At 48.1% G+C, this 72,089-nt stretch overlaps 1 protein-coding gene and 2 non-coding genes across 3 annotated transcripts; all 3 read right to left on the bottom strand.

The window, feature by feature from the left end:
• Positions 1-4,169: 4,169 nt before the first annotated feature.
• TRNAK-CUU (transfer RNA lysine (anticodon CUU)) lies at positions 4,170-4,242 on the bottom strand. Its single transcript has one exon. It is a non-coding gene; the product is annotated as a tRNA-Lys (tRNA).
• A 524-nt stretch (positions 4,243-4,766) lies between these two features.
• On the bottom strand, positions 4,767-5,801 carry Blos4 (biogenesis of lysosome-related organelles complex 1 subunit 4). Its single transcript, XM_089545833.1, has one exon. It carries the CDS (start codon positions 5,740-5,742, stop codon positions 5,128-5,130), a length of 615 nt encoding a protein of 204 aa, XP_089401959.1. The 5' UTR covers positions 5,743-5,801; the 3' UTR covers positions 4,767-5,127.
• A 14,315-nt stretch (positions 5,802-20,116) lies between these two features.
• Positions 20,117-20,188, bottom strand: TRNAE-CUC (transfer RNA glutamic acid (anticodon CUC)). Its single transcript has one exon. It is a non-coding gene; the product is annotated as a tRNA-Glu (tRNA).
• Between the last annotated feature and the right edge of the window lie 51,901 nt (positions 20,189-72,089).

Below are 72,089 nucleotides of genomic sequence, written 5' to 3' on the forward strand. Positions count from 1 at the left end.
CATTGCTAGTATGGCCGTGGCTACCAGCCGCATCGCTCTAATGGGTCAGGAAGCACTGCCGTCCGGGGAATTCTCGTGCAGGAGTGCCGACCTTTCAGCGCGCAAAAAGTGACGAGAGGAAAGGGAAATGTGCAAAGATGCTGAAATTCAAAATTTTGACTGCAGATAACTCAGCTTCTAGAAAGCACATTAACAAAAAAATTTTGCTGGAGGCATATCGCAACTTTATTGAGAGCCCCTTTCAGAGACCCTTTACGGATGTGCTCAATCTTCTTTTGGGACAACACAAAAAAATGCTGGGATGTGGGTGTGTAAAAAGCCACCATCATTTCTATGATAATCTGTCACCTTTAATGAAACAGGACACTAGCTTCTTCTGCATGTTAGGGCATTTTAAGCAGTGGCTTAGTGAAGCTGCCTCTAAACATGCCTTCGTTCAAATTTTCAGATTTGCTTTTTTGCTTTGCTGAAGCTGTTAAGTGCCATTTTGGTAGTGTTTTTGTACATGTTTTCCTTTTATGCTTTTCATTTCTTTCATATTAGTTTGTATAGTATTTTGGCCACCATATCCTGAATTCTACTGTACCACTATTTGTTTGATTATGCTCTGATAATTACATGAGCTAGGTGGATTTTATTTTATTGATGTAGTTTAACTTGTATTGCTAATTTTCTTCTTATTTACCCGTCGTTTGGTCTGCTTCTCTCCACTCTATTCATGTGTTCAAATATTTTAACTGTGCACTGCATCTTCTTTTATTCAGTATTACTTATTCTGTTTACAAGCGTGCAGTTAGAAATTTGACACCCCCCTTACACAATGCCCTATGGGTCTGTAAGGTATTTAAAATAAAATAGGCTCACAATCAGACATGAAACAGTGAACTGCCAGAAGGGACAGGAGTTGCTTTTTCACTAGTTTAGGCTTACACACGTATTTCAAATTGAGCCAGTTTGCTCCATATACAAGTGCCTACATGTGCTAGTAGTCCATCAAATTGTTCAAACATAATGTAATGTGACTTTAGGTCATTAAGTAGAAGTAAATCCCCAGCCATGAGTGTCGAACCTTAAGCCAAACATCATCTGAAATGCTCTTAACCTTGGATTGGACCCTCCTAAGCAAGAGCTATTAAAGAGATTACCATTTCGTTCTGCTACCCCTGTTCGTGACTGATCGAGTTGCATACCATTGGTATGAGTAACAGCTTAATATACATGTTTCTGGTGCAGGTGTAACCGGCTATACAGAAATCTAATTCCCTAGTCACATGTGAAACTGATAGAATGAGTTTGCGTTTAATAAAAAAAAAAGAATGAATAAAGTGGCTGTAGCACACAAAAGGCAAAGCATCACAAAGAGAGGCAAGCCCTTTCCTAACCTTTGAATGCTGGTAGTTTGCACTTTATTTTTCAAGACTAGTAGAAAAAGATCTAGCATCATCACAAAGAAATTCCGAACACAACAAAAACAGGTTGGCTGCCCAACTGTAGAGGAACATGAAACTTTATGAGCGTAAAGGCCAGTTGAGAGAAGTCCAACTGGCCACTGGACAGACGTAAGTTTTAGACAACACAACAATAACCTAAAAAATTTCCTTTTATTTTCTGGTTCATGTCTAATGGTTGTGAACCTGTTTTTGATGAGTCTTCATTTGCCATAGGCACCGTTTCACTGGAGAGGTGAGGCTTTCTGCAGTGTTGTGCGCTAGCTTGCACCAGCCATGACCTCTGCTCATGCATTTACAAAAGTGATCAAATCTTCATGCAAGCCGAGAACTCACATCAAAATGGTTTTTCTCTTTGTGGTTTCCTCACTTCATTCTCTATGGCCAGGTAATATGTAAACTTTCTTTTGAAATTATCTAATTAGTTGTAGAGATTTTTCACAGTTACAAATTCTGCAGGTTGGTTTTTACTCAATATTTACTAGCACTCGCTTGCAAGGCAGCTGCCGCAAATCTTTCAAAGTTGCACAGCCTTGGCTGCAAGCAGGTGCTGGCCTGTCAGGTTAAGCATCTACATTCCCATGTTTATCCCTCACATTGCTGGTGCTACCACTTGCAAAAATTCCTGCAAAAAACATAAGGAACTATCAGATGAGAGAGTAGCACCAAACACACTAATGGCAATGTATTGCTGGGACTGAACACTTATGACAATAAAGAATGCACAGCAAATGCTGGCCAATCAAACGTCTAAGCTGTGGCAAACCCATGAAATATTAAAATTTGCTGGTTATACTCCCGCAAAGCTTGCAAGGCATGTCTGTTCGCGACCATACGAAGTAAAATAGTCTCCAATCCTCATTGCACAGGTAAGAAATCAATTGAAGATTTTACTGAAGTGGCTTCTGAGACTGCCTACAATACGAGAGGACAGAAAGTAAGATCAGCATTCTACTGTCAGCACGCTATCACAACTAATTCTGAAATTCAGAAACTACACTGCTCGCCTTTGTTGCACCAGGACATAAACATTATGCAGAAATACTAAGAAAATGCAGCCACCTTAAACTGTGTCGCGGCATGAAAGAGCACCGAAAAAGAACATACCTACAAATGGCTATGTAGGTATTGCCTTGGGCCATGCATGAACGCTTTGAAACTACACAGAACAGCGTACGCGACTAGTAAAATATTGCGGACTTTCCAAGGAGTCATATTCAAGAATGGCATGCCCCATCGTACATTCACCAAAAGATTACGCAGCCCAAAGCAACGGATTAGCAGCTTCCGCAAAACTAACGAACTAACAGACCTCCACTGCAACCACCTCCTGAAAATTACCGCATCTATGCTTTGTTTGCATATTCTATTTGAATGGTGCTGGTGGTGCCATCTGTCATAGATCCGTGTAATTTGGCCGCCAATCACTGTTTTTTTGTTTTCCAAATGTTTTTGACTAGAATATACCTAAATTTCCAGTTTTATAAGTTTATTACACTGCAATTTATCATACTACAAAAATTTTTATATAATCGCAACCACGAAAACTGAGCCGCGCGTTACGAGGCATAAAATTTTGTTGCAACGTACAATAATGATTTTTGAACCTTTTCTTAGCACATAAAGCTTTTGATTTGTTCATAGCGACTCGCAGGCATTTGTTATTTCAAATATAGTCTGCAAGGTCTTTGACTTGAGCTAGTTTCAATTTAATAAAGCAACCGGCCCGATTTGGAAGGCCGCTTTGAAGGACGTCTTGATAGAAACCAGGAGAGGGTATGAGAGGAACTCGGGTCCGGAGTATCGTTGGTCTATATCAGCGTGCTCTGCCACTATTTCTCTAGTGGGATCGCCATTAGGCGGTCCTCGTGAGACAAATACGAAGAAAGATCTAGCTAATTGCGCGTACGCCGTATCATTAGTCCGTAGTACTTCCTACGGTGCGCGGAATTGCGGCAGTTCTAATGTTGGTAATGTGTTCGTCCTCTATGCTTGTACGTACTACACAGTTTACGTTCTAAAGAATGCAATTAATGTGCCCGGAAGTCGCCTACAATTAATCGTCACCTTCTGGCTACAGAAAGGGTTAGCCTTATCAAGTGCTTTGAAATATTTGTGTTTCCGTGGTAGTGGCGTCACAGACAGTTCCTGCAGTACGTCTGTGCAAGAGCCGTAATATTTGCCGTTGCTTGGAAGAGTGTATGCTTGTACCTACTACACAGTTTACGTTCTAAAGAATGCAATTAATGTGCCCGGAAGTCGCCTACAATTAATCGTCACCTTCTGGCTACAGAAAGGGTTAGCCTTATCAAGTGCTTTGAAATATTTGTGTTTCTGTGGTAGTGGCGTCACAGACAGTTCCTGCAGTACGTCTGTGCAAGAGCCGTAATATTTGCCGTTGCTTGGAAGAGTGAGTAGAACGCGTTGTCGGGCAAGTTGGTTCAGTGCTTCGGACATGGTAGTTGCGCGAAAAACACAAAAAACCGGGCACGGGTGTGTGTGTGTGTGTGTGTGTGTGTGTGTGTGTTTCGCGCAGCTACCATGTGTGAAGAGTGAGTACGCATGGCAACGCAACGCGCGTCTGGTAGGCAGGCGTCAGATACGGGGCACTTCAAAGTACCCATAACCAAGTGAATCGCGCGCAATCCTAATTCTGGCTCGGTTAACGTTGCATGCAGACAATAATAAAAAAAAAATAATAAGTATGGGGAAAAAAAGAAGCGCCCAACGTGGGGCTCGAACCCACGACCCTGAGATTAAGAGTCTCATGCTCTACCGACTGAGCTAGCCGGGCGACACGGTATTGGACAAGAAAAATGGCTACTTAAAGCTTTTACGGGCTTATTGTACAATGCATTGCAAGGTTTTTTACAGTAAGGTCACCGCCTCCAGTCCCACTACAACCACACGGATGAACAAACTGGCATAATTGTGCACGAGTACAAAGCAATAATGGCAAAGTACTAATGCGTGTACAGACCCTGACATAACTAATAGAGACCTTAGCAACGCTAAACGCGCACCACAAAATGTCTCTCTTACTTCAACCGCTCGCTTATTCGCGGTGGAATTTGACGCAGATAGCAAACGACTGCCATGCTTCTTCCATACCTAGTGTGGGTCATCTACTGTACTTTCATGTTCGATGAGAATTAATTACAAAACCTCATAGTTCGCACCTTGGTGACTTCCATAACAAGCAGTTTTCTAGAGCGCGTTTAGTGCTGCAACAGTCAGGTGCATGGGTTTTCCTCTTTGCTTGTGCCCTACCATGAATTTTCAAAGCCAGCATTTGAAATCGGCTGATGCATACAAAAGTGAAACAAACTGAAGAGCGTTTATTAACTTGGATATCAAAAATCTTATGTACAACAATCGCAGGGCATTCACAACAACAAAAAATACTTTATATATTACTTTAACTAATGCAAAAAGAATCACTACAAAGCACTTATATGTAATTTGTAAATAATTTATAGGCGGACGGCGCAAATGATAAATTTTACTCTGAAACATTTAGCAATGGCCGTGAATTCGGGCCGTCAGTGATCGACTAGGCGGTGTCGCTCTTTTCATGGGCATTTCACGGGCAGTACAATGCAGTCTAAACACTGTTGAGCACAACACTAATTGTGGGTCGTTTTACAAACGAAGCATCTAGTACAATTTGTTCATGCAGCTAGTCGGTTGGACTGAGCAGTGACCGATCTTCCTCAACGCTGCGGTCGCTCGCGGTGGTGTCAAGGGAGAAATTCGAGGTGCTCGTCGGTAGGGGATCATCCGCCGACACAGATGGAAGATAGTCCGAACAGCGAAATATATCTGGCTCTTCGTAGCGCAGTTGTTTCTTGTACTGCTGAGCAGGCTTCTTGGCAAACAACGGTGACGGAAGACTTGACAGGAACTTTTTGACGGTACTGCCACCGAATGCGTTTTCGGCTTCAGTCACTTTCTCCTCCATGGCGTCGATGGTTTCCCGAACAGCACTAACGAACTTTTCTAGCGCGTCAATTCGATTGTACACTTGTTCCAAACCTTTGCTTTTTTCGCAGATGTCCGGTAGCGTGTGAGTAAGACACAAGGTGTCATCGCTTCTCACCATGTTGATGAGTCCAGTGAACTCGTCCAACCGCGTCAGAAGCTCGTCGATGCTTTCGTCCAGCGCACGCTTCTCATGGGCTATGTCAACCTTAAAGAACTGACTGTAGTCGGCAGCAAGCTCTTCCAGCAGCTGTCGGCTTTGCCCATTTTCTGACGACGCACTGTCAGCCACAGAGGCTGCGGCCTCCTCCATGATCGTTCACGCTCGCGGCAGGCCGCCACGCAGGTCGCAGGGCACTTCACGCTGGGGGCGTTCCGTGTCCGCTCTAAACCTTTCGGCTTTCCTCGCTAGATGGCGAGACAGTACCGCATGCCCACAATTGTATGCTTCTGCAGGATTGCACCAGGTGGCAGCATAGATCAAACCAAGATTTACACGATTCCGTAACCTCATAACGTGCTGCACTACCTTTCAGTTGCACTGCACTTGCAATGGTTAGTGGCTTTTTATTGATAATAAAAAAAAAATTGAAGGAACATATGTAGCTAGCCGCGGCATCTGCCATCGAAGCCAGAAGCACCTGAGCTGCGGCTAGCCGGAATAAAAGGACAGGGAGAAGGAAAGAAATGGGTAGCGATAGAAGAAAGGATAGGGGTAGGGCGGCAATATACAGCATTGTGCGTTTTTATCGTGAAGACTTTCAAAAATTTTCCCGCCTCAACCGCTCGCTCGTTTGCGGTGAAACTGCACACAGAGCTTGCGCAGTATGGTAACTTTTGTATCGTAGCAAGTTTTACAACGGTACTTACTTAGTTGAGCCCTGCATGATGCGAAATCGTAGTTGTCTGCGTAGAGATCGTCGAACCAAAACTCGCAGACACCGTTTTTTCGCTGAAAGGCGGCAGTGGCGCCATCTGTTTTCAGCAGTGAAAAGCGTCACGACAAGGTGCCGCGGCGATTTTGCAAATATCACCTGAAAGGTAAAGCCTCGTTAAATCAGTTGTTTTGATACTTTTTTTCGCTCAGTTAGCCGAAAAAACGGCATATTCAAAGGGCATGCGTACAGTGTAGGCACGCGCTTCATGCAACGCTCACCTCGGCTACCTCGGCGCCTTGTCGTGACGCTTTTCACTGCTGAAAACAGATGGCGCTACTGCCGCCCTTCAGCGAAAAAACGGCGTCTGCGGGTTTTGGTTCGACGAAATCTACGCAGACAAGTACGATTTCGCATCATGCACGGCTCAACTAAGTAAGTACCGTTGTAAAACTTGCTACGAAACAAAAGTTACCATACTGCGCAAGCTCTGTGTGCAGTTTCACCGCAAACGAGCGAGCGGTTGAGGCAGGAAAATTTTTGAAAGTCTTCACGATAAAAACGCACAATGCTGTACACTATGTACAAATACAGGATATTAAAATAACACAAACAATTTCGGCTTGCATCATTCCCAAGCTTCGCATGAACACAAATTTGCTGGGATGTTCGATGACATTCTCACGATGACAACATCACAAAATCTCCCCGATCCCGGAAAATAGATACTTGAAAAGGAACACCAACCTTCTGGGAATGCATTTTCGTTTACTTCATGCTTATTTTTCTCCATTTAGTTCTGTGGTTCTGTGTCCTCAGGTTCGCGTCTGCAAGCCTCGTCGATCGCACGGGTAAGAGGCGAGGGAGGGGGTGTAGGAGGGATGGTGAGATTTTATCTTTCATCTTTCTATGTCGAATAAAGTGGAACCGCCGCGGTGGCTCAGCGGTTATGGTGCTCGGCTGCTGACCCGAAAGAAGCGGGTTCGATCCCGGCCGCGGCGGCTGGAATTTCTTTGGAGGAGAAATTCTAGAGGCCCGTGTACTGTGCGATGTCAGTGCACGTTAAAGAACCCCAGGTGGTCGAAATTTCCGGAGCCCTCCACTACGGCGTCTCTCATAGCCTTAGTCGCTTTGGGACGTTAAACCCCATAAACCAAACCAAACCAATAAAGTGGAGCCATTGCTGTTTTTTCATGAAAAATGCTGCCTTCAGGTAGTACATGTCTGTGCTCTTCACAGCAAACAATGCAGCAGCAAACGCGTCACTGAAACAGAAACTGAAACTTAAGGAGGACAAAAAAAAAAAAAAGCCTTCAGTTATTGAGAGCGCATTTGGGGTATTTCTCTTGACCGTTAGCAGCAAAACAGAAAAAAAAATTCCGTGTATACTCCTTTCCTCACCATTGTTCATCCCACTAACTCGCACTTCTTTCATCCCATCTCTCACTGTACATTTGCATCACCTTCTTTGCCACGGCCTGCTGCGCTCACATTGAGAAGTGAATTTTTTGTCGACAGTAAATGGCCTCTTCCCTGAAGTCTACATTTCTACCAGACTTCTTCCATACAACGCTTCTCGTTTGTCCACATAAGCACAGCGGCCTGTAGCGCTTCAACTGGACGCGAAAGATTTTTTTCCTATGTTAAATGCAAGACCCAGGCCCGCGTATTGTGCAATGTAAGCGCACGTTAAAGAACCCGAGGTGGTCGAAGTTGACCGAAGCCCTCCACTACGGCGTCCCTCGTAGCCTAAGTCACTTGGAGCGTTAATCCCCATAAAACCCAACCAAACCAAAATCGTAGAGAAAATAGCCTGGAGAAGCTTTTAAGTTTCTCTTTTCACTTCGGCTTTCGAAAAAAAAAAACACTAATAAATACCTATAACAAACACAATAAAGAAATTAATCAATTAAATACTTTTAGGCGATCCTCGGTGGTTCGTTTCAGTGCGTTAATTGGCGGCTAAACGTTCTTTATATCCGAGGTGGCACACTTAGGCTTGTTATATCTGATGTCAACACTCTAAGATCGTTAGATCCGTGGTCCAACAGAAACTTTATACCCGGGGTGGCGTATAATGTGGTTAGTTATCTGTGAGGTAATATCCGAAAGCTCGTTATATCCGAGGTAGCTTACTTAGGTTCGTTAAATACCAGGTATTATACTAAGTTTGTATAAATAGCATACTAAGTTCGTTCGTAGCCCAATAGGCAGTTTGCTACCTGCCCACGGTGGCAGATGGGCCATCTGCCACTGGCTACTGACGGGCTGTGGTCGCCATACATTTCAGCTTGCACTGACCTTTATAATGCTCGCGCATTGATATAAAATGTATGAACACCAGTACGTATGTATAACAGCTACATCTGTTACGCATACATCCAGTGTTTATGCATAACAGTGTGTTTCAGGGAAGCCCGTAACTAATTCTCAATAATAGGCTATAAAGAGGGTTTCCAAAGTATAGTAATACCACTGTTGACGGATGTTAAAAAATTGGAATCATGGTAACTACTAAGCTAACCAAATTTTAATATTCAGCTTTTTAAATAATGTTCTCCTGATACCCGAGATGCATTTGAGCTCACAATTTTTTTGTAAGCTTTCAGAATAAGCCGGTAAGAATACAAAAGTGAAAAACTTTTTCAACACCACTGATAGTTCCAGCTACAGTGTAGTTTCACCTCAGCACAATGCCAACTATATTGGACACCAGGACTCAAGCCGTATTTTTTCCACCGAGTGGGCATGCCACAAAGCGAAAATTGTGCGAAAAAGTGCTTTATTATGAGAGAAGTAAAAGTAGCAAAAAACGACATAAAAACAGCCTTCTTCAAGTGAATAACAATTTTTGGCTGTGCTCACTTGCATACGTCTTCTTTCCTTTGTTATGCAGAAAAATTGCTGACGTTTCGTGCAAAAAAAAAAAATGCTTTGTTTTCATGCAGCAGCCCTCTAACCTGCAAAAGTGTCGTTGACGTTGTCCGATAAGTTGGACGTCCGATAATGTTCGATGTGTTGCCTTGTGCAATTCTTGGCGAAACTGCTTCGGCAGCCACATCAGAAACGCAAGGCCTTTCTCATAGAGAGAAAAAAAAAGACATGATTTTCTTTCCAGCGGTTAGATAATAGCAGTATTCGTTTACTGTTATTACCAAAGCCATCTCAAAAGCCCAGCCAAAATAACCGGGTTGAGTCCCAGCGTCCAACATATTGGACAAGTCCAGGACTCCGATGGCCACTGCCGCCCGTTGAGCTCGCTGTACCACACCATGTTGGTCTTCACAGAGGTCGCTGGACAGCAGACTCTCCCATTGCTCCGAACTCGGGTTTTGTATTTTGGGGACCACGTCTATGTTTTGGCAGGCCCATGTGATGTGCTATAGAATACCCTACGATATACGCGCACAAATGTCCCTCGTGCGATGAAAAACCCCCTCTAAGGCGTGAAGAATTGAAATTCGGATATCTACGTGTTTCCAGTTATATTTTTGTTGATATCAAACAAAATTTATGCACTGAAAGCAGGTGAAAAATTGCTGGCGGTTTAGCATTGCTAAGCACGGAATATTGAGGAAAAGCAGGCTTTTGCACGTGGACACCAACGCCACGTACATGAAAGCGAGATTGAGGTGTCCACTGACCCAGGGAACCAGTTGTGCGCCCTTCCTTCCATCGAAATCAACGGAATCTACAACGTTGTCAAGGCTAACGCCAATAGTGGTGGTGGTGAGAAACTTTTTAATACTCAGAGAGGTGGTTTATGATTTATGGGGATTTAACTTCCCAAAGCGACTCAGGCTATAAGGGACACCGTAGTGGAGGGCTCCGGAAATTTCGACAACCTGGGGTTTTTTAACGTTCACTGACATCGCAAAGTACATGTGCCTCTAGGATTTCACCTTAATAGAAATTTGATGGCCGCGGCCGGGATCGAACCCTCAGAAAAAGTGATTGAGGGTCAAGTATCCTTAATTAGGGACACCGCACGACGAGGCCCCGTCTCGTGCCGGCGCTATAGAGCCCTTTGGGTTTCCAGTGCGGAGCAGTTAAGGAGGACAGTTTATGATTCGCGCTTAAATTCACACGTTCCTCTGTATTTCTGCGATCTGCATTGCAGTTGCAGCGTCGCCAACTGAATCGACGTCGCCTCTGGCGCAGCGAAACTGTTCTGACCTCCGTCCGTCTGGCCTGCTGTCACCAACTCCACACTCCCACTCCCCTTTGCCACCTTTCCTATTTCCCTAGCACCATCGTTCGAAGCTGGAGCTCCGACAGAACATGTCCTCGGCGGGGGAAAAAAAAAGAGGCACTCTCTTGAGCACCATGGCCTCATTTGCGCGTCTCCGGGTGTCCTGGCTGGCCAAAGGGTTGGGAGGTTGTTGAGGTCGGCCGCTGTCTTCACCACTCCAGACGTAGTCGTCCCAGCAGTCTGCACCTCAGTCACAGCAAATCCTGCTGACTGTACCAGTTAACCTTCAAAGCGGAGATTTTAGGTAAGTACGTGGGCGGCTGCGTCTTGTAGCGCCACCGTATCGGCACGCGGAAGTGAACGAAGCGGTGGGCGCGCAGAGGAGAACGCTCTGGACTTCGGCCTCGCCGGACGCTGCCGCCGCTGCTCTGTCGCTACCTCTTCTCAGGCAGCCTCAAATAAACGTGGCCGTGGTCGCCTCCTGGGCGACCTCAACACTGGCCTCCACATCGTGGTGACCCGGAGAGCCGCGCCTTCTATCCCAGCGGCGTCCCAGCATGGCAGGCTGGCAAGACCTGGATTTCAACCCCCCGCTTCCAGCGTTCCGGCCTGCACGATGTGGAGGCCAGTGTTGAGGTTGCCCAGGAGGCGACCACGACCACGTTTATTTGAGGCTGCCTGAGAAGAGGTAGCGACAGAGCAGCGGCGGCAGCGTCCGGCGAGGCCGAAGTCCAGAGCGTTCTCCTCTGCGCGAGCCGGCGTTCTCCTCCGCGTGCCCACCGCTTCGTTCACTTCCGCGTGCCGATACGGTGGCGCTACAGTCTCACTTCTGAAATGCTATTCGAACTTATTTTCAAATTATGAGCAACGCCATGGATAAAAACAGTTGAAAGCGGGTTGAAACCATCATCACTTAACTGAGTTCATCGTTGTGGCCTGAATTCAGCCGCTCTTGTAAGGTTGCTTTAGCTTTGTACACTGGCGAACTACTATACTTCTTGAGGGCCCATTTCTAGCTAGTTTAAAGAAGTATTTTAAATATTAGCACGCAGAGTTGCAAAATATCCACCACACACCCTTCTAATCCCTTTTAACACATGACAAAGTTTGTCTACTTTAGTGACAGACTGCGTGGCTGGTCTAATACGCTCCGTCAATTAAGGGTTCAATACACCTTGCAAGACTTGTACGCAGTTCAAGGACGCCTGATACATCGCGTAAAAATATTGAAGGTTTCTTGTTACGTAATTGCTATTAGCTAACTTTTTAATTTTTATAGTTAGACACCCAGTTACAATTAGAGAGCTGCAGCTGACCGTTAGTGAACTTTTGGTTTGTGGTGTTTAACGTTCCTGAAGCGACTAAGGCTATGAGAGACGCCGTAGTGGAGGGCTCCGGAAATTTCGACCACCTGGGGTTCTTTAACGTGCACTGACATCGCACAGTACACGGGCCTCTAGAATTTCTCCTCCAAAGAAATTCTAGCCGCCGCGGCCGGGATCGAACCCGCGTCTTTTGGGTCAGCAGCCGAGCACCATAACCGCTGAGCCACCGCGGCGGCTTAGTGAACTTTTAGAATTCGGCAAGATCTTTGGTGAGGTGCACATAACAGCTCGGTGAACATGCAGTTGATTTTACATTGGTCTTAGGAGCCATATAATTGGTGGAGGGAATTTGGAATCTTCCGTAAGGGGGGTCTTTTTTTAGGCGGACAACTCAAGCTGTCACACCGGGCTAAGAGCTATTAACGTCTAACGGTGTAAAAGAACAATGCGTAAATTATCAAAACCAGGTCATATACCCTCTGGGATTTCTATGGCTTCTGAGGCCTCATGGTGGCTCGCCACGCTCTGCAAGTCAGCGTCGTGCCAGTAACTTCCGGACAGATAATGTTGCTCCAGCCTATCTTTTCTTTTCGTTGCCTATACTTCGCATACTGCCTGACGCTACATAGCGCTCAGCAGAGGGACGTCAGCAAAAACAACGATATAACAACGAAAAAAGAATGAAACCGCTTCTTCGCTCCGATTTTCGCGCCAGCGCACCTATAGCTGGCACATTCCCACGCACATTATTCGTCGCCATCGCGCCTTGCGCCGGTGCGGGGCTCCAGCAGGACTATATATCGTCGGCGACCCCAGTGCGACGTTCCCTCTCGACCGAACCTCGCGTCACCGCGGTGGGCGCTCGAGATCGAGTGCGCCGAAGTTCGAGGCGAGAACCTCGGGGGAAACGTACGGTTTCCGGAGAGAGGGCCGGAGCTCTTCCTGCGCGGCACTTGGGAAAGCCTCTCACAGCCGAGAACTGTAAAGCGTTCTCGCAACGCCTCTGCGTCAAGTGTCCCCCCTTTTTCGCTCTCTCGCGCGTCGCTCCGCTGCAGAAGTGGGCCACTGGTCCACGAGGCCCCGCGACTTTGTCTCGGCGGGAAGACGGGAGGTAATGGGAGCGCGAGGCGAAAAAGGGAGGGGGGGGGGGGGGGGGGGGCAGACATGCGCGGCGGACCCGTGCCATTTTGAGAGCGCCGTGCGTCTTCGCCCTTATATAGGGTCTTCGACCGTTTTGTTTCTACTTGAAAAATATACATCCTCGCGACAGTGCTCGGGGGCTCTTGACTTCGTTAAAACAAAACAAAACGAAAAATTGAGAAACGGGAAAGGCAAAGACACAGGAGAAAAACGTTGAGAGATATGTGAACTCCGAGAAAACAGTTTTGGAGAAAATCGAGGCCTGCACTCACCGCTCGGGTGATGGTGCAGATCGAGTGAAGAACGAATTAAGGAAGAAAGAAAGCGAGGAAGAAAGAAAGAAAACAAAAAATAAAGGCAGAGCAACATGAGCTAGTGCGTTCAAAAGAGAGGAAGCGATGCGTTCCGTCCTCCGAAGCACGCGATATTTTTAACGTAACGAGGCGCATTTTTCCTTCTTCATCTATCGCGATTTCGACTAATGACATTCTGAATTCTCCTGTACGTTGCATTTTTATGTTTTCATCGCCCAACGCGCGTGAGAGGCACCATAGGCTGTTTTATGGCAAGTTTAATGCAGCCTAACGATTCAGGCCTGCTTCGAAAGGCGATTTACATACATCTTATGATGCCAGCCATATAGAAGTACTTCACAAGACATTAAGATAGCTTCTTTTTCTCACGCTGATGCGAGGACGGCCTCCTCTAGCGCCAAAGTGCGGCAGCTTCTTGACCCATTTTTTTTTTATTCGTAAGCTGTATGCGGTATGTTCAATGACATGAACTTCCTGCCTTTAAAAATGTCTAGTCTTTCACGAAATCGGCGCCACGTGCGGAATCTCATCGTTTGCTCCGTTGCCTGAGCGGCTCGCTGGTCCATTCGGCGGTTGTGGTTACGGTTCTGCTGTAAAAAGAAAAAAAAATAGTTTTTTGGAAGTGGTGGTACATCGATGTCTGCAAGCTAACGAAACAGAAAAGCCGCTAAGCGCCACTGAGTGAATTTTCTGATTCCAAAAATACAGAGAGCATGCGGCGAACAGGAGGTTTACATGCTATACGCTCTTAAAAAAAGGTTAGTAAAAAGGCAGAAAAAAGATAGTAAGTGCAGCAGTTACTAACTCTGACTTCGTTTTACTACTTTTTATCAGCTATTTACTACCCTCTTCAAGGCATAGTTAGTAAAATTAGCCCTTGCTACTTTTTTTATATGGTCGCTTGTTGCTACCTAGTTAGTAACCGTTCTTTCAAACCTAAAATAAAGTCAAAGAATATAACTGACACAGACTGTCGTGCCAATAAACTGTTTTTTAATTACACACTTTATAATTAACGTTGGCATCTTAGCGCAACCGGTGAGAGCCACTAGCCCGTAAATGAGTGTCTGAATTACGGAGTATATAAGATTGAGAAAGTTCTACCGTTTTCTGATTTGTGTTTTTCCTGCATTCTGAACCTTTGTGTGCGCATGGTAAAGTTGTTGATGCCATCACCTCGCATAATTTGTACATGCAAGGTGCAATAAGCCTAAACCCATGTGTGTGATTTACGGCCAGCGCGCTCTATAGCTCTGTCTGGTTTCGGGAATTATTCAGATTGACTATGAAGCTTTTTTATTTTTCCAGTATGCATAAATTTGACAAGCCACGCCAGCACGATGAATCTAGCAACATATGCGAGTTTCTCTTCATTTTCTTAGTAAATACTACTAGCTTTCCGTTACTAACTGCGGGTAGCAGACGTTACTAACTCAATCTCCCGTTACTAACTGCAGTTACTAACAGGGCAGTATGTGGCAACCAGTTACTACTCCAAAGTTAGTAAGTACTACTACCATTTTTCTAAGAGTGTTTGGTTGGTTTGGTTTGGTTTATGGGGTTTAACGTCCCAAAGCAACTCAGGCTATGAGAGACGCCATAGTGAAGGGCTCCTGAAATTTCGACCACCTGGGGTTTTTTAACGTGCACTGCTATCGCACAGTACACGGGCCTCAGAATTTCGCCTCCATCCAAATCCGTCCGCCACGGCCGGGATCGAACCCGCATCTTTCGGGTCAGCAGCCGAGCGCCATTACCACTGAGCCACCGCGGCGGCTCAGTGGTTATGTATAGGGAAACACTAGCAGGACCATGACAGTGGAGTTATCAGGCACCCAGCCTAATATTTCTAAGAACATGGCCGCGCACAGCAAGAACACGCACAGGTTCGTGATTTAATTCCACAGCGGCTAGTAAGTTTTTGTTATATAACAAGGGCAATATTTTGAAAATGGCAGTATACTTGCTGCTGCTAGCGCAGCTGCTGGAGAGTGAGGCTTTGTCAAAAGGCATAAGGTGCCATGGTTTGCTTCTTGTGCATATATGAGACCACATGGGCTGTGGCGACTTTATGGCGGGCGTTGGTGTTGTCGCCCTCCCCTCCTCCCCAAGCTCGAAATTTTATATTATAAACCATGCTGAACCACATTTTTTCTACCAGAAGTCTGAGTACATGGTTCAAATTGGACCTCCCACTCCCCCTCCCACAACCGCCCCCTCTAAGAGTGACCCATTAATGCGGTCCTGCGCACGAGCTGCCACTTAACCGTTGGGTGGTTATGATGAGCCCATAGATGATTCATCTCTCGTGACGGTATAACGTAGAAAGTCTCCCTCCACATCGGAATGAGCCGTAAATCGCTGACAAATGTGCAGTTGGGCTTTCTTCCTTTCATTTGCCAGTGGACGATGTGGGCGACCTGGAATGTACCATTTTGAACCAGAGTTCATCGTTTCCACGTGATGTCGCGGGTGCCTCTTTAGGCACTGTGGCTAACTTCTGCGGTGTATACGCCCGGCCGGTCTCGAAGGGGGGCGCACGTTCCCCTCGAGACCAGCCGTGGTGTACGCAGGAATCGGTTGACGATAAACGGATCATGTCCAACATTCTCGAAAAAAAAATGATGAAAATTAGGACATTGTAAGATGCTATTATGGAAATATTGAAGGTATCGGTTCATTCTTCCGATATGAAGCGAAATCTTTCTTTTATACTGTTTCCATATATATTGGTTGTTATAGCGAAATCTTACATTATATGAAAAAACTGCGTTCGCAAACTGTTTCCCGTTCAAAAATGCTTTCGTCCAGAATTACTGGGTATGTCGTAAAACTACCAGGCTTTCACCGCGCTTTTTGTACCGAAAGATGGCGATGGCTATCACGTCGGTGCAAGCTATGTGTACCAAAAATGCATTGATCCTGCTCTGCTTAACCCAAGGGGTAGCTTCAGTTTGCCCCAGTGACCCTACAGAAATACAGTAAGGGAAAAAAAGAAAGCGGGAAAAAAGAGGCACTTTTGAGCACCAGTGTCACAAAAACGAAGAATACTACAGTGTTATATCACTTGTAACCAGGTTCTATATTAAAAGACGTGTTAGCGAGTGCCGTTAGTTTTCTTTCACCGTCAAAAGATCCAACGTGATGCACGAGTGCGAGTGGCTGTTTAAATCGTTGCCCTGTGACCTGTTGTAAGTTTTTCTTAATTTTGTGTACCCTCCCGAGCTGTGTAAGTAGCACAACTATTTAAAAGAAAGAGGTAAGTCCTAATGAGAAAAGAGTATGTCGATGTTTGCCGAGATATGGGAGGCTGTATAAAGAAAGCGTGTCCAACAATTTCGGGCAACAAGTTGGAAAATTAGAAAACTGTAAGATACTTTAAAAAAAATATTGAAGGTAGTGGTTCATTCTTCTGATATATAGCAAGACCGTTCTTTAAAGTGTTCCATCGCATCGAACAGTCAAGGCTCCCATAAAAAACCAACGGGGAACGCTGTTGACGATAGCGTAAACGTCAATAACAAAAACTGATGACTGCCGTCGTGTGATCTGCAGATGTATTGAGTGCTATGGTGAAATCATACATTATATGAAAAAATTGCGTTGACAAGAGGCTTCTCGCTCAAAAATGCTTCTGTCCAGAATTCATGGTAGAGAGAGGGTGTGGTAGATGGTCCTTGGCGATCACAAAATGAACAAGGGAGGGGAAAACCTCAGGTTGCTTGAGCCAACGTTCCGACAAGAGGACTTGTCTTCGTCTGGGCGCATACCCAGAATTTTTGGGTATGCGCCATTGGAATCCGTGAAAAGGACCACCCGTGCAGGTGCGTTCAAAAGCCGGCACTCGACGGTCGGCAGCCGTGCATCCGCTTCATTGGCCATTCAGCCAGAGAGAGAGGGGAAGAAAGAAAAGGACCCTCGCTTAAAAAAATAAATAAAAGAAAACAAGGTGTCACAGTCGTTTCGGCTCCCTTTATGTCTTTCTTCGTCCCCACCGACTCATCGTGTCCCTACCTCAGAGGTTCACTTGGCCCTCGGCGCTCTGCCCCTAAACCTTTTTCCCCATTGTCCGGAGCCGCCGACAGCTATTTACCGTGCGACGAATGCGGATGACCGCCGGCATGGCACGTGGCGCTTGTCTCCGCGAGTTCCGGAGTACACACACGGCGGTGGGGGTGCGGGGGTTCGGTTGGCAAATGTGAAGGGGAAAACGACGCCCTATGAGCCCGGTTGTCGGGTAGGGCGACGTCGGTTTCAGAGATAAGCGACAGCACAAAGCACATGCACCTTCCCCCGCCCCCTCCCTCGAACCAACGATCGCCTACCTGCTTTTCACTACGTACTACGTGCTTAGAGTCCCGTGCTTGCGGTTGCCAGTGTCAAGCGAGGCCGATGCCCTCTAACAAATGCCCTTCCAACGTACGAGGCCAGGGACACCGGTTTCAGTTTTAGGCTTATGGTTATTCTGTACCTTTGGTGGTGAGCAAACTGAAAGGTTATCGGTATTTTGTGTCTTCTGAGATACATCATGCCGAAGAGCACTAAGGAAATGTTGTGTAATGCACTGTTTTCTTCTGTTGTACATTATTGATTTTTGGGGAGGGCTGAAACGCCTTTTACTAATATTAACTGTTTGTATTTTAACCTCCTTCAAAAGAAAGCTGTTCGAAATGTTATGGATGCTCCTCGGCTAGAACACACCGAACCGATTTTCAATGACCTACGAATCATCCGTTTGCACAGCTGCACGAAACTTTACTCTCGCGGCGTTATAAAGCCAGTGTTAATAAAAACACTTGCCTCATGGTACAGCCATCAGTATTAGAATGCAAAGAGCCAAAGTACTCGACACGGAGGACATTCCAATGGTTTGTACCTAGGAACCGAACAAATTATGGCTATCAAATGTTGAGTTACACTCTCCTGCATCAATTAAATAAGGAGTCCGAATTTATGTATGGCTAATGCTAAATCTGTCTTTTTTTTTGTTTTTATCTGAAAGTGATATCATGCCGCGGTGGCTCAGTGGTTAGGGTGCTCGGCTACTGAGCCGGAGTTCACGGGTTCAAACCCGACCGCGGCAGGCCGCGTTTCGATGGACGCAAAACGCAAAAGACGCCCGTGTCCTGTGCGATGTCAGTGCACGTTAAAGATCCCCAGGTTGTCGAAATTATTCCGGAGCCCTCCACTACGGTACCTTTTTCTGCCTTTCTTCTTTCGTTCCATCCTTTATCCCTTCCCTTATGGCGTGGTTCGAGGGTCCACCGAGATATATGAGACAGTGACTGCGTCATTTCCTTTCCTCAAAAACCAATTTTCAATTTTCCGTGTACCACTGCAATGCCTCTGTGGGATGCGTCTGCCTCGTCCAAGCCTTTTCAGTGGCTTTCTCTCAGCGCACCCAACATCGCCATGATGTTAAATAAACATAATTACGATTCCGGTTCTTTATAAGGCTTGGTCCGGATCTGTTGCGAGCTTCTTGCTGCGCAACACTTACTGCCTTCTCACAGGTGGCCTAGGGATTCGTACTTGCTGTCCCCTTCGCACTGCCAGTGGGGGCATACCTGACCACACTGGACGTCCAGAAGTATGCAGCAACTGCAACTACGCACTGTACTTATAAGTTGTTCTCACTTATGCCTCCTGCTGCATACATGCGCGAAAATGTGTGGCCTGCCTATAGGCCAAGGGTTTGTTCGGTACGAAGCGTTTGTCACGGTGGTTAGAAAAAAAAAAAAAATCGCAGGCACACATACACTAAACGTTGGATGGGACTGCTGAATATTTAAAATTTGTTTTCGTGGAGCGAATCCGTGGAGTCATCAGCGAATAATCGCTCTTTTGCAACGAATGTTTGACATTCGCAGCATCAGTAAGTCATTTAAAAGCGTGGCAGGAATGGACCCTCGCAGTACCCTAGATATGACACTGACGACGTCGCCGAGTCTTCACATCTCTTTCTACACTGCCCTCTGCTACATAAATAACCAGGAGTCTAACTGATCATTTGCGCATCGATGCCAAACGCATACAGATTGCCAGTTTAGCCAGGCATACCCGATCGTATGCCTGGGGCAAATCTATGGCAAGCCGATTCTCCCTGTTTTTTCTTCGTGAATCAATATTCTCTTGAAGACTAACCCGCCACGATCCCCCGATGATTGATGCCTAAAGGCACCCTTCATTTTCTTTTGTTGCGCTCGAATTTTCTCACTCCCGGCTAGAATCTAGCACCATTCGCGTGCTACCGGTAATCCTGCACGAAACTCGCGTGACGACTCGACCGAAATATATTTCGTTTCATCTCGGAAGGATCATCTATGCAGACAATGTTTATAAAGACCAGTGTTTATCTGCTTTTGCATAATGTAAGGAAACTTTGCAACAAGTACTATATAGTGAGGATACTTATAAAGAACAGAGCTTTTTTATCTGTTTTTGTGCAATATAAGGAAACTTAGCGACAAATACAGTATAGTGTGGATGCTTATAAAGAACAGTGTTTATTTATCTGTGTTTCTATAATGTAAGAAAGCTTTGCGACAAATACTGTATAGTTTGGTTGCTTATAAAAACATTGTTTATTTATCTGTATTTCTATAATGTAAGGAAACGCTGCGCAAAATACTGTATAGTGTGGGTGAAAGAGCGGCCACTTGGTCCCCGCAGTGATGGAAGGAAAATTTTCAGTCGTCGAACTGGTTTGAATGTCACTGAAAGTGTTCCCACTGTCCACAAAGCTTAAATCTCGAATTTGAAAAAAAAAATGGAAATAAATTTTAAAAGGGGTGCTTAGTGATACACAGGGTATAAAACACGCAGCTAAAAAAAAGAACAATTCCGACACCGGGAATCGAACCCGGGCCTCCTGGGTGAGAGCCAGGTATCCTAACCACTAGACCATGCCGGAGATGGTACGGTTCAGCGGCGTAAGCGCTACATGTGCTATGGGCTAAAGAAGGCTTGTGGTTAAGGGGGTTTAACGTCCCAAAGTGCCTCAGGCTATGAGGGCCGGCAATGTGCTTGAAAATAGTGCATTATGTGCAAAAGCCTAGCTAGCGTGTGCGAGATGTTAGGTTGCAGATGTTTCCGGATTCAGTTTGACCGCCTGTGGTTATTTGACGTAACCCTAAGTCGCAGTACTCCGTCTGTTTTTCATCGAAATTTGTCGAAACTCTCAATTCCTGTCCAGTAGCTGATCGCCATGACCACCGGGCCACCACTGCGAATCTGGTTATACACTTGTATTGCCATGCATGGGCAACAGTAGACGAGTTCAAAATATCGCCATGAAAATAGTCAGCCGCAGCAATTTACAGCTTTCGCTGTCACTCTACCGCAATGGCGAAAATGAAAAGTCGGAGGAGTATTTTTTTTTTTTTTCGCGAATACAGTGAGTAATAACTCAAGGCAGCGAATGGCGAGAGCCCGCACTGAACAGCTTCACTTCGAGATGATCTAGTCCCGTGTAGCCCTGCGATGCCCCGTCTTTCGGCAGCGCAACGGCCCAGCTCTATCGCCTTCCTTGCTCTGCCATCCCGGAGGCGCTACGAATTAACACGGACACAGAGAACCCACAAGAATGAGTGCTTCGGAAACGCCGTACCCGTATCAACTAGCCAGAACCATTATTACCATTGTGTTCTTTTCTCCGGCTATGGATCAGGCACAATAGACTAAGCAAAAGAGCCTGTTTCTCACGCTACGAAATATTCCAAACTGGCGTTACGGTACATGTTGTTACGCCACATTTTGATACATGTAGCCTATTTCTTTATTGCGCTATTTCTAGTTTTGCTTATTGTCCAGCTTGTCATGTCAGATGTTCCCTGTTGAATTTCTATGTTTGCATTTTTGTCAGCCCTCTTATGTAATGCCCTCTAGTGAGGGTCTTCAGGGGTTTCTTGAAATAAATAAATATATGTAGGGTCCCTCATTTTCGGGTAAAATCCAGTTTTATTCGATTCTTGCAGCCTGAGCACCGAATGTGCCCCTTCTAGAGGGTGCACATTCGGTAGGAAATCGTGTTCAAAGGTTTGACCCGATTTAACAAAAAAATTGCTCAGGCTGCAAGAATCGAATAAAACTGCATTTTACCCGAAAATGAGGGACCCTACATATGTTTATAATGCTGTATTCTAGTATGCAAAGCTGAAGGCACTGCACGAGAATTAGCGGACGACTTTTGCTTATTTCAGACGGCCTCTCTCAGTTTACAGAAGATTTTAAATCTCTCTTAACGCTTCTTATACTATGTATGTTAGAAAAGTATCTGACTTTATTTTTTTTTTGCGAACACCTGATGGATATGAAACAAGCGCGCTTACAGCAGCCGACCATGAACCCTCGTGCGCATGCACGAATTTTTTCCCGCCTGCCGATAGCGTCAGTCGCTGGGAAGCAGCGTTTGAGTGAGGCAGTGCGCAGTGCTCTCGTCGGTTTTTTGTTGCAAGGAAAATGGCGGAGCGAGAGGAGCAGCGCTACTACCTCAAATTTTGCCAGAAACTTGGCGATAGCCAAGTGGAAACCATTCGAAATGTTCAGACGGCTTTCGGTGATGATGCTATGAGCAGCACAAAGATTAAGCAGCGGTGCAACTGGTTTAAAGACGGCCGCACATCTGTGGAGAGAGAGCCACGCTCCGGTCGGCCATCAACATGCCTAAATTACTAGGTAATTGACGAAGTGAACGCTGTGGTGATGCGGGACTGTTGTGTGACTATCCGAGAAATTGCGGAAGAGGTGGATATCAGCAATTTTTCTGCACATTCCATTATCACCGAAGATTTGGCCATGGAGAGAGTTGCGGCGAAATTCGTGCCGAAGCTGCTGACGGTGGAGAAAAAGCAACTTCGTGTTGAAGTCTCACAGGAGATGCTGGATTCCACAAACAGTTACCCTGACTTCACCGACGCCGTAATCACTAGTGACGAGTCTTGGGCGTACGGGTACGACCAGGAAACCAAATCCCATGGAGTCATCACAGAGGACGCATTCCACGTCACCAAGACCAAAGAAGGCCCGCCAAGTGCGCAGCAATGTCAAAGTTTTTCTGACTGCTTTCTTGACTCCCTTTGTGTGGCACACTACGAGTACGCACCCCACAGGATCAAAGAATGACTAAAGAGTACTACAGGGATGTCCTCCGTCGCCTACGCGGTGCTGTGCGGCGCAAGAGACCGGAATTGAGGTCAACAAGAAATTGGCGCATCCCTCGCGGCATTGCTCCTGCACATTCCTTGCATTTGATTCAGACTTTTCTGGCGAAAAACCAGTTTCCTGTAGTTCAACAGGCTCCTTACTCTCCTGATATGTCTCCCTACGACTTCTGGCTGTTTCCTAAAATCAAGAGGCCATTGAAAGGAGCGCAATTTCAGAAAAGAAAGGACATTATGGCTGCAACGACAGCAGAGCTAAATTCTATTCCGAAAAGGGCCTTTTCGGAATACTTACAACAATGGCAGCACCGCTGGGAGATGCATATGGAGCCCCAAGGAGACTACTTTGAAGGTTATTAGGTTTCTAACGCTCCATTTATGCCAGTTTTTTTTCTTCGGCCAAAGGTCGGATACTTTTCTAACAGACCTCGTATAGCAGGGTTCAATTTGAGGATAAGTTCGAAATTATGGTTTTAAAAAGAAGGGATCTGAACACGCATAGTGAGCGTATGTCTTGGTGGCAACGTTATATCAAGAGCTGTATGACCACGCAAGCACATCATCATCATCAGCCTGGCTACGCCCACTGCAGGGCAAATGCAACGGTCATGTGTGCTATCAAAGAATTCTAGCCCGTCACACATGGCGTGTGAAGAGAACGTCCTGAGATAGTCTCAATTGCTTCCGACGACTTGGGTCTTCGAACGCAGTTCCAAATAGGAGAACAGTGTGACATGGTGGATGTATGAAGGTGATCGAAGGACGCCGTCGCCAAAGCTGCCTTAGCATCCGATACTGCAGTAAAAGTCAATGTGTGGCAAGCACTACGGATGTGACGAAGCAGGTTGAGTTCAACATCTTCATGGTCGTGAGGTACTGGCACTGACTCGAACGACAAGTCTTCTGTGGGAGAAAGAGGAAACATTCTGTAAAATATTTCTCATAACATGCACAACTATTTCACGCTATTTAAAATAAATGCTATTAAAAATTGTTTTGCAGTACTAGAAACCGCACTGAATAACGCTGGGTTCATTTTCTAATGTTTTGTGATTGTAAGCAAAAATCGAATATGTAAAATATGAGCGGCATTTGCTTGACTAAAAACAAATCATTGCATAACAAATAAAAACAATATATAACTTCTGCATATACATGGTCCACGTCCTTTTAATTTATGTTATTCAGGATTAAGTGAGCATGTTAGAACGTTTTGTTTTAAGTGAAACGAATCGTATTGTTGCGAAAACAACACTACGCTAGTCGCCCAGCCATTTCGCAGAGTTCCGGAAAGGCCAAGCTGCGCATGCACTAGGAGCGGGTGACGTCACACGGCGCACAGCTGGCGCGCCGGGGCTGACTAGCCGGGGCCGCCGCCGACGCCTCGCGCTCTCCATCGCTCGCCCACAGTCTCCCTCCCCCTCTCCCTCCCTCTATCTCCCCCTCCGATGCGCAGTAGCGATTGCGCACCGCCATCTGAGTGGTTTGTGGTGCATATAAAATTGGCAGTGGCTTAGGTATCTGTCCTCGCTTCAGCGAGCGCGGCTTCGGCCGCTTATCTGTTTTTTCAGCAGCGTTCGCTCCGGCGGACGCAGTTGTTGCTGCGACGCGCATCTTTTCTTTCCATTTTCTCTTTCCTCTGATCTTTTAACTCTCCGCTATCTGCACGTGGCAGCTGTGGTGGCTTGGCTCGAGCCAGTAGGCAGGCCCGTGCAATTTCCTTTTCATCCTTCTCTCAGCCACAACAACAGCTCTGCTTTGCCAGAAGATACGTAGCGTGAGGTGAGGGCGAGGTGTCCACATCCCGGTGATCACATGAACCAGGTGGAAGGCGCACAACTGACCTCTTGGAACACTGGACACCTCAACCATGTTTTAAGGGTGGTAGTGACAAGAGTGCGCTGCATGCGTTGGCATTGACAGCGTTGTGCCAGAAACGCGGTGGTGGTGAAAATATTTTAATGAAACTGTTTAGGAGGTTGTTGCGGCGGGTGGAGCTCTCAGTCCGGAACCCCATTGGCGTAGGCTGCTGTCCGCGCTCTTTCGATGAGTTCTTTTTGACTCGTTTCGTCCGAGCTGGTCAGAGCTGCCTCCCACCCCTCCTGCGTTGGCTGGTTATTGAAAGTGACCGCCTGATTTCGTTGGCAGGCCCATACCATATGGTACAGGTCCGCCTTCTCCCCGCAGAATTTGCAGAGTGTCAAAAGAAACGCGGCACTGAAGCCATAGGCCGTCTGCGTTCGCTGTGTTCAATGGCGTTGGCATTGACCGCGTTTTACACCGATCATCTTAAGGAAAGGAATGGCGCATAATGGCTCCCTGGGTCAGTGTACGCCTGAATCGTGCTTATAGGTACGTGGGGTGGTCAGGGAGAGAGATGTGAGCTACAGGCATTGACAACGTTGTGCCAGAAACGCGGCGCTGAAGCCATAGGCCATTGGAGTTCGTTGTGTTCATTGGCGTTTGGCGTTGTCAACGTTTTACACTCCGATCATTTTAAGGAAAGGAAGGCGAGCGCACGCGGCGAGGCACGCCAGCTGTGGAGTAATGACATCACTTGCTCCTCACGCATGCGCAGTATGGTCCTGCAAGAACACGCGAAACGGCGAAACTGTGGGCAATATATACCTCACGCAACAATATATGCCTACGCTCAGATGTTGCTTCCGCAATCATCCAGGTTTAACCAGAGCTAGACCACAGCCAGTTTTATTTCTCTTGCTAACCCAATGCTACTTACCTGGAGTATGCTACCACAGGTTGGAATTCTAGATCTGACATCTTCATCAAATTACTTCAATATCTGAGAGTGCGGTGTGCGGCTGAAACGAAATGCGTTACATATGTCGTCATGTTAAAACCAAGTCTCATTCCTTTTCGGATCACTTCCTGATCACATGAATAAATTCCCTTTCATTTCATTTCGCTGTACACAAACCCGCGAATTATCACGGGCGCGCAACGCCAACCTGCAGCACCGAATGCCGGTGTTGACGTAAACCCGTGGTTGCACTAGCAGCATTTGTGACCCACCAAAAGCACGAATGGTGCACGGTTCTGCCTCTTGCGCATGGAGGAGATCGTCATTACGTCCAACGATGAGCACGGCAAAAAAACCACGAAAACACTGTTTCAAACTAATTTAAGTGGAGAGCAAGATTTGGCATGACAAGATAGTGAAACAGCGCCATTAAAATGATGCTTCTGGAATGTTTTCTCCAAGTCAGCTCCTACCGGTCCTCACAAAGGTAAAATATGATTTGTGACTGCTTTCCGGCGGCATTTCTGCAGCTGGTTTTACAACCATATATGCAACAATATGTAGGGATGCATGGTTTGTTGGGGCCTTCTCGTTAGGGCGGTAAGCCACGGTATGTAAAAGCCATCATTCTTCTTGCACGAAGACACTTTCGGGCAAAAGAAGCGAGGCTGGACCGTCTCCCTTCCAAGCGAAGATGCCTTCTGCTTGAAGGGGACTAAACACGAAGCGAAATAAAAAAGACGATGCCACCCGGGAGGACACACAGCTCGACAGGCCCATCGCGCCTTTCGCGCGGCTCAGGACAAAAAACAAAAAAAAAAGGAAAAAATGGTTGGGGCCGTTGGGGCCTTGGGGAGGAGGCGGGTGGGAGTGGTGTTCCACGAAGAACGAGAAAAGCCGCGTTTTCAGCCGTCCCGTATTTTTTTTTCAACTCATGAGTACAAGTTGTTCAGTTTCGCGCATTAGATATGTTCTCTTTCAGTTCTCGGTATTTTTGAGTATCGAGTATCGTTAAAATACGCGGTACTCATTAAATGTATTTTCGATACCGATACTCCGATACTTTCATTTTTGTGAAGCGATTCAAGATACAGATCCACAAAATGTATTGAAGATACATGTAATTTCGATACTGTCCATGCCTGGCAATCACTACTGGCTGTGCGTCATCCGAGGCTAAAGAGGGAACGAAACACGGAATAAAAACTTGCCAATAAGAAACGATGCTTTATGTTGGCTTCCTACTTATTTTCCTTCCTTTTGTGTTTAGTTTCCTATTTTTTTATTTTCCCAATACAGATGAAGTGAGCCTCGACAAGAAACCGGGAGTGATCCTCATGCGTGGTTGTCAGCAATTTGCGTTCCATCCTTCTCCGGCACAATAACCTCGTACCAGTCACCTTTTCTTCCGTCATTCAATGTGACACCCGTGTTATTATCGACGGGCAGGTGCAGCTTCTGTAATCTCTGCGGATTCGGATTAGAGAAGCCGCACCTGCACGTCGGTAGCAACAGGGCGAAATCATCAGCCTGACTACTCGTTACAAGTGATCAATTCTGTATATATTTTTTTCAAGTTTGTAATTATATTCGATTAGCTTTTAAAACGCTAACGTTCCAGGAAATTAAATTCCTTTTTTTTTGTGTAATTTATTACTTATAAACAGTCACTTCTTGCCTAAAGCAAGTTGTAACCAATGAATAGTGCACTTCTGAGAACCTTAACGCCAAATACTGGCGCTAGCGGAGATTCTTCCTTCGTAACAGAGCAAAAACTGAATGGCTGCGGATAAGCATCGTGCGTGGTCGTTTACGGAACACAACCGAGTCACCGCCGTCCGAGAATTATGTGACCGCTCTGTATATAAGGTTAGTCGTGGAAGCATTTCGAGTCCAGCGTTGACGGAAATTTATGCATTTAACCACGGATGCAATGAATTTGTTCAAGTTGCGTGCTTTGTGTGCAACACATAGGCTTACTATTGCTTGGATTACTTCTTAGCGTTGCAAGTCTTATCTGAGCGCGATAGTATGATTTCGCCTCCTACGCAGCGAAGCATAAAAATTTATGCATACGACAAGAGATGTAAGTCCTCTGCGTGATACAAACTTTGCCAACATGCCGTCTGCGCTTGCGGTATTCGTACTCAACTGTGCAGGCGTCTCCATGCTGACAGTATGTTGACGTTCTCTGAGTAATAGAACAACGGAGCTCTGTAAGTGTCGAGATGAATAAAGACATAATACGTGCATCACATCGGATATCGTTATAAGCATTTCCATTGTGCAAGGGAGATGTAGAAGCGCCTCCTCTCTGGACTGTTGGAAACCGGTTCCGCTACCACCAATTCAACACGAGCGGAGGAAGTCGCAATAGCTCTCGCTGCCGCCGATCCAAAATCGAGAACGGTTATCACAGACTTTCGCCGGGCCTTTGAAGATTATCTTGCAGGCGAAATATCACCTCTTGCCTGAGTTACCTCCCAACGCGCTCTCGCCGATCCAACTCGCACAAAAGTGATCTGCGCTCCTGGCCACCAGGGTCTACGAGGCAATGAGGCCGCTGATGCGGCCGCCCGAGCGCTCACACACCGGGCTCCTCATCCTAGCTCTCCTGGCTCAGAAGCTCATAAACCGCTTCTGCGGTTCTGCGAAATCCTAATTCATTATTGCGACACCCACCGTCTCTACCCGGCACCTGCCAAGGGGCTGAGTAAGGCGGAGGAGCGAACTCTGCGGCGCCTGCAGACAGGAACTCTTCTCTGTCCTGCCATAGCAAAACACTTCGATCCGTTCGAACCAAGATGGGCGCTGCCCGCACTGTGGAGAGATCTGCGATATCTTTCACATGGTGTGGGCATGTACTCAGAATCCTCACTTTCCCCCTTCCCCCACCCCCACCCGAGAGGCATGGGAGACTGCCCTCCTCAACTGCTCCACACTGGAGTCTCAAAGGGCTCTAGTAAAGCGGGCGCGAGACGGGGCCTCGTCGTGCGGTGTCCCGGACTAAGGATACCGACCATGCAGCAGAGTTTTCTGACCCTCAAACTCTCTTTGAGTATTAAAGTTTTTCACCACCACCTACCACCACGCTATAGAGCCAGGTGCAGACCTGCAGCCCAGCGAGCATTATGGCGACGCCCAGGAAGCGCTCATAGTTTTGCGCATTCAGACAAGCGCTGAGGACAACTCCGTTCATTTCAGTGTTAAAGCACTACTTCATGGGGTCAGACCCAACTAAGAATCTTGTGAGCCAACGAGGCTAAACTCACGCTTTTGAACGACGACTCCGCTTAATTACGTTAAAAGCCTACTACATTTTTTCTTTTCAGAAAACCGACTGTTTGACTTGTTTGCGACTATTTTGATGGTGTTCCGCAGAAAATTAGGCCCTTATTGTTGACGAATTTGTCCACCACTCGAATTAAATTCGTGACGTCAGTAACGGAAGTGACTCCATGATCACTAGCCCCAGAGATCCGTGACGAAAACAACATAGACATCACCACAGTTTTCTCGTGAAAACGGCGGGTGGCAGCGGTACCTGTATTTAACTCCTTTTTGCCTTTTCATGGCTTATAAAAACTGTGTTCAGGTAAAGAGGACTCATTGCCATTAGAACGCGGTAGTCTATTGACGCAGACCACTTCAATTCGCCCTTAGCGTCGATTTCAGCTGAACCAGTTTGTCGAGAAATCAAATACGTCTACACAGCGAGGGGTGCGTCACGTTAGGTATACGCATACTTTGCTCCGAGAGATCCGAAGAGTGAGAATAAATGTATACTGGTGTGGATTGAAGGCTGGTGACGAAAGCATGAAAGAAGACTGTATGTAAGTAATGCGTATGTGCTGACCCCTCATTCGCAATGGTCCACTGCCATGCGTAGACCACCCGTTCGCATGGGATTGGTTTTAATTAATAAAAAAAGGTGCACGTGACACAGCGACTTTTATGGAACTGCCCCACCTTCTACACGCAATGCCTTTATTGGGGCTGAACTTGCAGAACACGGGTCCCGGTGAATAATTATTATCTTTGAAACATTTCAGTGTTGTTAAAGGCTCAGACCACTGGCTCAAGGCGCTTTCGTAAGAGATGTAAGACTGTCCTACAATCGTCTGTATCTTAGAGTCGGCAAATGCGATATGACTATCAGCTTCAAACTGCACTATCAACATCGTACCTACATATTTAGGGCCGCGTCCAGAATTGATGAACATCGTGTCCACATGCTTAAAATGCTGCATCCGTAATTAGTTTGTGGTTTATGGTTTATGGGGGTTTTACGTCCCAAAGCCACTAAGGCTATGAGAGACGCCGTAGTGGAGGGCTCCGGAAATTTCGACCACCTGGGGTTCCTTAACGTGCACTGACATCGCACACTACACGGGCCTCTAGAATTTCTCCTCCAAAGAAATTCCAGCCGCCGCGGCCGGGATCGAACCCGCGTCTTTCGGGTCAGCAGCCGAGCACCATAACCACTCAGCCACCGCGGCGGCCGTAATTAGTTTACACACACACACACACACACACACACACACACACACACACACACACACACACACACACACACACACACACACACACACACACACACACACACACACACGCACGCACGCACACACACACACACACACACACACACACACACACACACGCACGCACGCACGCACGCACGCACGCACGCACACACCTCATTTTCATTCCATATACCTTTTAATGCAATAGAATTTAGGTTGTCGCTTTGCAAAAACTGCCGGGTTTTTCCGTACCGACATTTCCTGGTTGGTCGGAACTCGCGGGGATCGCGACGCTATTAGCACCGTCAAAATTTAAAATCTGAGAGCGGTAATGTTCGAGTACCTTCCAGTGGATTATCATATGTGATTATGCTAACCTGACCCACTAATCCACCTTACTTCATTTTCTGGGGTGGGCCTACTTCAAATATTTGGGGGGCCCTTTAGAATTTGTGGTGGAGGGGGACAACTTCCAAAGGCTATCATATTTTCTTCTTTATTTAAGCATGTGGTTAAGAAGGCACCTGAGTTTCATTAAATTCCTTTCTTATAATGGCCTCAAAAATTTGTAGTAAACTGCCTACACATCGCACGCGTTAACTTTGCGAATCGAGCACCTTGCGTGCATAATGTCTGCATGCACCATTATGTGGTCCAGCGCCCATTCACACTAGCGGAGGCGGCAAACAAAGCGGCAGCTCGCTCGGTAAAAGGCTTGCCCCCTTAAATTCGTACCACCAAGTTCAGGTAAATCTTCAACTGGAATCTTCTCTCCCTTTTTCTTTTCTTAAACTAAACGCTTCTCATAAATCAAAAACTCATAGTCAAGTGCATGGGGGATGATCAAACCCCGGCTTTTGAGAGCATGAGCATTGTTCTTGTTTCATTTTTACGGGCATCATTAAATGCGCTGTTACAGAAGTGACAGCTGTGCCGCGGTACGACTCGTCAGAATTCTTGGAACCCGGCGCATGGGTGAGTGCGCGTTTATTACGTCGCATCTCACGCGCTTCTCATTTTTTGTTTTCCCCGTCCAACTTGGTTCACGTCCGTCACTGTCCCCCTCACCCCCCCCCCCCCCCCCCCCCCCAACCTGATTCCTCCGAATTTTCGCGGCCTCCTTTCGCCTCGTACGCGAGCCGCATCTCCTTACCGCGCATTCTACGATAAATCCTCGCCGACCTTTGCCTGGCGACCAGCTGCGCTCGAGTATACGCGGGCTCATTTAATACTTAGGGGCCTGTCTACGTATTCGCGAGCTTCCGCACTTGTGCGCCCCCGAACCTGCACCGCCGCAGACCGACCCGACCCGGAAATAGGTGTCGGTGCTGCTTCTTGGAAGAAAGGAAAGAAGAACGACTGTTTCCTGTAGCCAAGTATATGTAATAGGACCGCCTTCAGTGGCGTGCTTATACCGAAGGTGACCCAGTAGTCATCGTCCATAAACCATGAAATCATGCGCGACGAGAGTGGCCGACATGAAGATATATGGAAAGTGCCCAAGAGGATGCGATGCTTGAGAAAGAGGAAGATGCTGAAAGAAATGATTGCCACCGGCACGACACAGGTACCAAACATATGATATTAGATGAGCCAAGTTTTTACACATCTCTTCCTTTCGTGACGGTGTCCTTTAATTTTTCATCTGATTTTTGATGGTGTTCTTCGTTGACATTCCTGGCGGTTAGTTGACTCGGTGACACGTCGAGACGAGCGGAGGGGAGACACCTTTGCCAAACTGCACACGTTTGTTTCACAGCTATTCGCAAGGTGGCTCCGCGAATACAAATGGCATGTTTAAATGGGCAATTTACATTCAAATCCTGAGTTGTGATTGGATTGCGGCAAGTGATTTGATGCTTCGCGGATTCAGAGAGCTTCTCCGGATCGTCGGTTCAAATGCCTCATAAGAAAGAGAATAGGGCAGGATTCACGCTAAACAACAACCTAGTTTTTTTTTTACTTAATATAGCAATAGTAAACAGTAAAAAAAAAAAAAAATCAGTTCACGTTTAGAGTGCCTCCTGTCCCTTTCTATCTATTGGTCCTCGTCTGAAGCGCTAGTCTTTTATAAGATGAACAACCAATAAGCCCAGCTTTCCGCCTCGACTGCCGCCCCCAACTCAACTCTCCTAGCTCTCGCTAGGGCGCTCGCTTTCCGCCCATTTCGCGCCAATTTCTCGTTGCTAACCACTCACTTCATGGTCTTCCTGGACGACACCTCAGCATTCTTTGTGCAAAAAAAAAAAAAACCTGGGAGAGACGCCCGCTGTCTTCAAGAGCGCACAAGTGGTGAGGCGCAGAATTACCCTCCATCTCTCAAAGCCCCTCAAAGGGAGCTCTCCAGCCAATCGCGTCGACCGACTTTCATAACATCGTGCCTAATCCACTTGCATCTGCTAGCGTGACAACGCAGGGGCTTTCGGGTGCAAGAGGATTATCCAAGGTTTAGCGGATTAACCACCACCTCGCGACAACGGGTCGATGCCGTGGGGTGGAGGGCCTCCTTCAAGGGGCACTCACCTCTTCGTTCTCGAGTTCCATCCGGCTGTAGTATATTTTGTACCATTGCACGCTTTGGACAGCTGCCTCCGAGCCATCTGGAAGTGAACCGTCGGCGTTCTTGAGTTTACGCAGAAGTGGAACTTGCCCCTTTTCGTTTCCATATAGAACGCAAGAGAGTCGTCGGGGGACGGAACTTTGAGGAACAGTAACGGATCGGATCGAAGGCATTCGCACGACGTCGGCGACTCCCAGGAGTGAATGCGCTCTCAAGGCAGAGGCGAATGCTCCTAGCTGCTCCCAGCAGGCGGTCTGTCAGTAGCCTTTCCCGAAAGCTTTGCTCCTCAAACGCTCCATGAGGAAGCAAATTTGAAATGAGAGAGAATTCCTAGAAGAAAATGAGAACGGCGGAGAACGAATGGGCGTTGTGTCGTTTCGATAAAGTGCGTGCAATTCCTTCTGGTATGAAAAATCACCGTAAAAGAGAGGGTGTGGCCGTATTTGCGCATGCTCCAGTAACTGTCGATCGGCTGCTGAACAGTTCTTTACGCTGAGAGCTAGCCGCTAAATGTCTCGCCACTTGAGAGATTGGTCGGCATGCAATTTCTTGAGCGATGCATGGTCTTGATTCCTCTTCTTCAGTTTTCGAATGCAAGACAAAAAGAAAGCAAAAGCCTATCCTCCTTCTCTTCTTGCATACATATATATATGCCTACATCATTAAAAAGATAAGCTGCGGTTATCCAGACAAAAAAAATCGCGGCTGAGGCACTTGAATTCCATTCAGGATGTTTCGTTCCTTTTTACTTTTCGCTTTGTTTCGTTTTCGCTAGAGCACGCATTCAGCAAGTATAGCCCGGACGCTTTTGTAGCGCATCGTACCGCTCCGATGTCCGTTCCCGCTGAAACATGTCCCCTATAGAATTTATTAATGACACCGTTCAACTTCCAAGTGCGGCGATCGAAAGCGCCAAGCGCCACTCCGCAGTTGGCGCCGTATGCCGTCGAAAATGAAAAATGACAAGAAAAACAGGGCAGAATCAACCACGTCCGTCAGCGCAAAAGATGACAGAGCGGATGACAAGTCAGTTCTCGAAACACTTGCACTTTTTTTTTTTTTTTTGCTGTCGCCTGAGCCACGACTGATGTCCCAACCGGCGAAACGTACACGGTGGCCGCCAGCCGCAGCTTGGCGGCAGTGACGCTGCCATTACTGTCGTCTTCGGATTCGCTTGCGGGACTTTAATGCAAGCAGGGTGGGCGCTAAGCTGTGTACTACTGCTGTAAGTATTGCTGCTACTAGTAGCATCTTCCCACGTTTTTCGCTTGCGGGTGCAAAAGGACGAATTGTCCATTCTTGGACGGATTCCTTTATGTTTTGACTGAATTTAGCATGCTGTGTTTTGAGCAGTGCAGGCTGGGGCCCGTTATTTTACAATTCTTTAGGGCAGCCCCAAACTACCATGTGTATTGTAGTTGCGTAAATATAGAGAATTTTATTGGTATTACTTGTAAGTGAGGCGGTCATTTTGTGAATACTTTTTTTATGCGTTATCATTAGAAGGGTCTGTATAAGCGGACGAGCGCCATCTGTCAGTAGCCAGTGGAAAGCAGGTTACCCACAATCCGGTGGACAGGTTCACACGTACTGCCCATCGTGCGCAGGCATCAGTTTGTTGCCTAGAGGTGACATGTTGAATTTGCCGTATGCCACCTCGGACCTAACAACCTTCCTTTGGTGTGCTAACCTCCGGATATAGTGAATCTCAGTATGCCACCTGAGATGCAACGATCTTTCTTGTGTTAACCTCGAATATACCGAACCTAAGTATGCCACCTCGAACGCAACGAACTTTCATGTCAGGATACCGGATGGAATTAACGAGCTTATACCGCTCTCACACGGGCAGTTTCAATGTCCATTGAGCCAACGGACATCGACCTCAATGGGGATCGGCCGGTGCCACACTGTGGTTTTCAATGACCATTGAACTCGATGGACGTCGGCTCAATGGAGGTTCGCGAATGGCCATTGGAATCACAACGTCCGTTGAGAACAGCCCCTCATCCACCAAACGTTGAAAAAAGAAGACAAAAACTCGAAATAAACAAGAATATTTTTTTTTTATTTAACGGCAAAATTTTAGAATACATTAGCCACTTCATTAACTAATTTGTATTCGGTAGCCAAATGACAGCTCCAGAGAACCGCAGCTGCGCAGCGGTCAAATATGTAAACAAACCAACGCTGTTCTTGTGCGGTGATGCGTCGTTCCGCTTCGTTTCTCCCGCTTGCGCCTCTTAGTGCACTTTGCGACTACGGAGACAAAGAAGTGCCGCACAAATGCTGTAACGGTAGTAACCATTATTAACGCCACCAAGACGGTCACCGATCTGTGGCAGCTTCGCCAGCGAGAAGTAATTGCTTCTGAAACAACATGCGCATCGCTGCCCATGGTGGCTCCGCCATCGTTGCTCTATATTCTGCTGAAATGTGAGGCATTCAATGCCTTTTTTCCGATAAAAGTTTCTGTTAGCACTTACTCCAACATTTCGCTTGTTTTAATTAGCTTGACTTCGTTTTTTTTTAATTTTGTTATCTATAGCGCCGCCTGTCGGATCACATGCTCACTACTCACTAATTGATAATTGAAATTTGCCGTCTGGCAGCGGTGCATCTGCATGGCGCTCGAAAATATCGGTTGCCACTGAATCAATGGACATTGAGTTGGCCCGTGTGACAGGGGTATTATATAGCGAACCTAAGTGTAGCACCTTGGATATAACAAACGGTTGGATTCTAACGCTTTCAAACGATCTACTGAGAATCGCTCAAGAGTTTTTCTTCATTTGAGTTACGTTTTTAACTCCACTAAAGCCGGCAGAAATTGACGAAGCGGTCTGGCTGCATAAGCAATTAATAATGCCCGGCTGCGGTGACGGGTTCCGAGGCAGATGCCACAAAGACTGATTCTCGGGGAAAAAAAGTAATAACCGCGGTTTCTCCGCTTCACTTCGCGGCCGTACAGATTCCGGGAAAAACGGAAAGAAAAACAAACAGCCTGGGCAGACCCAACTCCGCAATAAAGCGGCGCTTCACGCTAATCCTGCTCGGCGCACCGCGCTCTCCCGGCGCCCCGATGGCCCGAAGCGCCGCTGGCCGCCGCATCGTGCAACCGCACTGATCCTCGCCGTGCCAAATGAAGCGCGTCACCTTCTTCGGCGAAGCAAGGGGGTCGCGCGCGGCCACGCGTGCAGTATCTCTCCGCAAGGGATCGCCTTACCCCGGCGGCGGTCCCTTTGACGGCGCCCAATCCAATGGGCATAGAGAATGAGAGAGAGGGGGGGGGGGGGGGTAGAGGAGAGGCGCAGGTTCGCCCTTCTTCCATCTACGTCTCGATCCGTCCTTTCGGCTTGCGGGCCACGGCTCATTATTCAAAGAGAGCCCCTGGCCCAAGCGCTGCTCTTGGCGTGTTATTCGCCCGCCCTGGGAACAAATTGGCCCTCGTTTTCCCGAGAACCGTTGGAGCCGCCGCTCAGGCCGAAGGCGAGGTCACGGCTAGGAAGAAAGAGAGAGGGCGAAAAAACGAAAAAAGTGTTTAAAACAAAACAAATAAGCGACGAACGCCGTGTCCATTACTGTCGACACGTCGCGGTTCTAGAATGTCCGGGCGGGCGTGCTGACTTGAGTATTCGAGGGAACATGATCCATGTTGTTGTCGGTCTTCCGCTTTTAAGCAGTTCTTGTTCTGCTGTCTTTTTCGATTTCTTCAGCTTGTGCTCTCCACTAGTGGGAACTGAAATTCTCCTCTGCAGCTACAGCGAATTTGCGCGCACTAATTGCACCGATATGTTATATCTGGGGCCTTTGAGATAGACAAGGACGAAAGGTGGTGAAAGGTTGAACGCTTATCTAATCCGGGTATCGCTACATACTCCGAGGTGCGCTGCGGAAGCTACGCGTGATCCACCATCATGGCGCTAGGGACATCATATGTAATATTCAATGAACCTTTTACTTAATGCAGAAAACACATTAGAAGGTATAATGTAGTTTGTCAATACATATGAAATTTCTCAAGTTCCTCAAAGCTGGCGGTGCTGCCCTCCATCCGCCGTGTAGAGGCGCAGGAATCCCGGGAAGATCAGGTTTCATACTTGTCGTGCCTATTGTTGGGCATAAAGCGCAGATTCAGTCGTAACAGTGCAGTTCTTCTCGAGGCAAATCTCGAAGAAATCCTGTGAAAGTTTCCATACCAGCTTAACGGCGAACTTTCACTTTCGGTAAATGGATTGAAGTGAAAAACACTCTGTTGATACAATTTAATCTGCGCACAATGGAGAGCATCACAGCACAGATACTGCATCCGAGGCATAATCCACGTTTACGGCTCAACACTAGCCAAGCCAGATATGAAACGTCGTCTATCCCGGCATTCCTGAAACAGGGGCTCCAACCACAGGGTTTATACCTAATCTGGTCAACACACGTTCTCAACAGCAACAACAGGATTGCCGCGGTGAACAAAGTAATCTTTAAGAAACTCCTATATATATATATAGACGACGACTTCAGCTTTCTCTCTACGTGATACTGAGAAGCCCTATATGGGTATATGATGTAATCGGGCCAAAACTTGAAGACCGACTGCGCGGTCATGCACTGCAATATTGAAATTTAGCCGCGAACGTTTTAAAGACGTCAAGCACAGCCCGAAGAAGGCCTAAACTCTGCGCATTCTCTCCTCCTATCATACCTCCTATGGGCCGGCGCCATTTTATCAGTTGCGTATCAGGAGCCGCTCTTCGCGTGCGCGCGATAACGCAATTCAAAGAGAACACCGCCCGCACAGCGAACTTCCTCGGAAGCCGTGTGCGCTTGCGACGTAGTGGCGGAATGTAGTACGCTCTACACAAGCGGCTGGGGAAGGGCGGTCATTAGTGCCGTAACACGGGCGCTAGGATGTCCCTTCGTCCTCCACGGACACAGCGCCGTCCGTTGTTTGCTCACTCATCCGCCGGGGGCTTCGGCCGCTGCGCCCGTGGCGTAGGCGGGGAAGCGCGTCCGGCGGAGTCCGCTGATTATCTTCTCCGCGACTGCTGCAGTAGCGGCGTTTTCGAGAGTGTGCCCGCCTGCGGTGGAGACGCCGGCGCCGCCGCAGTGTCCCATCGGGTGCACGGCACAAGGGGCCACCGTTCTACCGGAGGGAGCTGTGATGGCGGCCTATGAGGGCCGACGGTTTTGCGTGGCGCGGCCCTCTTTGAAAGTGGCAGTGATGGCGGCTGGGCCTGGTGCCCACCCATGTGGATGCTTCTTCGTCTACGCCGATTGTCTTCAGCGTACCCAGATCGAAGCTGCACTCGAAACACGAATTCGCCTATATGGGAGAAAACAGAGAATAAGCTGTCCTCTAGCACACTCTCCTTTACAGAAGAGAGTGCGCTGGGGGACAGCTTACTTTCTTTTTACTCCTTTCTTTTTACAGTGTGGTTGCGAAACACTCCATATTTATTTATTTATTTATTCATTCTATTTATGACATACTGCAGGCCGTGAGGCCCAAGCAGGAGTGGATACAGAAACATCGCAAATTGAGCAATAATACCAAAGTGCAAACAGAACACGAGCAGTGGAAAATGACATGGAAGAGAGAAAAAAAAACTAATGCCTCTTGTTTCAAAATTATATACACTAGCATATCTAACTTCGTGTTCATTTGATAGCTTTTGGGTCACATGCGGCAGCGACTATTCAGAACTGTTTAGAATTGCAACAGGGCGGAAAACTGGACGAGTTGATACGCATCCATGGCATTGAGGCCTCTGTCCTCGTCGTTGTGTTCTCAATACCATCGATGTTTAAAATTGCTTTTAAAGAAAATTTGGTCCCACGAAAAAAAAATCAGGCAACCACAGGAAAACACATACGCGCAGCTGCATTGAGTTTATATACGTATGTGGTCCTCTTATGTTGTCGTTCGGTTACACGGCGACAGCTGTATAAGGCACGTTCGGCGAAGTTACAGCCTATAGTCGTCGGCCGCTCACGTTCTGCCCCCCCCCCCCCCCTTTTTACATACCCTATTCGATAACTGCTTACTGCATCTAGTTATTCCAACACTGTCAGCAAAAGGAACTGACTTTAACTTACCCGCGTAAGCTGTAGTGAGGACGCCACAAACGCACCAGGCATCCTACACCTGTACCAAGAGTTACTAAACCCACCAAGTGGCACCGGCATTTCGCACCACCTTAACTGTCGCTGAAATTCCCATTGCCACAGAGGTAAACGTCCAGTGATCTTTTTTTCATTCTGAGCAAATTTTTTCAACGTGAACTGACTCCAACTATTTTAATCTTCAAAGCTGCTTGAAGCCACAAAGCGGTGAGGGAGAGGAATATGGAGATCTAGGGCTCCTCAGTAGGAAGCAGAACAACTCGGTCGCTGCTAACGTGAAGTTGACAAGCCAGGAGAAAACGTTAATTTCTATGACCTTATGTGCATGCTCGTGTGCTCAGCTATTAACTTTTCGTCTTTTTATCCCCATGTTACGATGCAGATTATCCGACCGGACTAGTGTCTGGTTTGTGTCTCTGCATTTCCCTTTTGTGTTGTTCCTGTTTCGCTTCTGACGGTTACCAGCTAACTCGTTTGACTCATTATTTCTTAGAATGGTGCTACAGCAAAAAAAAAAAAAAAGAAAGAAAAAGGAATACCAGGAACCAGCGACGTTCCTTTCCTCGAGGCCTGTCAGCGGGCATGGACTTGCATGCTTGACCGAAATTGTTCACTTCGCCCGAAGCTATCGGCTGCGGCCTGAAAGAAGTCGCCGGCTTGACACTGATAGCGCCACTCCATTCTGAGGGTGAGGTGTCCCATTACACATATCTGAACGTCCCATTGGTAACTGCGCAGCAATGTATTACAGGACACGGCGGCTGACTCTTTCTTACTGCGTTTCTTCTCATTTCCTTGTCATATACGCGCATACACTTCAGCATTGCACACACACGCACGTACGCGCACGCACTTGAACACAAATGTGGTTTATGGTTTATAAGGTTGGTTTAACGTCCCAAAGCGACTATGGTTAGGGGACGCCAGTGCAGGTCTCCTGATAATTTCGACCACCCGGAGTTCGAAATTACAGACAGTGCTGCCGCCGCGGTGGCTCAGTGGCTATGGTGCTCGGTTGCTGACCCAAAAGACGCGTGTTCGATCCCGGCCGCGGCGGCTAGAATTTCTTTGGAGGAGAAATTCTAGAGGCCCGTGTACTGTGCGATGTGAGTGCACGTTAAAGAACCCCAGGTGGTCGAAATTTCCGGAGCCCTTCCGGAGCCCTTCCGGAGCCTCTCTCATAGCCTTAGTCGCTTTGGGACGTTAAACCCCACAAAACCAAACCAGACAGTGCTTCTTCCGTCTGTTTCTTTCCTCGTCTTGGTTCTTTTGCGCTGTTAGGGTAAACCTTCATCAACTCACCGTTTTTTCGTTCTCCTGGAGCTTCCCGTCTTCGGCTCTTAAACGGACTGAAAAACGCTGGGGTTTCAAGAGGTAATGCTGAAAGTAAAAGGGTACAGAATACCACCGACTGCATCTTATCCGCGACCCCAGACTAGAGGGTTAAGTGCGCCCGACAGTGCGGCGTGGCGTCACCCGCGGAAGCATTTTTTTTTACAAGCTAAACAGGTTCGGAAGCAGCTGTTGTGATTTCTAAAGCCATTTACAACCTTCCGAAGAGGCATCTTTTGCAATAAATTCCAGCTCACAGTGACGATGAGGCTACGCGTTGAAATTGCTTAAAAAATCGGCCTCGTTACCGTATAAATTTGCACTGAACTGAATCTGTGCTGTATATGCTGTAGATGGGGGACCCCACGTCCCCTTGCGAGAGTTTAAAGTTTATTCCTCCTTTCAATACAGGAGGAATACAGGAGAAAAGAGAAATATCAAGCAAGAGCTAAAGGCGTAGCCTGACAAGGGCTCTTGCTTCATCCAAGAGAACAGGGTGTACCGGGTGTTTCAGCGAACACTTTCAAAAATTCTCATAAGTAGAATTTTCTCGGTAAAGATATGCCTTTTGCAGCATAGTATTGCCAATGCTGGCGGACACCAGAAAACCGCTAAATCGTATTAGGTAGTAAAATGGTTCACTAATTTTTAATAATTAACTTTTTAACTATTACAGTTAGGCGCCTAGTTGCAATTAGATATTTGTAGCCGGTCGTTAGTAATAGCCATATCAGTTTTTAGAATTTCTAAAACGCAATTACCCTCACCGCTGTGTCTCGACAAAGTTTGGCTGCATCGGGCGAAAAATACATGCGCTTTCGAAAGCATGCAGGCAAAGCATCCCCTCCAGTGCACGTAACTAGTCCAAAAAGCCAAATTTTGTCGAGCCACAGCACCGAGGATAATCGCATTTTCGAAATTCTAAAAACTTAAATGGCTGTTACTAACGACCAGCTACAAATATCTAATTGCAACTCGGCGCCTAACTGTAATAGTTAAACAATTAATTATTAAAAATTAGTGAACCAGTTTACTACCTAATACGATTCACCGGTTTTCTGGTGTCCGCCAACATTGGTAATACCATAGTCCTTCAATGCTGGTAATACTATGCTGCAAAAGCCATATCTTTATCAAGAAAATTCAACTTATGAGAATTTTTGAAAGTGTTCGCTGAAACAACCGGTATGTGTACACAAAGGTTACAACGATACAGCGCATATATAATAAACAGATATTTATACAATTAACCACATAAAAATCAACACCACAGAAAAGCAGGTAGTGCTAGGAACAAAATTTCGAAATTATAAGAATACAAGAACAAAACACAAATATCGATAAAGTCAGACATTTACGTGATCACTTTTCAACCATCCCTTCCTCAGTAAACTGCTGGAGATACGCAAGCTGAAATCAATGCTACATGCTAATTTGTTCAGCGGAACAGGAAACTGACAATTTACGGGTTGCATGCTATACTTAGCATGCTATACTTAGAACGAATTCTTGGTGTTTTTGAAGTGTCCTTGCACAGCCTGTAACCCATAAATCCGCCCCTTGGTTGCACTGGCGTACCTTAGAAAATCTGTTCATAAATTATATCAGAAACTAAACTATATTGGACAATTAAAGACACAGCCAAGACAAGGCGTTCTGAAGAGGGAGTTCTCGTTAGCGCTGTGCCATACATTAGCACGAACATACCGCGAGAAAGGAGCATATTTATTTATTTATTTATTACAATACCTTCAGGGCCCCAGTGGGGCGTTACAGAAGGGAGTGGATAAAAAAGTAAAAACAATGCAGCAAAATGAAAACAAAAAGTAAACGGAAAATGTAATGTTATACAGCAAGGAATGAAAAAACGTAAGCTTGAACAAAATACAAATCAGATTACGTAAGAAAACAGCCTAGTCAAACACAGTTTTCCGCGGCATTTTTAAATAAACAGTTGTCAGAGATGTCGGCAACCAAGGTGGGCAGGTGGTTCCAATCGCTCGCCGTCTTTGGTATAAACGAGTTAAAATATGCATTGTTTCGACAGTATGGAATGCGTACCTTGTGGCGATGATCCGTGCGAGGTGATATGAACGATGGTTCAGATAGAAGATCCCGTTTTAGCTGATTGTGGTAGTAAATCTTGTGAAAAGTTAGTATTCGCGCGAGTTTTCTACGAAGGGAAAGGCTAGGATATGTTGCATGACTGCTAACTTTGAACATTTATTGAACATTTATTGGACATTTATTTGACCTCCAAACAGGCCTAGATTTCCCAGCATGTGCAGCCTTCTCTAAAAATCCATCGACTCTCATAAAAAAAACAAAAAAAAGCAACAGAACATTAACACGATTACGAAGAAATGTGAAACGTGTGAGTCCCGAGTGCGGAACGTTACCAAGCAAAGGCGCGTGCGGTGCAAGAGGTGAACGTGATGATCACAACTGAAAATTTAGCGTCAAAACAGCAAGGAGAACATATTAGCTCGTGTTGGTTTGAGGCTATTTTAGACTAATGGCTGCGGCACACTGTTTCCATAGTGCACGGACGCCGAACTGATGCTTCCACTGCCACACATAACATTTCGCGCAGAGTTACAATAGTGGAAAGTGCCCCGCCGCGGTGGCTCAGTGGTTACGGTGCTCGGCTGCTGACCCGAAAGACGCGGGTTCGATCCCGGCCGCGGCGGCTGAATTTCGATGAAGGCGAAATTCGAGAGGCCCGTGTACTGTGCGATGTCAGTGCACGTTAAAGAACCCCAGGTGGTCCAAATTTCCGGAGCCCTTCACTACGGCGTCCCTGATAGCCTGAGTTGCTTTGGGACGTTAAACCCTTACAAACTAATAGTCCTGGAAAGCATTAGAGAGGCATTACTGCAATGCTTCCCCTGCTTCATCATCGCAAAGAACAAGGAGTTTCAGAAAAAAACAAATTCAGTGTGATGTTTTCCTGCATTTTTTCCGTTTCTGAGCTTTCTTTTTTTTTCTGCATTCTCAGTATGTCGCATCAGTATTGGCATGTGAGGTTTGACGCCACCAACTGGAGGTCATCCACCGGAAAGTCATCAAGCGGGCTCTCGACCTCCCGGTCACCACGTCCAACCAGCGACTTCTGGCCTTGGGCGTGGTGAACACATTTCGGGAGCTTCGAGAGGCCCACTTAGTCAACCAATACACGCGTCTTGCACAGACCACGTCCGGTCGCCGCCTCTTGGACCGGCTACACATCAAACATGACTACCATATTGAGGAAAGGGAGAGAGTGCCAGAACCCTGGAGACGCGCCCTCCGGGTCCGACCCCTTCCCCGCAACATGTCCAGAGAAGACCATAGCGGTCGTCGCCAGGCGCGCGCGGAAGCGTTGGCGCGATACTATGGTAACCAAGAACATGTGTATTACGTAGACGTTGCCGGCCCACACCACGGGGTGTGGTACACGGCCGCAGTCGTACACAACACAAACACAGTCAACGGGCTCACTTTCAAAGCCTACAGCGCAACACACGCGGAGGAGATTGCCATTGCTCTTGCTCTCACTACTCCCAAGTCGAAACACATCATCACCGACTCGCGAGGGGCCTGTCGGAACTACGAGTTGGGCTGGGCTCCCCCGCTTGCCTGGCGCATACTGGAATATAGCTGTCGATCTGAAGATCCAACTCCACGCAACCTGATTTGGGCCCCCGGTCACCAGGGACTCCAGGGAAACGAACAGGCCGATCAGGCCGCCCGCGCACTCTCTCCCCGGGCTATCTCCCTGTCCTTGGAAGGGTACTCCCAATCAGACAATCTGGCCATTATATTCAAACAAATCACCGATTACTACAAGGAGGAGCACCGGCGCTACCCGGCCCCTTGTAAGGGTCTGGATCGCGCTGACGAGCGCCTCCTCATTAAAATTCTTACTAACACTGTACTGTGCCCGGCAGTGCTTAAACATTTCAATACATCCTTTGATGGCGCGTGCCAGTTCTATGGGGAGGTGGCTGACACCTTCCACATGGTTTGGGCGTGTCAGTCAAACCCATCTATCCCCCCCAACCCCACCAGAGAGGACTGGGAGGCGGCCCTGCTCGGCTGTCAGGACCTAAAGACCCAAAAGGCCTTGGTTCACCGGACGCGGGCGGCGTTGCTTGCCAATGGGGCACCGGAATAGGGGCTCCACCTAGTATTGTTAGGGGAAAGGGCCAATAGGGCCTACCCCAAGAAGAACTCTAGTTTGGGCTAGTTGGTTCATGATTCAACAGAATTGGCGCAAAAGACGTGGACAAAAGAGACAAACACGACAGGACCATCGCCAACTTACAACTGAATTTTATTTCGCACCAAACCCGCCTTTATGTAGGCCAACACGCCCTAACATCCGTGTAATCACGCACAGGCAGTAGAAAAGATCACAGTAAGATATCTAGCACATGAAGTTCAATAGCAACCACGTAACATACTATCATGGCTAAAAAAAAAAAACCCCAAAAAAACCAACAAAAGTATAGCAAACAACACTAAAACGGTCATGACCAAGCAACTCTTCAACACCAAAAACGATACACACTCATGAGTGACACCAGATGACCAACAATAAACGTGGAAAAAGGTGAAGAATGAAGCGTTAAGACCAAAGCAGTGTCAAAGGTAAAAAAAAGTTGAAATGGATGAAGAGTGCAAACCTTAAAAATTGGAAACCTAAAACCAGCAGCCACATGAATGATAACCGATGACCAACCAGAAAAAAGATGGACACGAAGCTGAGACCAAAGTCGGCGTGAAAGGTATAAAAACGAGAGAAAAAAAAAATTGGAAACGAACAACCAGCAGCCATATGAATGATAACCGATGACCAACAAGAAACATGAAAAAGGATGAATGCGGAGCTCAGACCAAGGTCAGCGTCAAAGGTGTAAAAAACGAGAACAAAAACCGCGCAAAAACCGCACATCGTCAAAAAAATCGTCAATAATTGCAACCAATTCCAAAGGAAAGAGCGTGCACAACAAAACAAAACGAAGAGCCTACAGAAAACTTTCTAGAAAAGTGTACTCCTCGTTGCTAAGCGTAATGGACGGCTTGCTGACGCATCTGCTCCCTTCTTTCCTGATGTAAAAGGCTTCGACCACCTCTCTCTCAAATCTGTCCTTCCCACTCCTCAAAAAAATAGTTTTCTCGAACTCCGGACGGCAACCCCTGCAGGCTTTGCAATGATCCACTAGAAAGCTTCCTTCGTTATTCCGCAGATTCCGGCAGTGCTCGCTGGCTCGCTCATTAAAACATCGACCAGTTTGGCCAATGTAGCTGAGCCCGCAACTTAAGGGAATCTGGTAAACAACCCGCGTCCTGCACCGTGTGAACTTGTTTTGATGTTTCACAGTACAAGCCGGTTGTTTTTTCCCGTTAGTCATTGCGCAAAGCTTAGAAAGTTTGCAGGGGGCTGAGAATGCGACCTGAACATTATGTCTGCCTGCTACTTTTTTAAGGTTGTGTGAAACCTTGTGGATATACGGTATTACTGCCACACGGTTGCGTGAAACCGGATCTTTGCTTTTAGGACCTTGCTTCAGCTTCTGCAGTATGGCTTCACACACGGAAGTAACCATACAAGAGGGGTATCCTGCTACTTTTAACCGCTGAACTTGAGCACTGAAACTGGACGAGACCATATGGGGGCATGATTTGTTCAAAGACGCTTGTAAGGAGTTCGAAACAATTGCCCGCTTCACAAGCTTCGAATGAGCACTGTCAAAGGGGAGCAAACCTTTCTTTGAACGCGGATTGTACAACCAACACAAGCCATCTTTGCAAAACCGTACCCTAAGGTCCAAGAACTGGAGTTCGCCATTTGTCGGGACCTCCTTAGTAAAACTGAGGCCTTGGCTGTGTTCTGAAAACACGGACATAATCCTTGCGACCGCAGCGTCTAGCTCATGCTCAGAAGTGTCTTTAAGGATAACTAAGAAATCGTCAACATACCTATGTACAGAGACTACGTGCGGATCAACAAGGTGGCATCTGATGTCAGCTCCTACAATGGAGAGAAAAATATCACAAAGGGCGGGAGCTACAGACGAGCCAATGCAGATTCCCTTCTTCTGAACAAAGAATTTTCCATCAAACAAAACAGCAGTTTAGCCATGATAGTATGTTACGTGGTTGCTATTGAACTTCATGTGCTAGATATCTTACTGTGATCTTTTCTACTGCCTGTGCGTGATTACACGGATGTTAGGGCGTGTTGGCCTACATAAAGGCGGGTTTGGTGCGAAATAAAATTCAGTTGTAAGTTGGCGATGGTCCTGTCGTGTTTGTCTCTTTTGTCCACGTCTTTTGCGCCATTTTCCTGTTGAAGGGCCTACCCCAATCACCTCTCTGTAAATATTTATTGTATTATAAATGTTTTTCACCACCACCACCCAAACGACACATAGGGCTACGACGAACGCCACAGCGAAGGGCATTTCACCTCCATCGAAATGCTTCGGACGCCGCAGGAATCGAACCCACGACCGTCGGTCAACAGCCGAACTCCAAAGCCATATGCATACTGATCCACGATGGCTAGTGACACATGACGTCACTGTCGTACGCGCGGCCCGAGGGACTGCGGGTCGCGCCGGTGCCTTCTACGCACCGGTGCCGCGCGTAGAACGCATGTTTACGTGTTCGCTTCTGCCGTTGTTGTGCTCCATCAGTTAACGTATGAGGGTGTGTGCGGTGCGTCACCACTCACATTTTCCGGCACTTCTAAGCAGATTTCTGCGCTGTCGTGTCGTTTGTTGTCGCCTTTTACGTGCGCTATCATCTATGATAATTTTATGCATCAGAATGTAGATCTATTGAATTGACTCAGTGGAGTAGTAGCTGCATGGATAGGCGAGCTGCAGACTGAAGGTTGTCCCGACGGAGCGCGTGTTTTCGATCACCAGTTCGTGTTCGGCATCCTTGCGCTGAGCTTGCTCTTGTTCCTCTTAAACACATTTCATGAACAGGACTGTAATCACGACCGCTACCAAGTTCAGCTGCTTTTTCCGCATGCATGTCAGAGGGATCTGGGGGGTAAATGTTTATCTATAGTATCTTTCTGCTGTTGCTATCTGCCTTAATCATAGGAAAATATGCGCGATTTCATTACATTTTCCACACTTCGCCAAGCGGCTACGCAACGCTCTCACACGCGGCGAGAGCTCCTGAATAAAATAACGCGACTTCGGACCTCAGAATCAGTGAAAGCTGGATTAGCTGCTCATATCTATTCAAACTTTGATAAATTAAGCGCAAGTACTTTTTTATGCACCAGGTTGCATAAACCATGACAAAATTTGTTTTCTGTTGGCGCTGCGACTCAGTTGAGCTCACAGCGGAAATTTGTTGATAAACTGGCGCACCACGCAGGCGACAAGAAAGCCCTGTTTGTGGAGGGGGGGGGGGGGGGGGGGTTATGGCCGGCAGGAAGGAATAAGAGTGCATGAGAATTGGAACTCATGCTAGCCGCACACCTAATGCTTGATATTGAACAAAAAGTTTATTTGCGGTGGAGCACCAAGGCGAAAGCGATATCAGCACGAGCGCGTTCTAAGCGCCGGCACAATTAACCTGAATGTCAAACTAATTGTCATTAAAACGCGTCAGTATTATCGCTTTGATAATGTAAATACTTCCTGCAACACAGCCACGCTGCGGAAATATGCTCGACAATGTTTTTTTAGCGCACGAAGCGCGGCTATATGCAGGCGCCGCCGCGGAGCTGCCGCAACCCCGCAGTCCCCAAAGAAACGCCCGCACCGCGGCGCGCCAGGCGGCACATAATGGCCGCGCCGGGGAGCGGCTCTGAATTCTGCAGTGCTTTAGTATTCTGTGCTGGCAAGATGGCGAAAAAAATGAAGAAAAGAACAGGTAACGTGCGGAGAGGACAGCCGAGACAGGCACTGACTGAACCTTCAGGCAAATGCTTCGGTGTCAGCGATACGAATTGCTTCGCGCCCGGCAACGGTGGAGGCGGTGGCGGTGGCGGCGGCAGAAACAAGGAAAGCCCTTCTGGGAATTTCATGGACCGGTACGGCTCGCCAGACAAACGCGAGACGAGGATTTGGGGAGGCTTGAGGAGGACGTGGGTAAGGGGCAGGGTAGCGGTGTAACGAACGGCACGGCACTCCGTAAGAAAAATGAAAAACAGAAACCGCAAGAATCCAACAGCGTTCAGGGGGGTTCAGGGCAGTGCTAGAAGGGTAAAGCGATTTTAAAAGAGTGATAAGTCGAAATCAGTGGAAGATACCGGGCTTCGACACTGTCTTTTTTCATGGACATCCCACCCTGCCCACAGTTTTACGTCCTGTGGGCCCAGTTTTTTAGAATCATCGCAGTGAAGGCGACTTCGAGGTCGACACGCGTCACAGTGCACACTTTGTCTTTAGCTAAAAAAACGCCTACTCTCTTACGATGATGAGTTTTTGCAAGAAAATGGGTTCTCAGAACGAGCTTCGAAGCCTCCTAGGACATTTTTGCTGGACTCCTGGTACGGTTTTTTTTATTTTTTAACGTTTCTTTCCCAACCGTCACGCGTCTTCGCAAATGGCTGTTGACGCCTTCTCTTCTTTTCTTGAGGTCATTACGGTCGTCCAGCCTCATTGAGTTGCATCTGAGCGAGTGACAGCGAATTTGCTTCGAAGATTTGTGCTGCAGGAAGCCGAGACGTGTACATGCGATCCGTCTTAACGAGGCGTATAAGTCATGTCCGCAGATAACAAGCTTCCACGACCGCGATGTAATTTGAGTGCACCGCTAAACGAGTCATTTGTGAACCACCACCCATGCTTAGGTTTTCCCAAAAGGAAAAAAAATCGAGAGAATAAGTGGGGGGGGATATAGGAAGCGGCTCATTTTGGCTAGTGATAAAATAAATATTTGGCCACAAAATGGGCGAGTCGTGAACTGTTGTGCAGTGCATGCATCCGAGTGGACAGTTAGTAATTACGGTAGGCACGGAGTCTAGCTTTTAGCTTTATTTTGGCCGTGAATTCTGCTGATGACAAACATGACAAAAAACAATTAAAAATTTGACTGGACGCTTGAGCTCCCCCTTAAGGGTACACCTCGATAGCGTTAATGGATTAATGCCCATACATGCGGAGTTCGTCATTCTCGAATTTGCATTCACAGATCGCTGAGAGTCCTTACACCATTCCTAGCGCAGTGGTGCAGAGGTTAAGCGATGCGCCACTGTCCTGCAAATGGCGGGTGCTGCCATCGCTGTGGTTTGCACTACCCACAACCAATCCTTAATTTGGCCTGCCACCCGGGCTACGGTGTTCAGTTTGCTCACAAATCGATGGACAGGTTGTGATGACGTCACAAGGTCACGGGATCTAAGTGGCCCACCTAGGTTACTTCTGCGGGGATTTTTCGGCTACAACGCCGACGACGACGACGCCGGATTTTCTGCACAACGGGAGCCTTAACGCTCGCGTTTAAAAAAATAAAAAAACTTTCACCGCTTTCAGTCTACTTGAATTAGGCGATTCTCAGTAGCGAAGACGTGGAAAGGAACAGACCGCCTCACACTGAATAACCTTAGTATAGCAGCGACAGCAAGAAAAAAAAAAGATTGTCGACATAATGCAAACGTGCAGAAAAGTTTCAAGCAATAAGTGCGTAGTTTTCTCTCTCTCTCCTTCTTCCTCTTCGTGGATCATCGTGCCCTCCCCTCTCTCACTTTTTCAAACACCATGCAGCACCCATATATGCTCTGCCGCTCGCCAATATACAAACACACACTCACATAATCATTTAGATATCGCTCAGCACTCACACGCAAACACACGCACACACACACACACACGCTCAAGCTACCCCACATACTCATCGCACGCAGCTGCACTCGCAACATCTCTCTCTCTCTCACACACACACATAACAACACACACTCTCTCTCTCTCGAAAACACACGAACGAGTGGCCGTGCTCACACATTTGCACAACACACTGCAAATGCAAGAACATAATAAAATCGCGAATACGGGTCTTGTAGCGGCGCGGAATCGTGTCGGAGACACTTGGAGAGCAAACGTGCGGTGCTAAAGAAAAAAAAGACAAAAGGCCACACAACCCGCAGTCTGCCTTAACCGGAAAACGCGGAAGAAAGGGGCCCAACTGTGTCGGTGGTGTTTTCCGCTCGCATTGTCTCGTGACATTGGACGCTTAAGGGGAGTCCCTTGTGGGGCGACCGGGACAAGGGGTGCCTCTCTCGGGGCCCGGGTTCGGTGCAGAGCGGCGTTCGCGCAGTAACGAGGAACGCCGGCCGCGAAAATGAATGAATGACAAAGATCAAGGCAGCTCAGTGCGAGGAGGAAACAATTAGAGAACGTCTCCGTGAAAGGAGGCATTGATGTCTCCCGGGTCCCGGTGGGCCCGCTTTTCCCGTGAATCTTTCCGGCGCTTCCAAATGTCGCTATATATCTTCCGCCGACCGCCCTGTCTCCCCCAGAGTCTGCGCGGAGTCACGCCTGGTCGCTCAGGGGCTGCGCTCCTAGGTAGCGCTCGCGATGGCTTTCTCTCTCCTCCTCACCGGTGGCTCGTTTAATTTTTATACTTTCTCAGCCCACTGTTCTATCTCCCTTCCCCGTTCTCTCTCTAACAGCCGCTTTCTTTCCTTTTGTTTTTATGCGAACTCGAGTTGCGAAATTCCGTAGGCTGGAGTTCGTGCGCAGTTCTCGGGAGCTCTGTGCGGTGCTGTGGGAAGCCACGGGGCGTGTGGCTCGGGAAAGTGCGCAGCAAAATTTAGTTTGGCGCTTCGGTTGCAATTACCTGTGAAGTGCCGTGAAATTAATTTTTCATATGCTGGAACGTGATGAGGCTGTAAATGTAGTCATAAGCTTTCTTGTTACTTGTGGATGGGAATACATCCCACGGCTGCGTAACAACAGATGGTGCAGGCACGCGCTCGCTTCCGTGAGTAGCTTCTGACTAAAGTGCGTGAACATTTTGAGGCGGTTTATGCGTAGAGCGTGTTAGACTGCATTGTGGACAACACCGGCTGACGATAAAGATGAGGTACAGCCTTTGTCAAAAGTTTAGAGCCCAGGGGGTATGCTTCTGGGCCACATTGCTTTTCTCGTAATGCGTCCTCAGAGTCCCAAATCTCCTGAAGGTAAGAAGATTTTTGGTCCTGCTCTCTCCGATGCGTAGGACTTCCATGAGTCCTACAGGAGCGCCGCAATAGTCCTTAGAAGCAAACCCCCTGGGCTCTAAACTTTTGACAAAGGCTGTATGTTGTTAAGGTATGGTTTACTAGCTGCGAAGAGCATGCCGCCGGCCCTGGGCTAGCTGGCGTTTCATGCTGTGAAGAAGGCAGAGCGAAAACTAGAAAAAGGAAGGAATGGAAGAAAGAATGAAAGAGAGATTGAGAAAGAAGGAAAGAGAGTAAGAAGGAAAGAAAGGAAGGAAGAAAGAAAGAAAGATGAAGGAAGGAAGGAAGGAAGGAAGGAAGGAAGGAAGGAAGGAAATAAAAGACAACATCAAGAAAGAAAGAAAGAAAGAAGGAAAGAAAGAAAGAAAGGGAAAGAAGGAAGAAAAAAGAAAGGAAAGCAAGCAAGAAGACAGAAAGCAAAACCGACAGCAAGAAAGCCAGAAAGCAAGCAAGAAATTAAGAAAAAGAAAAAAATGAGAAAGGAAGAAAGCAAGCAAGAACTAAAGAAAGAAGCAAAGAAAAACAGAAAGGTCAGAGAAAAAGTTCAGTAGTGAAATCTGCAGTGTATACTTTCTTTCTCCCATCTCTCGTCTAGTTTTCGCGCTGGCTTCACAACATCACTGTTGTTGCAACCGAAATGCGGAACAGGAATAGAAAGGACGCGCCCCGAATGCCGTTCCGTGCACAGGACTCTCATTTGGATGAGTTCGTGTTGCTGCACGGCTAATTGGTTGATGCAGTTTAGCATACGTCAGCGACAGACTGAGAGGAATGCAAACAGCCTCAGTGTTTGCGTCTGTCTGGATCCCCGGTCGGTTTGTTTCCCCGTGCTGTTTGAACATGTCATCGTCACTCTCTTCTGTTGACAGAAAGTGTGGCAGCGATACTTTTCTAGCCGTTTTCGCCGCGCGCCCTGACGGTGCGCTCCTTTTCTCCCTCGAAACACCAAGTTTCTCCGGCAAGGTTTAGAGGCACGGAATATACAAACCGGGCTACCAGGAACACTTGCTATAAAGGGAACTCAAAAACACAGCGGACTTCAACGTATGTAGCTATTGTGTGAGTTCGCACAAAATTTTTTTGGGCGGCAGGCTTTGTAAAGGACATTTTAACATGATATAGCGTTAAAGGTCCCTTCGGCGTCGGCTTTGTCGGCGTTGTATGTGATAAATATAGGGTGGCATAGAGTGGTCCACGCAGGCACCCCTGCAGAAGCAACCTAGGTCACGTGACCTTGAGGAGTCATCACAACCTACCTACTGTATTGTGAGCAAAGTAACCATTAACAGCAACTTAGGCCTCGCAAAAGACCCACCGGTGGCTTCCCTCACCTGCCATCGCAGAGCAGTGGCGCATCGCTTAACTGCTGCACCACTGCCCAAGGATTGATATGAGGACTACCGAGGGACATATGTACGTAAAATTGAGAATGACCATATCCGCATATATGGGCATTATTAACTATTTAACACTATATCGCGTCTAACGCGGGGCTCAAGTGTCCCCTCCAATTCTTACAACCGTCGGGATGCGAATTACTGGGACTGCCAGCCGCAGTCTACCTAAACATACCTCAGAATACTCTAGATTACGGGCCTAGAACCTCACGAATAGTCCCATAACTAGACTAATCGTTGGAGTGCGATCTCAATCCTTGTGAGCGCTCCGTTTGAGTTAAGTAGTTCATGCTGAAGACAACGTCGCCTGGGACGCGTAGAATAACAAGTCCACTCGCCGATAGCACTACTAGAGCACAGGTGAGAAAGATAACCTTACAATGCTTTCCGGAACTATTGCTTGAGGTTGCTGACCCTGTACTGCTTGTAAGCACTGTCAATGAGTTCATGTAGGTGCCTTTGTTGAGGATTTTGCGGGGTCGCAGCGGAGCACCAGAGAGAGACAACCAGCGTGGCAGTCTTCAAGTTCCGAACTGCGCGTGCCGGGCGTGCGCTCCGAGCACGCGCTGTCGTTCTTTATTTTCTTTTGTCGCGGGAACGCCGATCTCAGCGCCTGCGCTTTATAGCGTCGCCGGGCGCTACAGGGCCCCCCGCCTAGACGGAACGTCGGAATGTACGTGCCGACGGGGCAGAGATGGAGTAGCCACGGCAGGCAAGCAGGCAGCTAGAGTAACAGTGTCCCCACGGGGTCGCTACAAGGTCCGGTAAGTTCAGGTCAGAGGCCGGGAAGAGCAGTCGGATGGAGTGCACCGGCTCAGGTGGACGAGCCTGGCTGCTGCGCAAGGGGCGAATGATGCAGGGTGCCGAGCTGACAACGGACATGGGAGCAGGGGAGGCCATGGTCGGGCCGTCACCGACTGTAGTGCTGCCCGCGGACACAAGTGTCGTCGGTGTGGGGACGTTGGAGCTGGTGTCGGTGGGAATCCGGCGCGCCGAGTACGTCGGCACAAGCGCTGGAGTGGGCGAAACGGCTCCGTGGCCTGACAGCAGCTGTGTTTTGACCATCGACATAGCGGCGACAGCTGTGACGATGCCGGAGCAAGTTGCTGGGCTCAATGCCAGGTGCTTGGGCGAAGCGGAGCCGACAGTCCGGAGCGACTGGCCAGTGCTGATGCGCGTGTGGGCACGGTTGGCTGTAGGTGGCTGCCAGGAGGTTGTGGCAGTGACATGCCGTGGAGCTGAGACTGCTACATCAGACGGCTGGCTGACAGCAATAGGCACAGCTGGTGGTTGGACAGTTGCTGCACTACTCGGTGTGGGTAGCTCGACCATTCGGTGCCGAGGGTGGCACAAGTCAGGCACCAAAGCAGACGCTTGCTGCAGCGGTGTCGAGCTGCCAGGGTCAGAATCCGAGAAGCAGTTGATCGTACTGAGGGCTTGGGGTGGGGCCTCTTGGGCAGGCGGTGTGGTCGCCAGGGTAGTGGGGCTGGTATATGGCATATGCTGCGGTGGCGGCGGCACCCTCACAGCAGAGGTCTGCAGAGCTGTTGGCGGTAGTGACGAGGTAGATGGGGATGCCGGAAGCCTCGGCACTGCTGCTGCCGCAGAGTCGTCTTTGCCTGCAGGAGGCTCTGGCGACAACGCCACTGAAGCGCAAAGAGGCAGGGCCAGAGACGCGGGTCGGATGGTAGTGGGAGCAGGACGCGAGGCGGAGCTCGTGCGGATCCCACCTGGTGTGGCGTCGAGAGAGACAGCCGGGCTGGAGACGCTGGACGGGAGTGGCGGCGAGGCGGCGAGGGGCTGCTGAGGCGGGCTGGGTTCTGATGAAGGCTGCGTGGGCGCGAGCGAGGCCGGTGCAGGGCCAGAGGCTGGCGGCGGCGAAAACGGGTCCGCTGCGTCGTAGAGCGGCGGCGGAACGTAGTAGGCACCGAAGTACGCCAAGACGGCCGCACGCAGCTCATCGTATGGCCGGCCGCCGAAAGCAGAGTAGGTGAGCCGACGCAGGAGGTCGGGTGGGAGGATGTCGCAAAGGACTTCGTGTTTGAACGGCTGGATGGTGATGCCGTTCAGGTACATCGCAGCCTCCAGTTGGGCGAACCACCCGCCGACGCCTGCAGGCCGGAACGCCGGGAGCGGCGGGTCGAAACTTGGGTGCTGCCAGTACGCCACGCTGGAACGCCGCTGGGAAAGAAGGCACGGTTCGCCGGGTCACCACTGTTGAGGTATTAGCGGGGTCGCAGCGGAGCACGAGAGAGAGACGACCAGCGTGGCAGGCTTCAAGTTCCGAACTGCGCGTGCCGGGCGTGCGCTCCGAGCACGCGCTGTCGTTCTTTATTTTCTTTTGTCGCGGGAACGCCGATCTCAGCGCCTGCGCTTTATAGCGTCGCCGGGCGCTACACCTTCATTCCGGCCGCATACCATTTGAAACTGCTGTACTGTTTCTCCTGAGCATTCGGTTCCAAACGACAGGCATTCTGTTCAAATATTTGAACCTCAATGTTTTTCATTGCGGGACTAAATAGCCGTTTCCGAAAAATCAAGTGATCTGAAATTAATTGTCCTGTCAATAAGTAGACTGCAAATGCGCCAGTACCAATAGCTGCCACTCGTGCGCTGCTTTTTCTTAATTTCCTACGGGAAAGGATGGAGGAAAGGGGTGTGGTGATCGTTCCGTAACAGTGTGTTCGCGATCACGGACGGCGCGCTTTACTGCTACGCGCTATCATCGAGCGCCGAATGCAGGAAGCTTCGAGCTCTCTCCTATAAGTATATTGCGCTCCAACAGAACCAGGCCCGCAGCCAGTGAAGCTGTAACTCACTGCTTGGGCAGTAACCAAGTCAAGTGGAAGTATGCGTCCTCACGGGCAGCGTGGGTCGATGTCAGACACGCCATTTTACCGCATTCGCCGCCGCATAGGAGAGAGTGATGACGAAGCTTTGCAGGTGTCTGAATCGGCCTGGCCAGCACATCTTCAACATCGCTTGGTGCCTCAGCGAGTAGAGTGTCTTTTGTCGCAAAGGGTCCTTATACCCCGATCACAGCGTATGCATTTAGTGTCAGTTTCAACAAGTGACATTCACCTAAAGCCTGTTTCACATGCAAGCGAAAACGCTAGCGAATCCGGCCACCGCGGCGCAAAAACCTGTTTTGAAGTCGTCGTGGAGGTGCGCGGCGAGGTTCGAACAAGTTGGAAATTTTCGCAGCGACGCGCCGCTAAATCGCTCATTCGCTTGCATGTAAACAAGCCTTAAACTGCATTCGCGAAGTGCCACACGATGAGCTTTAGTGACACTTGTTGCAGGACGTACTTGCCCAGTAGTAAATCTGACGAACTCACTCCACTCGGTCCGGAGGAGAGTGTGTAGTCACAACAACAGCACTTCGACATTAAAATAATTGTTTTGAGAATTAAAAGGTTTTATAATCTCCATCTTATTTCCTTGATTGTGCCTTTAATGGGAACTTGCCTTAAGTAATCTGCAACTAAAAATAATTCAAGCACTTGAACAGCTATATACTTTCGCTCTCAGCTTTGGCCTATGGTATGCGTTGGCTTTGACATCACTAACCTCACGCAGGAAATCCGCAGGGGGTTCATCATGCGAAGTGACGACGACCGCCTCCCGCGACGAGTAGGCTTAATAAGTCCCCAGGGTTTGTGTGTGCAATTTCGGCGATTGTGGAGAGCGAATGCACAAGCTTTAGCTGATGCAAATGGTCAACGAGTGTAGTTTTGACAACAGTGACCTGAAATCAACTATTGCTTACATCACATGAAGCGCATACAATCTACGGGAAGCGCCAGTGGGACACAGACTTCCGCGCAATGCTTTAGGCGGCCAGGAGGAGTCATCGCCGTCGCTTGTGGATGACACATAAGGCCCTTTCAATTAATGCTAGCGGTCACCGAATATACTTATGGATAAAGTGATTTAAAGTTAAGTGTTCTTGACATCTTGGAAAGCAGCGACAATTAGCGAGAAGCGCTGGTCAATTACGTAATGTCAGCAACTTGGCTACCAAGTCTTTCCCAAGCACGCGATCCCATCGGCGCTTCCTACAGAGTTGCCGCATTGCGTAAGAGATTATTTAACATAACTAAATCGCATTTTTTGCTTTATGTAATACAAACGAGCGTCAGGTGTTTGTACACAGACATGTAACAAAGAGTATTGGTGTGCGGTCGTCTTCATGGGTAAATTCCTGGCGAAGTTTCGCGCTTATGTTCACTTGTGTGCTAAGACCTTCAAGCCCTCATTTAGCGAGTACACGAAATATTTCCTAAAGAAGCAGCAGTGAGAAAGCGAGCAACAGATATGAAAATCAACGTCCACAGAGCCGAAGCAGTCGTCCGGCGTTGCTGTGGGCGGGGCGAAGCGATGGCGGCGGCTATTGGTCAATTCACGCTGTGTTCGTGTTTCGTCGCGGAGCTTCTTAGACTCGAATGTGTCACAGCCGAATTCCGTTCAAAAACTTAGTGTAGCAGCCCAAGGCGGCAGATGAGTCGAATGGCATTCGGTTGGACGGCATTCGAAATGCTCGTGTAGCCCGTATATTACCTGTCACGGATCTTGATCTGTTTTTTATAGTTAACATGTGTTCGGGTGTGGCAATATAACTATGAAAATTATCTTGGGGTAATTACATTTGAAAATAAAATTGTACTCTCTAAGCATTCACACGGAAACAAATTATTTTCCTCGAGTTGCCGCAACATCCATCGCCGCTGCTATTATTCCCAAATAACACTTCTTTTTACCGTGTGACAACGCGCATCGAAAGTGTCATTCGGTGTCAAGAGAAGTGCACTTGGTGAAAGTGTCACTAAACTTGCCCGTGGGACCGGGGTATAAGTTGTCGCACGCGGAAGACGGCTACCTTCCTTTTCTAGTAAACATGCGTAGCATGATAGGTCCTCGGACAACAAGCAGTCGAGAAAAACTGTGACATGCGCAGCTTTTCCTCAACGCATTACCGACATTTGTTTTTTTTTTCTTTTTTTAGACGGTGCTGGCAACCCGCTGAGCGGAGGCTGCGCGCTCATTTTGTTCTCCGCGTGACGCCTCGGAACCCCCCCTCCACCTCCGACTCGTGTCCCTCTCTCTCAAGCGCTGCGGCTACCGTCGGGGAACGCGCGTTTCCCGGAATGGGACCCGGGGTGGAGCACAACGAGGGGCGGCAGCCTGCGCGAGGCACCGGGCTCACTTTCCCCTCCCCAACCGACCGCTGCTTCCATCCATCCTCCAGCAGCGGCTTGCAGGAAGTGCCGCCCGAGTTGAGTGCATGGATGCGTGCGTGCGTGTGTATGTGCGCGTTCACCCCCGTTATAGGCGCTCCTATAGGCTATAGACTGCCTTTACTTGCCTCTTTGTTCAAGCAGACCCGGTTCCGCTTCCTTTGTGTTTCCGGGTTTATTCCGTGGAAGTCGTTGCTTCCGCCGTGCCGACACTGGCCGCGGCGCCCCGGGTAGCGGGGGCGGAGGATGCAGAAGACCTCTGTTCCTCTTTCTCCTCCCCTCCTACTCTCTTCCCTCTCCCCAACTCTGTCCGTGCAACCAAGAAGCCACCGCGCTGGGGTCCGGAAGCTCGGTTTCCGATGAAGCGAAGTCCTGAGCGGGTCGCGTTGTCTTCGTTTGAGGGCCCCGTTCTGTGCACGCGTCCTCCTTTACATGCCTTTGTATTCTACGGGCTGACTTTTTTTCTTCTTTCTTTTTTTGCTTCTTGAGCGTAGTGACTAATGAACTACCTCGAGGCGGCTCTCCTGCGTGTCACCGGGGTCGGTGTCATTAGGCTGCGTGCGGCGCCGTGCGCCAGCCGGCATCGCTCGATCTGATCCGCTGTGCGCACTGGTCTGAAACATTGCCTCGGAGGAGAAAATGTTGAAGCGTGAGCGACGAGGGTAAAAAATAAGAATAACAGTAGTATAATTAAGTGAGCCATGTTCGGCGTGAATGAACAAAGAAGAATGTACACCGTGCTAGAAGAAGCTGCCATCTGTACGCAGAGGGATGAGGATTATCCGGAACTCGAATGACCTGCGAAATATCCTATAACTCTTTAATTTGAAAAGAAAGAACGAATACATGGCATGATTGTAGTGTAGAGCATGTGCAATTCCGTCCGTCTAAATGAGGCCACTTTTCATAATGCCATAAAAAATAATTAGAAGTCAATATCGTACACCCTTTTCCATCGAATTACTTACGATCGAAAAGAAAAAAATGGGCATGTGGTGACTCGATGCCCGGAGACGTGTTTTCATGAGAGTAGCATATTCTATACGCTAAAATGAAAAAAGGTAGTTACTTTATATCGCGATACGTTGGTTCAGTGACATTTTTATTCCTTAGCATCACAAGTACAGTTAGGTCCCACTGACCTGGGTGCTGTGTACACAAGCTCTTCCACCAGCATCGCATCACGCATATCGCGTTAACTTGTGGACGGGACGCCAGCTGAGGCCCAGAGTTGCATAGGATTGATGAGGAAAGACTATAGGTAGAAATAGGGGTAACCTCCTGCCCCGCAGCGGTGGCTCAGCCGTGATGGCGTTCGATTGCGGAGCACGAAGTTGTGGGATCGAATGTTGACCAAGGCGGGCGCTTTCAGATATATGCCTGCAATGATCGGGTTGTCGAAAATATATTACGTCGCCATTTGCTTCCTTTCACCCCTTCCTTCACTACGCAGTTGAGGTGCCCACCGAGAGTGAGATACTGCACCTTTCCTTTCCTAGTCGGCAAAACGTCCTGTAGCATTCAAATATCGCGGTGGTGGTGGTGAAAACTTTTAATTGATGAAATAGAGTTTGGGAGCCACAGAGTGGCCCCGCTACATCTTGACAGTGAAAGCGCTCAAAAGGACAAGGACGACAGAAAAGGAAAGACATACAAAGCGCTTTGTATGTTTTTCCTTTTCTGTCGTCCTTGTCCTTTTGAGCGCTTTCACCGTCAAGATGGAAAACCAACTCGCCCACTCAATTCCATTATTCAATTCTATTACCCGCTACATGGTCGGCGTCCCTAGTCCGGGACACCGCATAACAAGGCCCCATCTCTCGCCCGTTTCACCAGAGCCCTTTGGGACTCAAGCGAGGAGAAGTTGAGGAGGGCCGTCTCCCATGCCTCTCATGAAGGGGTAGTGGAAGGGGGGAGGTGGGAATTTGAGTACATGCCCACACCATGTGGAAGATATCACAGGTCTCCCCACAGTGCGGGCATCGCCCATCCGTGTTTGGATCGTAATGCTTTAAGATTGCAGGACAGAGTAGAGTACCTGTCTGCAGGCGCCTTAAAGTTCGCTCCTCCGTCTTACTCAGCCCCTTTGCAGGGGGCGGGAAAAGGCGGTGGTTGTCGCTATAATTCGTTATTATTTCCCTGAATCGCAGCAGCGGCTGGTTAGTCTCCGAGCCAGAAGAGCTGGGATGAGGAGCCCGGTGAGTAAGCGCTTGGGCAGCCGCGTCAGCGGCCTCATTACCTCGTATCCTGGTGGCCAGGAGCCCAAATGATTCTTTTCGGTGTTGGATCAGTGGCAGTCCGTCTTAGAATGCAAGCAGCCAAGGGGGAGATCTCCCCTGCCAAGTAATGATCACATGCTTTTCGGGAGTCCATAATGATGATTCTCGAATTGGCGTGGGAGGCAGCAAGCGCTATCGCTACTTCCTCGGCTCGTATTGAATTCGGGGCTTGAAAGGAGAGTCCATCAACATGCATTTCCTGGTGAACGACAGCGGCCGTGTAAAATCCCGTGGGCGATGGCCCTGCTACGTCTACATAATATACACCGGGTCGGGAGCAGTCGTGTTGGATGTGTAAGCGGTTTAGCAGGCGGCACCCAGGGGCCGTCTGCATGAGCCGCGTGTATTGGTTCACGAGGTGGGCCTCCCGCAGCTCCTGGTAGGAGTTCATCACCCCCAATGCCTTGAGTTTGGCATTAGAGGTAGCCACCGGGAGATCCAGGGCTCGCTTAGTTGCCTTGCGGATGATGGCGTCTATTCGCGCCTCGTCTTGCTTAGTAGTGCGGAGATATGGCACGGCGTAGAGGATCCGGCTAGTCACGAAGGCATAGACGAGCCGAAGCGCGTCCTTGCCCCGCAGACCGCCCCGCTTGTTGGAAACGCAGCGGATCATGCGCCCTACCTGTTCGCCTACTCTCTTGAGTTTCACAATGGTGGAGTCCGGTCTGAGTCTGTGGTGAATGAAAAGGCCCAGAATACGGAGCTCCTCCACCTCTCTAATAGAACCTCCTGACAGAGATATGTGAATTGCTGTCCTATCCTTTCGGTGCGCTCTGACATGCAGAACCTCTGATTTCGCTGGAGCACATTGGAGCCCACAGTCAATAGCATACGCATCGACTATGGAAGCGGCCTGCTGAAGGCAGGCCTCCATGTCCCCAAGGCTTCCCTCAGTGGTCCAAATTGTAATGTCATCTGCATATAACGCGTGTTGAATGCCTTCCACCCGGGCCAGTTGGCTTGGGAGGCGCATCATAGCTATGTTTAACAGGAGCGGTGATAACACTGCTCCCTGAGGGGTACCCCGTGTTCCCATCATGTAAGGGCCGTATTTCTCACCCTCAATCCGAATAAAGGCCTGGCGATTAGTCAAAAAATCTCTTACATACGCGTAGGCCCTAGCCGCTGAGGCGCTTTTGAGGCTGTCTGTGTCGGTGAAGGCTTCGGGCTCGGTCAAGGAATTGTTTTTAAATTTTGGACTAAGTGTGGGAGCCAGAGTCCCAAGCGCGCATTGCTGCTTCGAAAGACACTGGTTGGATGTCGATCTAGGAATAGTGGCAAGCTACGTGCTCAACTGCCTGCTTGCATATGCAGTGGTCCAGTAAAGAACCCGCCGCGGTGGCTTAGCGGCTATGACATTCAGCTACTGATCCCAAGGACGTAGGATCAAATCGCGGCCGAGGCTACCCCATTTCGCTGGAGGCGAGACTCAAAAAAGCGTCCGTATGCTGTGCGATGTCAATGAAGGCTATAGAACCCCAGGGTACGGAAATGAATCCAGAGCCTTAAGTGCCAACTCGGAGGGCCTTTCATTGGCGTACGCGCTCAGCTTCGGCGCTCTTGGAGTATACGCCGGAACGGGCGTCGAAAAGAGGCATGCATCTCTAGGTTCCTGGTGCTGTCTCGCGCCTCCTCTCGAGAGGATGGAAAGAATTTCAAGCCTTGAAGAAAAGGTTTAGAGGGGAGCTGTAAGGACGACTTCAACCGCGAAGAAAAGCGGGGGTAACCTGAAAGAGCTTCAAGACCTGAAGAAAAGAGTCACCGAGAGCCCAGCGGTCCTTGTAGTAGTCGTGGTTATTTAAAATAATAATAAAAGAAAAGAAAATATTATGCTAGCCCCGGCATCTGCCATCGCTACGGGAAGCTCCCGAGAGAAGCACCTGCTGTCATTCCATACTTTCATAAGCTCTCCCATAATCTAAAATAAACAGTGAGTATAATCTGACGCTAGAATAGTTTTTTCAGCCCCAAATAAGTTGTGCTCACCTGTGCACCAAAAATGTGAAAGAAGGTAAAAAAGCGGCCAGCTGTGCAAATAAACATGGTGAAAAATTTGTCAGTTGCATTGAAAACGTTGTATATCAGCTACCAGTATGAACGACAAACGGGCAGATGCTTGAATGATACGCTTCGTGAGTATGAGCGTGACGTTAATAACATGTGTGGAAAAGGTATGTCAGCGCTCTTCCACGTTTGTCAATGCATACCCCTTCTCAAAAAATGTATGGTTTTAAAAGTGCACAAAAACAAGCTAACATGGGAACTATATAGAGGCTTAACGGATTGCACTTTTGAAAAATTAATGTGTAAGTAGCCCGTCTATTGCGCTGTTGCCAAAGGAACTGGCGCATCTGGATGATATGCTTTGCTAGTGCAATAAACTGATTGTGCAGCTGTGACAGGATGGTATAAAAACCACCCTTTCTTTGGGCAATAAATCTTGGTTAGAAGTTAGTGCTGTGTGCGTCTGTCTTTCTCAGTCCTTGCCTTTTCTGCGCTTCATTTTCCCCCCGAGTCATGAACCAACAAGCCTAAGCATCTACCCCCCATAACCAGTGTGCATTTTTGTATGACTCAAACTTTATTTTTATACTAATTAATTTAGTTTTCGAAAGCAATTGTTTAGTAATCTAATTTCATCAATTTTATAAGCAGGAAATTGCACGTGATTTATTTTTATTCGCAAAATTTACATTATTTTAATTATAGTGATGCATTTAATCATTTTTCAAAAGTAATTTTGCCGTGCGTGGTGCCATTCATCGCTTGCGATTGAAAGCAAGCTGTACAAAGTACTTCCGCTCAGGCAGTCCACGATGAGTGAGTGGCGATGACGATGGGGATGTAAATAAAATTTTGTTAAAATGCCCACAACATGATAATATTAGGACACAAATGAGAAGGGAGTTCACTGCAGTTAATCAATGGCATTTCGTCTTCAAAATCATTGTTGGTCAGTGGCCGATGCGCGCACTAGAAGAACGATCAGTCAATGCGCTGAAATATTTTAACGAGGACAGCGACATCCTTGGGAATTACTAGGTGTTACATAATTACTACCTGACTGACACCAGTGCTGCTCTGCACCATAATTCTTTTGATGTGCTTAAATCACAAATTCATGGCTGCAATGGTTCCCAGCCAACCAGCTTTGCATATTACCTTCATGTAAGTGTGCTTATGACGCTATTTTTACTTCCAAGTCCTTGTTTTTCTTTTAGCGTTCAATTATTGTGCTGATTGCTTATTTTCATTTACTGTGGTTATTATTACTCACTGCTTATTTATTGTGCCTTCCCTATTAGCATTTATGGCGTGTCTATTGTGTTCTCCGCGCTGTGTATTATGTGTTTCAGCCTTGTTTTGTTGTGCATCGTGTCGTCAGTATTTCTTTCCACCATGCGAAAAGACATAGCCGGCTACGGTATCACGCACCACCCTCTGCTTACATATTCTTGTAAATAAAAAAAAATCTCTTCTGAATATGCCACTGGGGCTACTTTAACGGAAGTTCTATGAAGAGTTATTCCTTTCACGGATATACGTTTCAATCCTTTTGTTTGTTTGTTTTTCACGCTAATTTCCCGACAAATAGTGATTTGAGGCACCTCCAGCCAACCTAATGCACTTTATAATTGACTAAAGTTCAGTGCTATACGCAGTATAATTTTCACCGCAAGAAATTTCAGCATACGATGCAAATAATTGCAGAAGCGCTTTGACGGCGTTGGCTTGGATTCGTATGAGACCTCCTTTCCCGATTTAGGGCGCGGACAAAGAGGTGCTTATAGGGCGCGGACAGAAAGACAGGTACAGACGCAGATACGGCCGGAGCCCTTTCCGTGGTTCATATAGGTTCTTGTGCGTTGTATGTGCATCAGAACGTTCACTGGATGCGCACGAAAGCCATTTCCTAAGACCCTTCGGCTTATAGCAAGCAAGGACGCGTAAACAGAATCGGAATACGCCTTGACACCATCGCCTCTATCGAGGCGCACGTGCTGCCGCATAAAGCTAACAAACTGCGCAGGAACAGCGCTGCCTTGCAGCCCAGATTCCGAACACGTGTCTTTGTGTTTGGGCAGCGGATCGCAGAGCCGCGCCGCCCGAGCGGCTCGTTCCTGTCAATCGTCTTCGAGGCGCGCTGGCACGATGCTCTAATTTTGGGATCGCGCTGCCGCTCGGCTCATCCAATATACGACGCGCCGCTGTAGCGCCGCTTCCACGTGTGTACGCGAGAGGGCGGTGTTCGCGCGCTGCGCGTCGGTGGTTGACGCTCGAGCGCGGGGGGCCTCCCGCTGCGAAGGCGGCGGCGCTCCTTTGTGAGCGCTCTGCCGCCAGTCCCGGGCGCGAGCAATTGTGCTTCGCTCGCGAAGCTGCAGTAAACGGAGTTGTCATGCGGCCGTAAACATTCGGCGGGCGGCATGCTTCACAGGGCTTGGAGCCCGATCGGCCGGTGTTTTTAAATACGGGCCTCGCGAGCGTAAAGTCTGGAGTGTGACTGACATTGGACACTCCGCACGCGTTCCCGTGGAGCGGCTAATGTACACTTGGAGACTTGAAGGTGGTGCGTTGCTTATTCTCAGCACCAAAGAAGGAAGCCTGACTTCTTATGCGGCACCTGCTCTATTTACCAATAGATATTTTTTTTTTATGATGAATGAACTATAAAGGAGTGAGGAGGCAATTAAATGATGAGGAAATAACGGAACCGTTAATTGCGGCACTCATAAGTTGAAATCATCCAGCAGGGAAACTTCTGATCGTTCTAGGAACTACTTGTAACGCTATTGCATGTAGAAGAATTAAGTTCCGGCAATTATTTTTAGGCTAGCGGTACAGAAATGGCATCTACATTATGTTTCTATAAAAGCACATCGCAGCCGGTGGCAACTTATCCAGACACGCACTATTTAATATGTATTGATAATTGACGTTTTAAGCGCTTGAACACCTTGTTAAAGAGCCAAATGGAGGTTCAAACAATTCGATGACAGGGATGATGGGAAGCTTTATCGAAAAAGGAAAACTTGCACAAGCGATCATATGATTAATGCGAGAAGTCAGCGTCAGCAGTATTGGTTGTACGAATACCGTCCTTGCCAAAAGGCTGCATGAATTACTTATCACTCACATACAGCTGAGCCCTTTCGGCTTTACAAAAGATCAAAGGGTCTTGAAAAGGGAGGCCAGAGGTTTTCCTCACCTTACTAGGATTTTGAGGTTGAGCGGTTGCATAGGCGCTCTACAGTACTACTGAGAAGCAAACCATGCAACCTGCATAGTTACGTTTGGGAAAGGTGGTACATTTCTCTTGTAAACTTAAAGCCTTCTCTCTGCAACTTTGGTTTCGATATTTCCGTGTCTTTTTCGTTCCGCAGCTGCGTGGGCTTCTGCTGGGTGGGGGCTTCTGGAGATGGGTGGGTGATGGGTGTAGCTTCCAGACGGTGTAGGTGGATGGGTGAGTATGTGGAAGCTCGTAGGCAGGAGATCTATTCCTGCCTGTGGATGTACGTCCGGGCATCCACCAGAAGGCACCTTCCGAGCTCGGACGGTGTTCGGATGGTGCCTCGATCTGCTCAGATCGTCTAAGGTCGCTGCGGGGCGAAAGCTCGGACGCGCATACGGAACGCGGCTAACGCAGAAAAAAGGTTACCATCTCCATCGCCACGCCAGGTAGCCACGGCCCCGCTAGGGCAGGCCAACCTGGACAGTATTTGCCACCGCCAGCTGGGGCAATGAACCCGTCACCTCCCATCTACAGGCGGCGGGTTCATTGCCCCAGCTGCCGGTGGAAAATGCTGCACAGGTTGGCCTGCCCTAGCGGGGCCGTGGCTACCTGGCGTGGCGGTGGAAAATGACGTCTTCCTTCGCACGGAGGAGCAGAGAAGTTGTCAAGAAGGGTGCGGTGACAGAAAGTGTGTGGGTGCGGCGGAACGGTAGCATTCGATCAGCGGAATTACGCGCGGCACCTCAGATCTCTTCAGTTTCTTCACGTTCCGTGTCGCACCTTCTGGTTGGTATGCACACATACTGCAGGCCTGCTTTGCTGAGAGATAGCGCAAACACCCCAATGTGTGAAGTGTGGTCAGACGACTCAGGTAACAAAAGTTGACATTCTCCAACGTCACAGAATAGGGGGGGCGGAGTCTACCATCGCCAGGGTACCTTCAGACACAGGCAGCGCGGAAGCAGCTGCCATGAGTACCAGACACAAAATAACGTAACAGCGCTATGAAGACTGGACAGGGCAAGTGTTTTTCTCGATTTCATGTCCCGTCTTCATAGGGCTGTTACGGCCTGTCCTGTCATCATGAACAAACAAGTAAACAGCTCGTATTAGCTCTCTAGAATATATACCACGTTTTGAACTCGCTGTGGCGTCACATATGCACGTCACGGACTTGTGTGGAAAGTTTGACGAAAACAGGAGATGGCTGAAGTTTATATTCGGTGGCGAAACAAGTGATGCTGACTCACCTGAATCGAAAATGAAAAGCGACGATGAATAGCGGAAAGAGGTCACAAATGCGTTTTCATGGCCTGGTAGCGGTAGTTTGTATGAAGTGAGCTCGAATCATCTTATATTTTTTTTCCCCTTTCGCAGCTGACAACCAGTAAAACGAAACTGCGCTCGAATGGAGTTTATAATACATTGTTGTCTCGAAGCAAAGGAATTCTTTTCTTCCTCTATGTCTTGAAGAAAATGGAGGAACCGTGTGCACCCGTTCAGAAGCTAGCTTTTTAACGAAAAGCTGAATGCTGAGTGAAGTGCACGGTTTAGCAAGCATGGCGTTATGACGGACCACTGACTCATCTAAAGACTGCGCCGATGAACCAGACAAAAACTTTCAAATATTCGACGAAGAGAACGGTTGAGTTGATTTTTGCGACCAAGGTAAGCTGTCTTCAGAGTTCAGACACCGAGGGACTTTCAGCCCGTTTTTGCACTAATGTCGCCCCGCCAAAACTTGCGTAGCTCCCAGCACGGCAGCAGTATCGCATATCGAGTGAATGTTCCCTCTCTGCTAGCATGGGTTGACGTTTACGTCAAAATGACCTCACATCGACGTGCGTCCCAGCCCTTGCACGATGCCTGTGGTGAATACGCAGGCGAGGACGCGCCACCAAAGCCCTCGACTACATTGTCTGAGCGGGGATGCTTCAGGGGACGGTGTTGGGGATGCAGTGACAAGCTGCCGAGGGTTCGGGGGGGGGGGGGGGGGGGGGGGGGGGATGCGCGGTCTAGACCCGATGCCGGCCACATCCATCATGCTCGCGACAGCGGCGTGCTGCAGAGGACGTCGCGGAGTTCGCCTCGTCGCTCGGCTGACCTCGGATGTCGGGGTCACTGAACGTGCGCGGAGGCTTTTTCCCGGGCCGTGAAATACGGTTCGCCGCAGAGAGCCCCGAGGGTCACCTTGCCTCCCACGCCGTGGTGAGACGGGGAGCGTGGGCACCGTGGTTCATGCGATCCCGAAGGTCCGAAGAGGCGGAGAGCCATGGCTCAGCGCCCGAGGCCTTTACGAGATTACTGTGTAAAGACAAAAAAAAAAAAGATCGCAGATACACCGAGGAGACAGCGTGTGTGCCACACTCGACTCCCCCCCTCTCCTCTTTACGTCTGCAGAAATGCGCTGCCCGCCGATTGCACGCAGAAGTCCCTGTATTCCACCGAGGCTATCCTCATCTTTTTCCTCTGCTACTTCTTCCTTTTTGTTTCCATCTTTCGATTCTTCCAAGCTCACCAGGATAGCACTATACAGGCAGCTACGCAGTCATGTGCGCATGCGCACATCATACCTGTCCTCTCAAGGTTAGGTCACTTGTAAACATAAATACCCCCGAAAGCAGAACATCTGACAGCCGTCGCCGTAGCTCAGCGGTAGAGCACCGGACGCGTGACTCGGAGGTCGTGTTCTGTTTCAACCGGCGGCATATGGTTGTTTTTTCTTCTGCTTTTCTAATCAATTATCTTTAAGCGATAACATATTCAGTAATATTCTGCATTGATCAACACCGCAAAATAAATAATATAATTAAAAAATCCCCAGTGTTCCTTGGTTTCTGTGCTGTTGGCTTCTCTTAAAAATGTACAACAAGCCCCTCATTCCCCTTAACTTGTCTGATACACACACACACACACGCGCGCGCGCGCACACACGCGCGCGCGCACACACACACACACACACACACACACACACACACACACACACACACACACACACACACACACACACACACACACACACACACACGCACGCACGCACGCACGCACGCACACACACACACACACACACACACACGCGCGCGCGCGCGCGCACGTACGCGCACACACAATGTATGCTTACAAATACGTGGGTGTTCTTTATTAATAATCACCCGTATGAACTGTGCAGTTCCGACGCTAAGTTGAGTTCCGGACATTCAAGGGATGTCTTCATAAAGATAAAGAAACCGAGAAAAATAGTGATGAACTCGGTTAGTAGCAGCAAATAGCGACATTGTGATACCGTCCGGCACGTGCAATTCATGGCGAGGGATTAAAGCGTGGAAAGTGGAAGTCTCTTGCAAGCTTGTGTAATCTGCATGCAAATGCTGAGAAAACATGCGTTAATAACCTCTAATGTAGCAACAACAGGAGTACAGCTTTTTCTTGGTGTTTACGAACTTAATTGTGTACAAGCACAGCGATTTGCCTGTTATACTACAGGCGGACAAAATTAATATACTACAGAGCCCGAAAAAATTGCTTGGTTGAGTATTTTCTAGATGTGAGGTAAGACTAACATAGTGCTGATTGGTAATTCATTTCTTGCCTGAGCCCATATTTAATGTAAAAATTAAAAAAAAAGTCAGAGAATTTTTGCCATCGAGCGAGGGCATCCTTTTTAATCAACGCGTTGAGACTCCAACGTTGCTCTGATGTGCACAATGAGAGCTATACGGATGGAAAGTAAGAAACTCGAAGGAAAGTATCGTTCGGTCTAATATACTAGGGGTGATATGGAATGAGATGGAAGAAAGTGCAGTCTATTTGCGAAATACGAACAGCGGTACCTCGCGTTGCTAACCTGCGTCGACCGTAATTAAGGCGCTACGGAGACCCTAATCAGAGATCAAAAGATCGCGTTCCTGGAATTATGGATGTTTATCCCATGGCCGGAAAATTAGAGCGCCCTGCTTGATTAATGAAATGGGAAGCTTGAAAGGGTCGGATGAAAGAAAAATGAGACCGCTCGAAAACTTCAGATGATATGCTTCTGGCTTGGGTAATCATGTGTTTTTTTTCATATCCGAGAAATAAAAAGGCCTCCTACACTAGCAGTTAATTAACATTTTCAGTGGGCCTAAAAATACTACGAAGTGCATAACTGTCTGAATATTTATGACCTCATGTTGTTTGCATAATAAGTTAAGCCACAAATATGATTGCAGAGAAAAACTACTGCTAAGCCCATCTTGCAAACCGTGTAATTAGGTACTTCCTTTTGATTCGTGATTACCGTCTTTTTGGTTATTCTTATAGGCTGTTTGATCGGCATTGAATGAGGAATTTTGTTGCCTAGTACACTGCCATGGACACTGATGAAAGATAATGGACATTGCACGGCTTTATATGTCGTAAGGCTGAAACTAAAGCGTGGCAGCTCTGGTGATACTTTTGTTTTTATATCGCGTTCCCAGTCGCGAGCTTTGGCCTTGACTTTGCAGCATAAGTTCTTATTATCTGTTTAAGTCATGTGCAAATTATCACGGCTGAGTAACGTAAGCCTACTACGGTAATGCTGTTTTTAAAGCTATGATTCCACTGGCTGGAATGGACGCCGTGAGAGCATTGTTATATTTTCGTACCCACTGAATATCTGTGCGATTAAAAAAGATGGAAACCTCAGCATTATTGTTTAATCAGCAAGGTCAAAATAAATTCAGGTGGCGTTCACTTAATGTGACGACAGTTGGCAACAACGAAAACAAACGGAGGAGGAGGAGGACAGGCGGAGAGGTTCATCGGGAGAAGAAACCGGTTTGCTGCACGGCACTGGGCGGGAAGGGATGAAAGGATATGAAAATGAAAAAGGCGAACGAGGGGGCGTTCATCTAACGTGACACTAGGTTAAGGGCCAGCTATGATGAGGGTCAGGTTGTGTAAGTGCATGGTCATGGGCCAGTCATGCATGTGCGATGTCGGCGATGTTGCCGTAGTTATGTGCGAGAGATTTAATGCGGCAAATTACCCATTAAGTGATCACTTACGACGCCAGTGATTATGACGCAATTTGATGCGAACGACGCGACCTTCGCACAACAAATCTTTAGGAAACCGAAGCCGCTAAAAGAAAACAAAAAAAGAGAGGCAATGTAATTAGGCATCCCTTTAAGGTAATTAGGCCAAATGCGGGCGGATATGTGCGCTAGCATGATGTGTTTTGGTTCTGCGCTGCTCTGCTAGGTTAAGGAAGTTGGTGTGTGTTTTCTTTGATGCAAAAGTGAAAGGAGGACATGGCAACACCTGCCATGTCGAACCCAGGTTGCTCTTCTCGTGCTGCCTCTCTCGATTAAATGGACTGCAGCCTGACGCGGTGGGCTGGTAACGAACCACACGGTTGGCAAGAGAGCAGCCTGCCACAAAACCGGCTTGAGGCAGGCAGGCAGGCAGGCAGGCAGGCAGGCAGGGCAAGGCAGGGCAAGGCAGGGCAAGGCAGGGCAAGGCAGGGCAGGGCAGGGCAGGGCAGGGCAGGGCAGGGCAGGGCAGGGCAGGGCAGGGCAGGGCAGGGCAGGCAACGCCCAAATGAAATGCGGGGAAGGGCCACTATAAGTGCTAGCGCACGAAATAAGTGCAGACGAGCAAGCGCTCGCAGAAAGGACCTCATTGCGCGTACAAACTCCAGGCTGGACAGGAGGCAGAAACAATGCAGTGAGGCTGGAGAGAGAGATAAAGAGCGTGGCAGGAAAGGCAGGGGCTGAGGAGGAAATGCTAACCGAAAGACTCTGGACAGTACTGTAGAGTGAACGACGGAAGGTGCACGCACCCTCAACAGCGGAACGCCACTGGCGACCATAGAGAACACTCTTGAAGACCGTTGCGTGGAGAGGTATAAAAGAACGCGATGTGGACACATGACCGTCAGGAGAGCCAACGAGCAGAGCCTTGCCAGGGCCTCCGCATTACTGATGTGCCCCGACAGGGGACCGCAATGATTCCGTACATCATTTGTGTAACTCCCCTGGTTGGCTCACTTGGTTAAAGTTGGAGCAATTCGACTTAGCCGACGTAAAGGTTCTCCTCGTGCAGTTTTCGTTCTACTGGTGCGGTTTTCCTTTCTGTAAACTTAGCGGTGAATCTCAAAGCAGCAAGCTGAGGCAAGTGGGCCTAGACATCGTGTAAAACGCTCTCTCGGCATCGTGTAAAACGATGTCCTTCAGCTAGGCCTAGTTTTACTATTTCGAATGGGCTAACGACGGTGCCACATATATATGCGTAACGCGTGCATTAATGTATTACTCTGCAATGCATATTTTCAAGGCGCAAGCGACGTAGGGGTCACGTAAAGTTGCGAAGGGCGTTTCAATTTGTTTTCTTACCTTTCTACTCATTTTGTTTGTTTACACGCTTTGCAGAGTGAGCTTATTAGAATGTCCTCGCCTTTATGACAGAAGTTCTTTCGCCAGAGCGCAAAGCATCGTCTGCGTTTGGATGCGTCAAGAGCAACGACCATAACGATCAATCGAATGAAAGCAACTATAGGCGCGCAGTCGAAGGAAATGCGTATGTACGCCCAAGACTCTTCAACACGACATGCTAACGTTGAAAAGGCATGCTTTCTTGTGCGGTTTCGCCTTGGCGTTTCACGACGCCATTCACTTTTGTTGGCGGAGTGGCTATAGTACGCATGCGCAAAGTAGGAATCGACAGCGCATAGTACTAGTAGTAGTAGTAGTAGTTTATTAAGGTAATAATTAAAACAGAAAATATTTTTGCTAGCCCCGGCATCTGCCATCGCTACTGAAGCACCTGAGCGGAGGCAGAGGGATAGAAGGCAGGCCAGATACATGAAATGAAAGAGGGGGAGGAGACAGCCACAAAGGATAGGGGGGAGAGAGGTGCTATATACAAGTGTTCTATTTACACCATAACATATGTACAATTCTAGCACGTGTGGTGTCCGTAATCAAAGAGGAAGGAGAGCGCGCGCACAACCCATTGTATACAGCGTGTCGCTATATTCTCTTAAACTTGCTTAGGCCGATTATTTATGGCTTATGAAAA

Source organism: Amblyomma mixtum, chromosome 5 (genome assembly GCF_055824585.1).
Source record: "Amblyomma mixtum isolate Tamu chromosome 5, ASM5582458v1, whole genome shotgun sequence".
Classification (NCBI taxonomy): domain Eukaryota; kingdom Metazoa; phylum Arthropoda; class Arachnida; order Ixodida; family Ixodidae; genus Amblyomma; species Amblyomma mixtum.

What these genes read in the sequence shown, in the direction of transcription:
- Blos4 (XM_089545833.1), bottom strand. Translation starts at nt 5,742, where the DNA reads ATGGAGGAGGCCGCAGCCTCTGTGGCTGACAGTGCGTCGTCAGAAAAT.